This window comes from Haplochromis burtoni, unplaced genomic scaffold, assembly GCF_018398535.1.
Source record: "Haplochromis burtoni strain Fernald_Lab_line unplaced genomic scaffold, NCSU_Asbu1 Contig_70, whole genome shotgun sequence".
Taxonomy (NCBI): domain Eukaryota; kingdom Metazoa; phylum Chordata; class Actinopteri; order Cichliformes; family Cichlidae; genus Haplochromis; species Haplochromis burtoni.
Genome location: NW_024582431.1, coordinates 1,712,068 through 1,770,709, shown reverse-complemented (window position 1 = coordinate 1,770,709; position 58,642 = coordinate 1,712,068). Strand labels below are relative to the sequence as shown.

Sequence of the window (58,642 nt, the reverse complement as noted above, 5' to 3'; positions counted from 1 at the left end):
AAAAATCCCATATCTCAGCATATACATCCTTGATTCCTCTACTCACATCCTGACCTCATGTTTTAGTCCCTCATAACACAGATTCAAGATCAGAGAAACAAGAAAGAGACATCGGGGGGAGAAGTGGTGGCAACAGGCATATCATAAAATTCCGAGCTGTAAATTTAAAGCGATGTAAGCTAAAAAAAAAAAAAAAGAGACTTGGTTTAAAGTGCCTTCATTTGTCAGTTCATTCGTAATGAGCATAACGGTGTTCATGTAAACGTTGAGATTTCAGACCACTTTGAATTCAATTCTGAAAATAGGACCTATTTAATGCATCACGGGTAAAAAAAAAAACCAAACCTATGCATCCTCAGCTATAGATGCTCCAGCAAGTCTCCTGATTCCTCGCTCCGCTCTCCTCTTGGTGCATTTTAAGAAGCGAGAAATTCTTCAACAGGGCATACTATCCCAATTTGCATGGGACAAGAGGCAGGGTACACCCTGGGCAGGGCTAACACAGAGACAGACAACTATTCACATTCATATTCACGCCTATGAGCAATTTAGAATCACGAATTAACCTAAGCCCCACTTACTTCATGTCGTTGAAGCTGGAGCGATGAGAGAAAACCCATGCAGGCGTGGGGAGAACATGCAGACTCCACACAGTGAGCATCATGTGACAGTTTGGTTTAAAAGTACCCTAAAGTTACTAAAGTAATTATGTTAGGGAATAATTTCTGTAACATGTGGATCTAAATAAACAGTGACACACCTGCAATTCACATTGTGGGCTTCACCCTTATTCCATGACTGGTCTGCAGTTATTAAACTGAACAGTTAAGACACAGATTATTGAAATCAGCAGGTACGGAGTAACCTGCCAGTATTTTATTTCTCTACTGTCCAGGCATTAAGAGAAAAAAAATCACTTTCTGTTTATAAAACAACAGATTTTCTTTTAATGCCTGCACAGTAGAGAATTACTTAAAATATGTGTGTGTGTGCTTGCTTTCACAATAAATACATTTATGTCTTTAAACTTATGTGGTAATGATTTTTTGATGGTAAAAGCTGTGCACAGCGCATTTAGATTCTGACAGCGTTCCATCCATGTGTCTTCCGTCTTGCACCAAAGACCGCCCACACTAGCTTACCCATTCCTCCTCAGGCTAACCAACAGTAGAGGTCAGTGAGGATTTCACACCGTCTCACACACATACCTTACATGCCTCTTTTTTCTTTTGTTTTGCATTCGCACGGCTCTGCTAATCATATGCACCAAACACCAGTCAAATAAAATTTGCATAGAAAACCCTCTCGTGCTGCCCCTCGCCTGACTGTTCATGTACCTAATTAATCTAATTCATCAGAAAAGGTATGTCTGTGTAATCAAAACACATGTTTTGTATCTGCCAGCACCATCATTATCCTGACACCAGAGCTCAGCAACGTGTGAAGGGTGAGACAAGACGATGAAACTTTAATTCTGGTTTTCCTCCTTGTTTCATTATCCTCAGTTATTGTGAAACATGACATTTTCCAAGGGCTGACACTAGAGCCACAGATTCCTCAGTATGTTTGGACCAGACATTTTTGACAGACCGAGTCCAGAAATGTTAGTTTGATTGTTTCGCCGTAGCTGTAAACATAATTAATAAACACCTTATTAAGTCGTGCATTCGTATTCGCTGGATGTGTAAAATACAGATACATTTCTCCTGACATTTTAGCAAATCCATACAACTTACAAGTAACACAGCTGAATATCATGAATAATTTTGCATATATATTGAGCAAATCTTTGATTTAAAAATAAATAAATTTGCTCATCACTATGCTGCCCTGTCCTGGAAGGGCAACTTTAATGACTAGTTGGGTGCTAATCAATACTAGTAGCACTGCGAGCCAATGTTTTAGATTTAACATTCAAAGCTCATTCCGCTGATGTACAAAAGAAAGGTCTTAGTATACGGAAGCTTTTTGGTCAAGGCTTCCTCAAGGGGTGTCGGCAGCCATGCCTGCTGCTTTTGTCCTTCTCTATAATGTGACTTTGCTCAAAGACTTCTACAACTCCAGACTGATCAACTTCTCCACTGCATACACCAGACATCCCTCCGTCTCTCCACACCCTTTGTGTCAGTCGTCCTCCCCTTTCGTCAAGCTCCAAAGCCCATACACATGACAGTATAGACTACAGCACCAGTCTGTTGGAACCAAAGGCTGAGCAGAGCGATGAGGGGAAGGGGAGGAGACATGTGACAAAACGAGATGGATAGAGAGGAGGAGAGAAAAAGAGTCAGTCCTTCCCAGAACCTGTCAGCCTTTTTATTACCATGATGTCTGTGCTTTTATCACCGTACCCGCCAACAAAAATCTCTTAAAGCCAATGGGCCGGCAGCTATGCTGAGACCTTGTTGAATGCGAGCGGGCCTGAACAGTCCATTGATCCGTTAGGCATTTGAGCTTCACTTGTGTGGGATGTAGGGAAGGGCACTGGAAAATGTGTAGAGGACAGGCAGCGGCAGTGGTCAGTGAGACTCATTTGTTCAAGGAGAGATTTGTGGACAGGCAGACGATTAGAAGACACCGCTGGTACATGGCTCACCTTACACTGTGAAGAGCTGTGCAGCAGACACAGACTAATGCTGTGTCGTAGTAAAACAATTGTCCCCTTGGACTAAAAAGAAAGGAAGGCAGAAAGAGATAAGAAGCAAACAAAGATCAGATATACATTGAAATGCGAGCTTTAATTCATTTTAATCTACATAACTTAACATAACGGAATAAAACCAAATTATTGGAATTCTAATGTATTTGCATAGATATAATTACATATCTTTGGTTGGCCTTTCAATGTAATGAGCGATTCATAAGCTTCTCTATTTCAAGTCAGGAGACTTTCTTGCATGGACCTGGCCTCCATTATCCTCCCATATTTAAGATACACAGCTAAGAGCATCACAACTCACTGAAGAATTGCTAAATACTTCCAGACAAGCCAGTGTAAGGCATATTGAATTATTGATACTAATACTGATTAAGAGAAGCTAACTCAATTAAAAAATGCCTGAGCACAACAGGAAGTGGTAGTCATTCATGCATCCTTTATATATCTATCTATCTATATGGAGTTGTGTTAAGATATGGAACAATTTCTTAAGCATGTGAACCACATGCATGATGACACACCTGCAGTTCACATTCTGGGTTTCACAGTTATTCTACTGTTGGTCTGCATTTATTAAACCGAACAGTTAGTTCATTTACAATCATGTGATAAATGTAAGTCTCCAACATCTTCTGGGGGAACTGTTTGGTTCTTGTGTTTCACTGTCTTTACAGCTCATTTCTCACTTTGTTATTTTGAGCTGGGCAGAAAGTATAAGAGTACAGCTGGTTTTCGATGGGTTTTGCTAAATAAAAGCTTTCTGCTATGGCTCCAAACAACAATGATGATAGTGCTCAAAGTGACTCAAAACATTAAAGTTGCGGTCCAGAAAACTTAATAAAAAGAGCATGCTATAAAGGCTGCAGATTTAACTTGCACTTAAACACAACTGTAGCGAGAGGCAGCCTTGGGGATAAAAATCCTGTTTTCGATCATAATATGTATGAATGACGGGAGATTTTTAAGGCTTTCTGTGCACTCTTGCTCTCTCTGATTACATTAGTGGGGACACAGCCACCTCAGCTGTCATTGCATCTGGCATGCAGTAAGTAGGCATTAGGTTTCATAAAAGGGTGACATGACACACCTCTTTGTACAGATAGAGACTGGCACTTAGAGTCGGCCTGGTTTGCATCTAGGCTCACACACACACACACATACAGGCTTCAGCTCCCACAAAAAGCAGCCAGTAGATACTATTACACATCATCCCCACCGCTGCCCGTCTTGTCATCATTCCTAATGAATATTTAATTTCCCCCCACCCCCGTGCCCCCTCTCTCTGGCCTTCTCATCAAACGTCTGGTATTAATGTGCCACAGACGGTGTGCTGCGCCGCTCTCCCTCCGCTGCTCTACGATGACTTGTGTCCTGGCCAATGCACTATGACTGGTATAGGTGACTCAGGCTGGGCAGTGAGCCACTGGAGTGTGGGACGACATGAATGGAGAGAGTTATGTTAAGTGACAGCGTGATGCAAATATGCAGGCGAAGGCCCAGGAAATTTGTATAAATTCACTTGCTGTAAGAACGAAAACCTCATTGGAAAAAAGGTTTTCTATAATAAGAATGGAGCTGTTTAACTGTGGGAATTTACAGATCATCTGGTTTATAAAGTTCACACTACTCCACAGTCTGCTGTTGTCATTAGTATAAGACCTCATGGGTCACTGAAATACAACCGGGAGCTGCAATAACACTGTTTAAGATGCACAGGCAGTGTTTTCTAAGCATAAGCAATGACAGCGTGTGATATATGCAATGGAACGACCCATAAAATCACACTAGAATGTCAGTAGACTGTAAGATAAGGATCCCTGCTTGCAGAGGTACCTGAGGGAAAAACAATTTTCTCAAGAAATATATAGAAGTAATAGTAACTCATGTCTATAGAAGACTGCCATGTGTATTGAAGTTGAGTGACAATGTTATGTGATTAAACTGATGACACCGGTGTGTGTTGTTGTTGCAGCTTTTATTCCCCAGGTTGTTCCAGACAGACGCTGAGCTGAGTGGCTCACACTAATTGGCTGCATCTCAATCTCATCAATTCAAAATGCCAGCAGAGGAGCCCCAGTATGGCGTCTCAGCCGCTGTCAGAACGTTGTGCATTGAGTGACAAGACACCGGCACTCCTTTTCAATGAAGTGGATGGAGCAAAAGGAGGTAGTCCATCCAGGATTCACATAAGCGTTGTTGTCACATGTACAGTGTGTAGGTGGGAGAGGAGACAGCCTAACAACTGTCACAGATATAAAAAAAATAAAATAATAATAATGATGGTCAAAAAGCTCTCTATTTAAAGCACAAACTGATGAAGAGGAAAAGGGCAGAAAAGTAATTTTGCTGTGGTGCATACATCACTTGCCATCAACTATGCATTCTACCTGTATAAAGGTTCTTTTAGGCTAACTTTTGAATAAATGCCTTCCAGCTTACCCATATACACTATGTTATATACTGCATGCTGTAGCCATTGTTACTGCCATTTATGTGATTAATTAAGCTTCATAAAACCTCATTAATTTGACTCTGTTAGCATCCTCCAGGGCTAAACAGCAAAGCCAATCAGAAGTGTTCAGTAGCCACTAGAGGCTGGCCCAAAGGCGAGTACATCCCTACAGACTCCTGTGTTAAAATGCCCAAAATTGTGTTATTAAAAAGCATGTTAATAGCCTGGGACAAAAACAGGTTTTGGTCTCTGGATAGTGAACTGCATAATGAACTTTATTTGTTTTTATAGTTCATCTATATAGCATGTTTGCTTTGATTGACAGGCATCTCAGCAGTGGCAGCTGTAGCTGAATACTGTCCATCAGGTTTTACCTTTGCTAATTGGAGTCAATGAACTGGTCTTGACAATGTTTGTACTATTAGGAGCTTTTTTTAAATGAAGACATACAGTATTGTGCAAAAGTCTTCCATTACCTCTCATTTCCTTATATTTTGCTTCCAAGGAGCTAGACTTGTGGTCGTTTGAAGGTTTTCTTTGGAAATTGACTGTTTTCTCAATCTTTCAGTCCAGTCCTTGTATACATGACCATTTTCAGTGGTGTGTTTGTTTGGCAAGCCATTTAACACTTAAAAGGCACCTAACTCAAGGGATGAACCAGCATGTTGCCTACACATAACAGATGACTTAGTAAAGAACTCATTTTTAATCATATCTTAAGGCATTTTGAGATTTTAAGCAAAAACAAACAACATAATTTGGTTCCACGTCTTTAGTCATAGCCAGAGACAACAGTTCGACAGGTCTAAAATAGTATTTTTGACTCAAAGAGCTATTAGCAAAAACGTGGCATATTTTGTGTGCAATGTGTTCTTAAAAAATCTGAGGAAACTCTACAAAAGGGGAAGGACAAGAGAAAAAGTCACAACCCTAAAAAAAAAAACCTTTCAGTTGATGTATGTGTTTGCTGAAGCCTCATCAGAAATGGTCTCAGTGGAAGGGTGTCTGTCAAGCAGCTATTCTTCAGGACGGAAACCAGGGACATGAGGCTGAGGAATGCCAATTACACAAAAAAACCCATGGTTTGGGGCCGGTGTTTTCAGCCAGTGGTGGTGATCTCAAAACTGATGTAACATCACTGTCAATATAGTAAAAGCATACCTGGACAGACAAACACACTGAGAACACTATCAGTCATGGATTGGCCTTCCCAAAGTGCAGAACTCAGCATAACTGAGGCAGTGCAGGGTCTTTACTGAGAACGTTTTCATACCAAATACTGATTTTCAAGGTTTTGGGAGTTTTTTGGCTTTGTGTTAGCTGAAGAATTTTGCGCAGCACCGTAATATATCTCGCTGTGCAGTCCAAGGCGTTTATGCTCCATTTTTGTATTTTAGTCATCTGCTAATTGCACTAATTTTCATGGTTAGCAGCTTGCTAAGCAATCTTGTTGGTGTTAGCTGATAACTTAGTCCAGAGTTTTCTGCAAATATGGTAAATTGTGTCTGAGAATTTTCTGAGAAAAACCAAACACATGCCAGAATACTAAACAAATGGGTGATGTAGAAAGCTACATGAATAACTCATAAAAATAGTGCATTCAGTTAATTTTAGTGTTCCTGTAAGCCATGGCAGCACACCAACAGGCAATTAACCCAACCCTTGCAAGTGCTGCACCTTAGAGGTTGAAGAGGCATGGTTAATGTAATCTGTTCCCCCTGATGTTTCCTCTACTGCAGGTCAAAATGCCAGATGTGAGGTCATAAACCTGATCAATAATGTGGTTTGTTTATTATTAGTTGGCAAAGGCTAGTCAAAAAATACGAACTGTGATCAATTTAGCTTGTTTTTCCATCAGTTAATGCTTAAAAGCTGTCCAGTGCTCCGGCTTTGTCTGATGCTGTGTACAAAGACAGGGTGGGGCGAAGTTCTCAAGACAGCGCAGAGCACATTTGTTATTCATGTGTAAGCTTCCTTTTCACACTAAAACAATAGGATTTCAGTTGAAACATATTCCTATTAGGCAGCTCTGCTGTGATTTAAGCCGTTTAACCTCGCTTCCCAAAACATCAACTTGTGCAGGCTGTTCTCTAATGTGCCCTAAGGCACTTTATAACACGTACTGCTCGGGTGAAGGGGAGTAATGAGAGAAGTCAGACTCAGACTTATTGATTTTCTGAGTCGACTTCTCGTGATCCAGAACTGATATAATAGGAGTTTTGTACTGTAACACTTAAAGGACGAGGAGTTACAGTTCTTGCCTGTTATATTATCCTATAGCATTACACTGCCCCCTACAGGTAAAGCCATAAAAAAGGTAATCTTATTCCAGTCAAACTTTATTGATTATCTGAAAAATTAATAGATTCTGAACAAATGACAATTACACCCCACCTCCCTCATCTTCCGTCTCCCACCCCAACCAAAGTAATCAACTTCTGAATGTAGACTAATTGGAATATCTTTCAACTCAGTAAATAGTCAGTGGCCTTTTCATCTTTCTGTAAAAGGCAGCCACCGCTGAGTTCAGATGAATTCAATACAGAAAAAGAGCTGGGGTACATAGATTTCACAGTGCATTAAACTGCTCTGCAGTAAGACAATGAGCTTATGAAATCACAATCCTGCCTCATCAAGTTTATCTAAAGGTCATGAACGACCCTTTGTAGATATTCATTTTCGATTCAGTACATGGGTCTTCTGAAATTTAATTTAGCTTGTCACACATATTTAATCTTATGGAATATAAATGAGAAAAAAATGAAATCAACCACACTTCTGAAAAAACACGTCATAGCATTCAGACTAGGTTATCGTTCACATCTGATTAAACATATGTTAATAAATTAATCAACTCTTAGTTAGCCCTATCACTCCCTACCCCGCCACCGCAGCCCATCCTTCAAAGAAAACAAAAACACAGTATTCAAACCAAAATTTCCCGCATCCTGTACCTGAGCAAACGGAGGAGTCAAAAAGTCTAACATCACACTTAACGCCTAATAAAATGCCATCAGGAGTGAATGCATTACAGTATTTCATTGGTGATTGACATTGTGTGATGTCATTTGACTAACAACCATATTAGCTCGTTAACATCTTTGGTTGTCTTTCATTTGTAACTGGAAGTTACAGAGTCCCTTGTTTGTGATGGGATTATAAGGCTCAGTTCAGTCTTAGATCAAGTCCATGGGGACACATCAAGTTAAAAACATTTTAAGCTTGTGAAAAAACCAGCACATAGTTTGGAAACCTTAAATATCCTTAAGCCAGCGGTTCTCAAACTATGGGGCGGGGCCCCCTGGTGGAACATAAATCCACTGCAGGAGGGTTGCGGACGACCCAGGGAAAAATACAAAGTTAAATTAAGCTTTATGGCTATAATTTATGTATGTAAAATAATCAACTTTGCTGATGCTGAGAAAGTGTGTGTGTGTAGCATCTAAATGGCAGGAAAAAAAGTTTGAGAACTGCTGCTTTAAGCTAACACTTTATCAAATTAAAGCCACGTTTTAATGACTTGGCCCCAGTGCTGATAGGCATACAATGTCTCACGGACCCAAACATTGTTAGGACTATTAAAATAAGCATTGTACTCATAAAAAAAAAAAACCAAAAAAAAAAACCCCACAAAACGCTGTTGTTGACCTGGATAGATTACAAATATAAAAAATGGCTCATATTCTATTACAAATATCAACAATTTTCTTTGACTAAGATTAATTGTGGACAAAAAACAGTCTGTAAAATGTCAGCTATCGGTCCAGTGAATCAAAGTGGCAGATGAGGTGGAGGTGGTGGTGGTAAAGGGTGTTGAGTGGTTCATGTTGGGCTTCACCTGGGCCCTGTTTCAAACACACCTTAGCAAGCTAAAAAGTTCACTAGCACACACAGCACTTGGTTGGTAACAATGAAGAAGTGTAACCCTGGTAACCCATTGCTTTCCGATGCTGGGGTCACGGATGCTAGCGGGCAGTTTAGTGTACGAAGATGTGGCTTAATGTGCACCTCATGTTCGCCTGGCTTTCTGTCTCTTGGCCTGACGTTTGGCTTCATCCATAGCAGCACTTTCGCTGCTGGCTTGAGCCATGCTCCTCACTCCCTGGATGCGGCTCCCCAACTGTAACAAAAGGGGAATCACCTGCAAACAGGTCAGGAAAAGGCATTAAATGAAGCTTACTGGATCAAAAACTTTAACTATAAAAACCAACCATGCGACAACTATTAGAATTACAGGGTATTAATACATTATAGGCTTGGCCTGGACAAGGCTCACTTCTAGTGACATTTATTCCTCACATTTAGAAATTGACAAATCAAACAAAAGCTTGGTTGAATAGTCTGCCTTGATTAGATGCAACTTGTTCTGTACCTTCTCATAATTGTAGGCCGCTAAGAGGAGAAGTAGAGTGAGCGGCAAAGCTACGTAAGACCCCTGAGCAACATCCTGGTCGGGCACTTTACGCTGTGGGAAAGTGCACACACATTTATATAGAAACATACTGTTCTGTAACAAATAAGACAAAACAAATATTCTTTGTAGGAAAAATATATACTTAAAAACATCTGTATCTTACAGTAGGGTGGAAGGTAAGAGTGACATGTTTGTAGTAGCCAGTGGAAGTGAAGGAGACTTGAGGCAGTGTGAAATCATATTGGGAACGGGACAGTGTGGAGTACAGCATCAGTACGTAGCTCTAGAAAAGAGAAGAGAAAGGTGACTATGGATAAACAGCAGTGTATTCTGGGTCATGTTTTACTATGAATTACGTAAAATACGCAATTAAGGACTAAGTAAATGATATTTCAGTAGTGCTGTCAGCATTAACGTGAACTGACCCACGTTAACGCGTCAAAATTGGCAAATCCCTGTTAACGAGTTAACGCAGATTAGTGTGAGGGGTCACTCGGCGTTAATGCAGCTTAAGCACGTTAATGTTGCCTTAACACTGACAGCACTATATTTTAATAATACTGGCTTAAAAACCAAAAACCATCAAGTTGCTTTGCATGTTTCACAGTTGAAAAATAATCCTACTTTTATCTTATACTCGGCCTCACTGAACTGAGGGCCTGCACCACCTTCAGAAAGCTGTTTTACCTCCTCTCTCTTTAAAACCGCTCTCCCTTTAAGCCAGGTTTCTTCTGATTGGCTACTACTGCTAAACAGAAGGTTTGAACAGCATGTGGGTGGTAAATTTGCGCATATGAAAAGCGCTGTCCCTGACATAACCATGTTAGGGATGTCCTCTCACACTGACATTATACATGTCTAATAGTAGGAAAGAATTGTCTTAGTGGTCTGAAACACGAACCTTTTGGCTTACTGGGATTACTAAACGTACACTGACCTCATTACTCAAACCAGTAAAAGCATAACAGGAGCTCTTTAAGACTGAATTACCTCGCCATCTCTGTCCAAAGGAGGGAAGTGAAAGAAAAGGGACTGTCCCAGAGAGACGCTGTTGATTGGATTGTCCAGATTGTCACTCTTATACAATTTCACCTGGGGGGGGGGAAGTGTAAAGGTAAAGCAAAATGATTACAGGTCTAACTTATCTACAGCTAATGCAAAAGCCTTGTAGAGACTTAAAAGTTTCAAAAGAAAGACAAAAATGCCGGGTTTTAAACGTCCTACTGATAGTGTTGGAAGGTGTTCAGGAGACGTGATGATGTTTCCACTGAGGTCAAATTGATTGATCTGCCTGAAGGCGATAATGTTGACCCCTTCAATGTCACTACTGCCAACCTGAAAGGGAATATAGAGCTCATTATATAGATGTAACAATGAAACTTGTGAAGAAAATATCCAATGTGAACCACGGATCAAGTTTTTTGTTCAAGTCACACGGTGTGATAATAACAGAGAATTAAAGGGAATTAAGGCATTTCCAGCCTTGCGAGGGAGATTAGGAGCGCTGCACTTTTCAGACAAGCTAAAATTATGAAGTGAGAGGTTTAAACTTTGGCAATGGGATTATCGCTGCTTTTGTTCTGAATATTGAAAGGACCCATGTGATGAGGGTGCCGATAAGTCATAATCACAGGGTTCCCACAGTTATTTTAACAATTCAATTACTAAAGTTTGCCATAGCCCACTTAATAGTTTTCAGAAGTGTTAAAGCAGTGCGAGTACGACTTGAAAATGTGTGCAAAATTCCTGAACTTAAAGCACTCAGTAAGCTTCATTTAGTAGCAGCTTTGCCTTCAAGAGTAATCCAAGTCAACTCTGACCCACAGCTTTTAAGTCAAAACAACATACTTCCTAAACATAGATAACTGCACCATGAGCTACTGACAAAAAGTCTAAATATGTAGCCAAACATGTAAAACTAACCAGTTATGCTTAAGCATGTGTGCCTTCATGACACTCAAGTGACGCCTCTCATATTTAAAGCTCTAAGAAACTTGGTATAATTGTAATTCCTCAACCCCATTAAAAGCCAAAGATGCTGAACATCTGCACCGGACAAACCTGAAGCAAGCTGCTGCCTACCTCTATAGCTCTGTGTTGTGGCAAGGCCCTCTCTATGTGGTCGTTGCCTTCAGCTCGCAGTTGAATGAGATATTTGCAACCCGGCTGCAAGAAAAACATTAAATGAGTTAGAGGTATAATCACATACACTCCATTACAACTGAGCAAATCATATAACGCTTACAAATCACACTTTGCAAAATCACCAGTTTCCCCAGTAATCCAAGACAACACCTAGAGGCCATGATCTGTTTCAATTCTCAAGTCTGGTCTTATTTTAACAGCTCATCCCGTCCTCACCAGCAGACCCCTGAGTCTGAATCGGCCCTCCTCATCAGTGACCGTGTCCTCGCTGTAGAGGCTACAGTCTCCCTGACCCACGGCCTCCACAGCCACGTCCCACTCTGCATCCCCGTTGAGAGACTGCACCATTCCGTAGCAGCTGAGGACAAGTGTACAAGACTGCAATGAGCACATGTGCAAGCTGCAGTACCCACCAGCAGATGAGTATAGGCTCAGTAATTTGCACACTGAAAGATATTCCTATGCTTGCAAGCTAACAGTGGACAATGTACACTCATTTACCTGTACGCAGTTTTGATTCCAGTTATATCAATACTGAGGTTTTCACCCTCCTCCACTGTAATCATTTGAGATGCCGGCTCAAAGCGGAATTCCTTCATCATGGGCTTGAAGTAGTACTGACCAGGACTCTGAGGAAAAAAAGGTGGGAAGCAGAAAATACAGGATGGACAAGTGAACCAAGACACAGGGCAAAGCATCCCTAGAATTACCGTCAACCACCAACAATGTTTGGCAGTCTGACATACTACTAAAAGAGGTTTCTTACCAAGTTATTGAAAGTGAGGATGCCAGTGTCTTGAGTCAAAAGGTTGGAGCGAAACTGACCCCCACTCAGAGAAAGAAGCACGCCGGCGAGAGGCTGACCGTCCTCCGATTTGATCTACAGCACAGACAGAATACTGGTTGATTTTACTGCTAGACAGGGACCAAATCAATTACACCCCTTTAATCTTTTCACAATAAAAGATCACACGGAGAAAATAATGAAAGCCCGTGGCTCGAGTGAGCGCCAAATTGTGGGTGTAATCAGGCTGACAGGTGAGCTTAATTTCAGAGAAGATGTACAAGTGAAAAATAAACATGGGCACAAAGCTCTGTCAATGCTGAGCAGAAGATTTCAAAGCAATTTATCACACAGTGTAAAAAGGAAACTAATACTGATCATTTGTGTCAGGATCTCACGGTCGCAGTAGGTAATTGCAGATCCTTTTAACAAAGGGCAGCACGAAGGCAGTGTACTGACAGCACGCGGCAAAACACAAAAAAAACATTTTTCCAAAACATACAGTAACAAGTACTTTTCATTATGTCACTTCTTTATCTCATGTCCAACCACCATAATCACTGAGGGTTAGTAGTTGTGAACAAACAGCTGGACAAATATAAAAAGTACCTAAACGTCTGATGATTACTGGGAGGTAAAACATGCACGTGAGGATGGCTGCATATACCTTGAAGGTGACGCCAGCCAAAGCAAATGCCTTAAAATCTCCCTGGGTGCCCTCCACGGGACTCAGCACGAAACCTTCTTTACTTGCACTGATGTCGTATTGCCGGTCACTGTGGAGCGGACCCACACTGAAGAAAAGCGGGGGAAAAGTGAAGTGAAGGTCGGAATTTCTTCAAGATACTTGTTTATTACTAAATGCAACGTGATTTGAACACAAGCCAATCTATAAAGCCTATTATAACGTCAATACTAAAACAATGGAACAATGTCAGCATTAATCTCATTAAAATGACGCCATAACCGCCAGCTGCACGGCGTCAACGCGCCTCGTTAACGCCGTGCAGCCTAACGCACGGGGCGATCCGCGTTAACTCGCTAATGGAGATTTGCCGCGTTAATGCGGTTATGGCGTTAACGTCATTTTAACAAGATTAACGCTGACAGCACTACATACAACACAAGCTTTACTCATGTGAAAGAAAAGAGGCATGTTTCTTTGCTCTAAGGACACAAAGTCTACTTGCAGCCCTGTGAGGCTGTCCCCGTGACCCTAATTTTACAGACTAAGATGCTTACAACAGCATCAAGATCGCAGATCACAGGCTTGATAATGTATTGCAAGCCCTGCTTTTCTGCATACTGATTCAGCGCCAATGTCTCTAATGCCACCTGTGCTTTCGCTCTTATGACAAGCCAAAAATATCTGCTGTAAAAATGCTAGCCTGGCTGATGCTTCGTAAGTTTCCAGGGTTGTTTTTTTTTTCCAAATAAAGAAAAGAGGAATAAACAGGTGAACACAGAAGTCATTGAAATTCATCCTCTGGGCACCATGAACATCTAGGGCTCCGTGGTAATGAATCCAACAGTTGTTGGGTTATTTCAGTCAGTAACAAAATGATGATGGCTGCGCCCACAGCCATGAATCTCAACTTTTTTTCTTTTTTAACTTTAACTTTTTGGTCCTAAATAGAAAAGACTTCACACCTCACTCCAGGCCAAAAACCTTATTCTTTAAAAAAAAATGCATTTATGAACTACCCTGTTAGTATAATGACTTGCTAAGGCAATAACATTTATAGCAGAACCCGAAGGCAGCATTACCCGAATGAAAAATGCTTGAATATCCTCTCTCTCTCATTTTCACACACCCTATTTTTATCACCGTGTTCTCATACCTGTATGCTCCCATCTCATTAGTGGCCACAGTAATGAGTGGTGTAGCAGCGCCTCTCTCAGTGATAGATATTTCCACACCTTGTAGCTCTGGTGACACCTTGCCTTCTAAGAAAAGACCTGCACGACCGGTGATGTCCACCAGCCGACCTGGACACGACTCTGTCAACAGCAAAGATGCGGTTTATTTAGAATAACCTGCGTGGGTTGTATCAGAGTCCGTTTTAAGGTTTCCAATAGACTTTCTTCTTGTGTGACTTTACCTCCGGTGATAGTTGCCTCTACTTCAGGAGGGTAGAACAACAGCTCCTTCGAGGAGGGAGTCACTGTGATCTTCTCACCAGCCCTGCATATTTACACAGAAAGAAAAAAATCACTAACAGCGATGAACAACAGTTCTAGACTCAAGTGAGCCTCTGATGGTTATTATTAGCAGATGTCAGAATTCCACTCTTAATTTCTCTCAAGTCCTGTTAATTTTCTACAGAGATATAAAGCTGGAATTTCCAAGTTAACACTAAAGTGAACAGAAGTTTTGCCGTCAGCCCTACATGGTATTTTAAAGAGCAAAAACTGACCTGGCCCAGTAGGAGAACTCATAGTGGAAGGGGCCTGTCAGTTCATCAGCCTTTTCTTGGATAGGAGGACTATCGTCTCTGGCACCTCCTTCCTCTTCAGCTGCACGGCGTTCTCGCTCCTGACGTCGCAGCTCGATCTCCTGCAGTTGCTGCTCCTGCCTCTGCTCCTCCAGGCTCCGCAGCGGACCCAGCACGAGCGCCGGCTCGCTCTCGATGGACGACCTGACCAGGGGGATGAGGTTTTAAAAATAAATAAAAACGCTAAAGCTGGTCATTACCAAACACGCAAATGCACGGCAGCATTTGAGCATACGAGACTACTCATGCAGAGTCATAATTACTTGATCGTGACTGTGACGTCTAGAGTCTTGTCGGTGGTGATGAGTCCTGTCATGTGATGCCGCACTGCAGTCAGGGTCAGGATGCTGGGGGCTGAACTGTTACACACAGGTCAACAGCAGTCATTAGAATGCTTTGGCTGCATGGTTGCATTGCATTAACCCAGAAATAAAAACACACGACGTTACATTACTTACGTATCGTAGGTGTAGAAGTCCTGCTCAAATTGGTGGCAGGAGCGAGGGGTGACTTTGTAAACACCTGGACAAGCCATTTTTGGCTGATTAATTATTAGGTTCCAGTGGTATATTTAGATAAGTCGGACATGGTACAGTTGGTACAGTCTGATATTTTTTGATTATGCTAATTTCTCCTATGTTGAGCTAATGAGAGGTCAGAATAAAGAAACTCACCAGGCTTGGAGAGGCAGAAGCGGTTGACTCCCTTAGAGAGGTTGTACACGCCAACGTTTTCAGGTTTGCTGCCATCTTGGAAGAACTCCTGTGCAGCACCACACATTCAATAATACATATGGAAGTGTAAGCATCTGATCTAACAGGCAGCATGTAGTGCAAGTGGAGTGAGCTACTGATTACTAACCAAAGTGATGGCATGGGAAAGGGAGCAGCGCAGGATGTAGCCAATCTGTCTGAACTCCACCCCCAAGACGTCCGATTCCAGAACCTCCACCTCCACTGACTTATGTTTCCAGCACCACTCCTCGTGAGAAATACTTACTACAAGTGGTAAAGATTAGAGAGAATAAAATGAGAAATACATTTTAAATGACAGGGGAAAAAAGAAATATGTGAATTAAATATGTCACACTATTATAGGTGGAAAAATATCACAAGTTCCGTTCAGGATCTTTGAATAAAAAGAATTTTAAAAATGATTGCACACATATTATATATAAAAAACTGTCCCAGCAACACTATAAACTGAATAAACATGCAGTGTGTGCAGATCAGAGTTTGTGTGGAATGAACAGATGGATCCACATTACCAGAAGGTGGGGAAACACTAGTTGAGTAATGGCATGCCTGCTGAAAGCTGCTGCTATAAACCAGTGATTGAAAGGCTGATGATTACCCGCTCATTTCTCTATTTAAGAATAACTACTAGAACTTTCAAATAGAAGTGTGCATAGATTGAGGGGTTTATATTGTACAGAATGCTTGACTCAGTTGTTCCAGTGAAAACCTGACTGCATGCAGAGTTTACATTTAAATAAAAAAAACCCAACTAGAAGTATACTTAAAACCTTTGTATTTCCCGGGCAAAACGTTGTCAAAAGAGAAGCTGAGGATGTCGCTGCTTCCAGACAGAGCCACTGCCCTCCTCTCCCCCTGCCTACTCGCTGGCTGCAGGGTTACAGAGAGGTCATCACAGGAAGCTAAAGGACAACCAGAGAACATAAGGTTGGCTCGTTTGAAAACATATTTCTTTATGGATTAAAGCTGCATCTTTGGTAAACTTTGTCTTCTCAAAAAGACTGTAAAGTGTAAATTACTAAGACTTTTACCTAGACAGTACACCTTTCCAGAAACAGAAGCCATGAACTGGGTGAAAACTAGGTCTGTGAGTGGTTGATCCACAAGGGAGATGTCCAGGGCCTGAGGCTGCAGAGCCAGGCCTGCTTTCACCTCTGCTTCAGGCAGAGATACCTGAACACACAAACAAATTTCCTTTTGCTTAAAACCATATTTTTTTAATCAAACAGCTACATGAACACTAAGCTTAACTGCTTTGGTTTGATGACACAGATGAATCTGTATTTCTGAATTAAAAAAAGTTAAAGATTTGGGTTTTTTGCTTTCCAATGACAAATGAGTTTTTCAGATGATGATCTGTTGCAACTGTTAAGCCGTAAATGTGCAAATATCATAGAATATGGGTAAAAAGCACCATCTGCGCTTTAGGCAACATGACATCTGTTCATCTTTTAGGAGGCTCACCAATTAAAATTTAGTATGCGTGACATATGTCGGTTTCTTGTATATATTTAATACCATTTGAATTAGCTTTCAAACTGATTAAATAAGAGGTTATAAAAATTAAGATATGGATATGTCATATAAAATAAAATGCTGCTCGAGTCTTACATGGACACTGTAGTCTCCGGGTTTGGCCTGAAAGCAGAAGGCCCCCTGATGGTCAGATTCAACAGTCCGAATGAAAGCCTTGTCTGTGCTCTTGTGCGTCAGAGTGACCTTGTAGCGACCTTGCTGCTTCATGCCTTCAGGCAGGCGGCTGATGGAGATCTGGCCACAAACACTGAACCTGTGTTGGACCAAAATAAGGAAGTCATGACAATATGAAGAACCACACTGCAGCTAAATTTATGTAATAAGCTACTAATTCTTATAACGTACCCTGCTGTGACGATATCAGGAAGTTGAGGCGTATTAGGAGCGATCTTCACTGTGACTGGCTCGAAGAACATGAGCTCTTTGTTGACACGGATGGTGTAGGTACCAGCTGTCATGTTCTCCAACCGGAAAGAGCCATCTTCTTTGCTGACAACTGTGAGGACAGAGTGGTAAAGCAAGCTACAGTTTAAAGTGTGACAGAGAACCACTTCAAAAACTATAGTTAGATATTCTACTGAAAACATGAGTCTTCTTTTGCGATTACCCTTGATCTGGTTGTTTAGGTAGACTGTAGCATCGGCCACACCTTCCCCATCAGGACTGTTGAGAACCCGGCCAGTCACAGAGAAGCCCATCACACGGAAGATGGGCTACACATAAAGAGACAGAATGTCAAACTTGAATATTTTGCACAAAACTTGTTTCCTTTTGAAACCTGCTGATACACATTAATAATAACTATTTAAAAAAATTAAGATATAACAGTTCTCTTTACCTCTAGTTTCAAGCTGTTGTGTTCCACCTTGAAATTCATCTTAGAAGGAGCAACATCAAAAGTGATCCTTTCTCCTCTGTAGAAAGGTATCTGAAGTGAAGGATTTCACAGAAGCACATTTAGATGGAAAAACGATTACATCTCTAAGATAGAGGAGATAGAATTTCATTGTTCGCAAATAAAAATGATGCTTTCATAAAACCCATCATTCATACCACCTTGTCTCTTGTAGTTATATCGGTAAAAAAAAAAAAAAAAGTTCATACACATGTAATTCCTGCACTGGATTCGGATTACCTAGCTAAATGTGGGGTGGATTAGAAAACAGGAAACATAAAACATGTTGTAGTTGTCATTACAATATATTGTAATACAATCCTATGAAAGTCTTTGTTTGGTTAATTTAAGTAAATCACCCAAACCTCTTTAAATGGCGTTAGAGCTGTTTAAATAGTTCAAATAGTACTGTTGAAGTAAAATTTGTGTGTGTGTGTGTGTGTGTGTCATCAAGTTTAAAAAAGCAAGATTTAAATTTGCGCTGTTTTTGAAATACTGAGAGGAGTAATGGAATAACGAGTACCTGCTGTGAGTGGTTGGATAAGGAGCTGTGAGTTTCATCACCTCTAACTCCTCAGCAAGATAACAACTGATTTTACCGTGTCTCGCTCCAACTCTCCTGTTTACTTTCTATTCAGGCTCCAATGTATTCAATTAGGAGTGAAGCAGCTTTGACTGATAGGTGGACACCTATGCAGGTGGCTATTCTGGCAGCTGTCTGCTAAGCTTGACCTCAGCCAAGCCAAGTCACTGAACATGAACTCAATCATTTTTGTGCTCTTGGTGCTTTTCAGAGATTAATAAGGCTGTATTTGTGGTCCGGTTTTCGGATCAAATTGTAGTACTCTATTTGTATGTTATGCAGCGCTAATTAGAGTGTATCTATGACTGTCTAATGCCCTGTTAGAGTTAATGGATGTAACTTGCTGGCGCTATCTGATAATTAAACACTCCACCCTCTCATCCAGAAATAGGAAACATGGAAGCAGCCAAATAGAGGCTTCAACATAGGAATTCACAAAGCAGAAGATGATGTAGCTAATCTTATGGCACAAAGGAAAAGACTTCCTTATTAAATCAAAGTAGCTGCACTGTGTACTTATACATCATTTGGTCTTCTGTTGTATTTCTGACACAATAGCTCAAATTGACAGCAGTCTTCTGTTGGCTTTTGCGACAATAACTCACCACAGTGTACTCGCCGCTGGCTAACGAAGGAAAGACAAAGACACCATCATCTCTGGACAGAGCGCTGCACAGGTAGACCAGCGTGCTGTCCCCAGAATCTGCACCCTCCACTGGGGAAGTATTACAGCCACTTATGTCCTGGAAATGACAAACATTGAAATTGAACCAATGGAGCAATGCGAAATTCAGCATATTCCAGAAATTACAAGACGTGGAAAATGTGTTAAGTTAAAGTAAAGTGTTAAAGTGTGATCATTTACATATAATGTAGGACGGATATGAAAAGTCGACATATTTCTGTGCAAAAATGGAAATTATGGAGGTTTACCTCTCTCTTGACTGTGGCTGAGTAAAGCAGGAAGGTGACCTCTTTCATGGGCTCTCCATCACTGCGGACCTCCCCCGAGACATCGTAGCCTCCAACCACCAGATGGTCAGCGGCCGGGGCATTTGCATTGGAGACGTGCACTGAGGTAGTACTCTATATGAAGATGGCAGAGGTCACCCATAAGTTGCATTAAGAGATGGAATAATGGCCCTGTCAGGTTCACTGTGATTACTGCTGGAGCTCATTAGTTATAACCTTGCTCACCTGACAAGGAACTGTATCAGCTAAGCAAGTAGGTGAATAATGAAGTTTTCTACCCTCAAGCGATACAGAATCAAACAGACCTCTGAGATCATGCATTCTCTACAGTATTAATGACAGTACTTTAATTGGAAACTGGGATGCTGTGGTACTGAGTATGATGGTAGGTGGGTATGGGGGGGGGGAAATAATGTGGGAGAGCTTATTCGCATCATCAATTACAAACCTGACAGTGTATTTTTGTACACAGAGATTTTAAATCTTTCACTAAAAGTTTACCACACTCTTTTTTCATCTAATTTTAACATCAGATATGAACCAAGTTACACTTTGTGTCATTTATTTTACATCTTGCAAAGTCCAGCTTCCTTCAACAGTCCAAAGACATGCATGATAAGTTGATCATCAATTCTAAATGGGGTTTGGTGGATGTAAGATGTAAAAAACTGACACGAGGCACTCATAATAGAACATGGGCAACACGTTTTTAACGCAACGTGCAGTTTAATATCGATTGCCAACGTGAACAAACCTGTTCGAGAGTCCAGGAAGGATGAGAAGCTGTGATGTCATACTTTCCTGGTAGTACTTTAAAGAAGGTATACCTGTGTAAGCAAAAAAAACACAAAAAGAAAGAAAGGGGCAAGTTCATTTCAAACATCTGTATAATGCAGAAACAAACATAAACACAGATGAACACAAAGGTGTGAGTAACTTACTTTCCTCCAGGCTGTGTGGTGACACTCTGGAGCTTCTCCCCTGTTCCGGCTCGGCTGAGTTTGACTTCCACGCCAGCCGGGCCCATGAGATGGCCCTTACTCAGAACCTGAGCAAAACACAATATATTTGAGGAAACTAGACACTAATCACCACTTGATACTACTATTTATTTTATCAATAACCTGTGTTGCATTGGTTAAAGAAGCTTTAAAGCGCTCCAAAGTTTTCTTGCATTTAGATAAACCCCATCAAATGTGTCAAAGCACTTTTTTTTAAAATCACACATTTTGCAAAGTAGACAGTCTTAACTCTTAAACTTTCTGTCTACATACTATAACAATCTAAATTTATTTTCAAGAAGACCATTCTCACCGTTCCTGACACTGAGAATCCCGTAAAAACAAAATTGATGTCTTCTTCTTTCGTACAAATGTCACTGACTCCATCCACATGCAGGTCGACACTGGTAGGCTCTGATGACAGTTAAAAGTCCAAAAGGAAAAGAGACCAGAGAATATGGGACAATGCACAATGGCTTTTATATGATAATTTGTGAATTATGGGGATGTTTCTGTGAGAGTCTTACCAAAGCTCCACCCAAGCGGAGGCTCGATCTTCAAAACGAAATCTCCCTGCGTTAAAGTGACAGCTTGATTAAATTCACCATCAGTGAAAGAATTAGTTAGAGCTAATCAAATCAGTTGCTGGCATACCTTGTCATAGAGAGGGATCATGAAGTAACCATTGATTGGAGCACAATCCGTTTGATATTTCAGTGATCCTTGTTTGGTATATAGTTTAATCTGAGAATGAAGAACACACAGTGATCATTAATCATAATGAAAGTTATTATAGTGTTCATACTATAATAACTAAACTGAGCGATTTATGTCAACTAGCAACAAAGAAACAATCTAGTCTGTCGGATTTAGTTCATTTCAATATCTTAATTAACCAAATTGCTAATCCCATGTAGTCCATGAAAAAGAAGGGATTAGGACGGGAGCACTTACTCATCAACGCCTGCAGGTTTTAGGATTAGCAGTGAATGCCTTGTGTGATATATGGATATTAATGCTGAGTTACCATCAGCTATCTAGTAAGTAGCTAAACCAATGTCAAACAAGACCAAACTCACAAATGTTTGCGAGCAATCAGAAACAGATTAAACACAAATACACTGCTTTTGTATTCATTTCATTCAAACTGTCATTGAAACGAAAAACTCCGCCCAACCTTTAGCTTTCTACCACAAACCAGCTAGCTGCTGGTTAGCTGCTAGCACGCTAGCCGGGACATTTGCGCTCTCACCTCGATCAGAGAGTAATTGATTTCAACGTCGGATTTCACGAATCCACCGCATGCCACAACTATGTCATCAGAGGATACGGCCAAGAACTGGGAGTAGATGACACCGAACAAAATCCAAAGGGATCCCATTTCTGCCCGGATCGTAATTCTGAGCATTTTGAGTGGTTGAGCCAAGCAACCGCACGCTGCCTCCGGTTCCGTACCAGCTGAGGGGCTGTCAATGAACTGTCACAGGCGGCGTCTGCAGCGACCTCTGGCGGGTAGGAGGTGCCATTTTCTCCTTCGCTCACGGCCGCTTGTAAAGTTTTAAGTTGTATCACTGCCCTCTTCTGGTTAAAGTTACAAACGTCTAGGTTTTTACCGAACCCTAACATCCCTGATCCATTTTCTAACATCTCGGTTGTTGGAGAAGACATTGCTTTTTCATATTCTGAAGTATCATACCCTGCAAAATACTATACTTAAAGTAGGAGGAGAAAAATACCAATTAACTCATCTATAGTGTTAGCGTATTGTGTTGGCCTTGTAATTATTCCATTTACTTTTTCAATGGCCAATTCGTAATCTTATTATTACCCTCTCCTTGATTACCCTTTATCACTTTTTATATATCATCAAACTGCCTTTTGTCATAGCACCATGACAGAGATTTTACCACCATTTGACTTTTCAAAACAGTATTTCACATTCACTTATATCAGTTTGTTCCATAAAATATCTGCATGATGAGACTGACAGAGTGAGATTTAAAACAATTAAATGAGAAAATATACTTAGGAAAACATTTATTTCATATGTACAGTACCCACAATCAAATTAAGGCATCATGAAAATACAAGAGTATTTTCACCCAAATCTGACAAAAAAAAAAAACAAAAACCCCAGAACAGAGATAATTGTTAATAATATGCCCACAGTCCAGAAGATATTTTAAAAAGGTACTAAAACTAAGTAAAAAGTAGTGTTAAAAGTAATTTCATTCAAAATGTATTAGGCACAGTCATAAATATTCATTTGCATATGCAACAACACCCACAAATAAACAAGTCAACAAGGAAGCTGTAGTAAAAAAACAAAACAAACCCCCAAAACCCTGCGTTAATACATTTAAAGTGCATGAGATTGAGAAAAGTTTTAAAAACAAGTCCAGTAGTTTAAAAGAATCGAAATCCTTCTCAGAAGGAAAAGATTACATGCAAGTAAATACTCTGCAGCTCAACAAAAATAAAGTTTTGATTAAAGGAAAAAAATATTTTTGAGATTGTCAATTCATATATTCACAAATATTCAGACTGTTTTTTTGGACAAACAAACAAACAGCAAAAAAAAAAAAAAACACTGAAAAGGTCAGAAGCACTGTGAACAGGATATTTGTTTACAATGCAGTGTTTTCACAGTTAATTAAACACATTTAAGATATTAGTCTGAAAAGTTCAATTGTCTGCTTAGACAATTGAAGAATTGTCTAAGCATGCACCTCTGCTTTATTCAGTAAAATAAGGCCTTTGCCTTAAACTTGAGTGGAGGAGCTTGGAGCTGCATGGGCCAGGAACACCGCATCACTGAAATTGGTGGCGAAGCTAGTGTGGTAGCTAGGACTGCTTCTGCTGCTGCTGCGGCGGGGTTGGAATTTGGATTGTGGGGATCTCACACCTGAGCGCTTCTGGGCCTGGCACAGCTTCTGGATCAGGAAACGCCGGTCGCGGCCCTCCTGATTGACAAATTAACACAAACAGATTTCAGTTCACACTGCATTTGGCAATAACTGAATTGATAACAAGAACACTCAGAGTACGCAACTCCCCCTGAAGGACAAGAGCTATAATAAAACTTTGACTTTTTATGATGTTTTTATTACTGATATCGTACAGAACATATTGAAAAAATAAGGTGTGTTATACAGCTATCTCCATGCTATTTCATATGATATTACTTAACACGGTTTCTTAGAATTTTAAATTAGGTCAACTTTGATCTTGAGCACTAAAAATGAAGCTCACATGCTTAGCCAGCTTAGGTACTAATGTTCCCCAAGGCCTAGTTGTGAAGTTTAAATATAATCCATAAAAAACTGTTGATAATATAGGTTTTACTGATTTTCACATTTTGTGTAACTTCGACTAGATTTTCACCAACAATAAATTAAGCCGTTATCTGCATCTACAATCACACAAAATTTGAAAACGATATCTTTAAAAGTGTGGGCACTAGTACCTTCTAACAAACAGAACCAATTACATACTCCCTCCCTTTTGGGGGGGGGGGAGAATAAGACCTACCATTTCTAGTTGGTGTCTTAGTTCATTAATGACCCTCTTGTGTGCTCCAGCAAGTGCAATCACATAAAACATGGCCAAACTGGAAAAAACATGGAAACAAAGTATAAAATTACAGCAGAGGAAAAACAATGTTAAAAAGGTGAAAATATATAATAAGAGGACCAACCATGTGATAACAAAGAAAGAGACAGCAAAGGCCTCTGAAGAGAGAGCACGGAGAAGCTTTTCGACTCCTTTGGGTAGCTGAGAAACTGTAGCTGGCACCACGTACCAGGAGGTTTCGTAATTAACAAAAGGTCCACAGGCCCGAGAACAGTTTATCCTGAACAAAAAGGAAGTATAAGTGAGTGCATACAAGTAAGAGTTCCTATATTTATCCATATTAAGAAAAAAATAATTATATGGCAGTGGCCAGATTTTGACCTTTGGCATGAATATTTCTGCTAGAGGTTCTTTTAAAGCTCCATACAAACTATACAAATATAATTAGAACACAGTATGAACATTACTCACTGTGCTATACTAGCTATGACAGGCACACAGGCAAGAGTCAGGCCGATCAACAGCACGCCGAGGAAAAAGAAGTTGGAGCTGGATGCTCGGAAAGGACGTGTGGCTGGACGACAGTTTTTGATTAATGATACCTAGCAAACAAAAATTTGCAAATGAGGCTTACTAGAATATTTCATGCTTTTTTCCTTCACTCTTGCAAGGAAAAAACTACATGCATTCAAACCAAAATGTCACCTTCTTGATGTAAAAGATAAAGAAATATTTGAGGGTGCAGATAGCAGGCAGCAGTGGGCAGTAGAAAGTGCCGATCCAGCAGATGGTCTGACCATAGACGATCTCCAGTACATTCTGAGGAATAGAAAACTCCTGTTGGCTCATCCATTTAGCCAGGGCAGAATTACTGTACCTCAGAAGCAGTCTGGGTAGGATAGAACAAGAAGGACAAAAATGACTAAAGCAGAAATAATCAGAGAAAACAAAGCCTTCAGCGACAGAATAATTTTAGCTACATTTATTTAGACTAACTAAGCTAACACTAAAACTACCATATTTTTCAGACCATAAAGTGCACCGGATTATAAGGCGCACTGTTGATGAATGGATCTGTTTTCATACATAAGGCGCACCGGATTATAGGGCGCATTAAGCGAAACAAAACAAGTCAAACTTGACTCAACTCATTCCTCTTTCTTCCTCCACTTCCGTACCATTGATTCATTAATGCTGAATTCTCTCACAGCTGCTCTATTCCCATGTTGTTGCAGTATATTAATGACTAACCTTGTATTGTGGATGGATTGTCTCAGTTGTTCTCCTGACTGAAGTTTGGTGCATTTACAGCATCCTGCCATGCGATTGCATTTCTCCCTAACCATCAGGTACCCTCACGTTAACTTTTATCGAGTGGAAAAAAGTTAGCGTTCATCCTCCAGTTTCACTGTGTTTATGTTATGCTAACATAGCTGTGTCATTAGCGATCACGTAGCACATCATTATATACCAGCTAGTCCAACTTCAGTAACTCTACAAACATCACTGCTGTTTAGTTTTCTGTCCTTATTTATGCTGGAAGTGATAGCAGAGCTGTACATTTTAATTTTTTCAGAAATCTCAGTCAGAACATGCTATATCATGTTTCGGTGTAAACTAGCGAGCTAACTTCATGCTAACTTCTAACTCTGTTAAATTTAATAAATTCTGTTTTGATGGATGCCTGGATGTTAAACTTAATTGTTCCACCTGGTAAAGCAGCAATGCTGATCATTTTATTAAAGATGAAGGAATTTAGACAGTTTTTAATTCTCAGTGATGTCGCAGTATTCATCTGACTTTGGGACGGAGCGAAGTTTTAGACCCAGATTACTCCGCGAGGCTCCTGACTACGGTAGCCGTAATTCTCTGACAATCCATCCAAGCGGTGCGGCTCCGTAGCTTACCGAAGTCGTACTAAAACATTTTTGACAGATTTTTTAGCGCCGTGTACCACATAAAATCGGTTCGAGGTCAGCAAGCACAACCAGAATTCACACATAAGGCGCACCGGATTATAAGGCGCACTATCGAAAAATACGATAGTCCAAGTCAGCTCCTGTAACTGTTACATTAGAGATTCTTAATCTTTTATGAAGGTGACATCTTTACACCTCTTCAAATGTCATGAGATGATCACAAAACTAGATGAACTGTACTTTTTTTCTACTGTGGATAAATGAGGTCTTACTTTCGAGGAAACTCCACAAAGATGGTGACGGAAACGATGACAATGAAGTCAAAGATGGTGAGTTTGTACATCTCTTGGCCCACATGCGTTTCCCAGCACTGTCGACAGCAACAAGGATATAGAGACTGGATTTTACCATACATACATGTCACGATTTAAGAAATGTATTTTATAGGGTGATTAGGAATATACTGTTTTTTTTAAATACTTTTTTAAATTAAAAGTCTAAGAGACCAAAATATGGGCACATATTCGTGCAGTTACACTTAACATATGTAATATTCACATTCTAACACATATGTATAACAGCTAATGCAAAGATACAAATGAGTTTGACACTGCCCCTGCAAACCACTGTATATTACATTATGGCAAAAGAGGATTACTTACAGGGTAAAGATCGTGGTTGTAGCCACAAATACAGGGATCATCTTTACATTTAGTGATCCGAGACCAGACAGAAAAGAGCAAAACCACAATACTGGTTAACCGCATGAAGACACACCTGTGAGCATAGGAAGAAAGAAGGCAAATCAGAAATACTTTCAAGTTCAAATCTGCATCTATGAGTAAGCAGGTCAAAACACAAGACTCCATTTTACCTCATAAGAGTGAAGCGGATCTCAAAAGCAGGAGAATAGTCCTCAAAGTTGATGATAAAAGAGAAAAGTACTGGGGTAATGAAGTTGGCAAAGGTGATAACAATTGAAGGTAGATACTCAAAAATGAGATCTACTATGAAATTCACCTGCAAAAGAGGAGAAACAACAAATACCTTTTATCCTGTGTTGCCAACATTTACCAGAAATTTCTACATAAAGGTTGAATCAAAGCGGGTGGAGAGAAAGAATATTAAAAAAACCTTACCTTTTGGTCATTCATTTGGGCTTTCTGGGAGAAGATAGTGGCTAAATAAATGCAGTAGAAGCAAGCAGCCAGTACACCAATGACGAAAAGATTCAGGATGAGACGGATGAAGTAAAGCCGACATTTTTCTTTGTGGGTGCGCTCTGCTATTTTCTGCTTGATCTTCTCATCCTCCAAATCAGTCTAAAGATATAAAAATATGAATTTTAAAATAAGGCAAGACAACAAAATGATGGTGTTTGATTATTAATTTTCTTTACTTTAGACTCATCAGTAAGACTAATGAAGTTTTTTTTGTTGTTGTTGTTGTTTTAAACTCGCTTTTGGTTGATTTTTATTTTTATGTTTTAGCTTCTGTGAAGCACTTTGTGATTTTTATTTTGAAAGGTGCAATATAAATAAAATTTTGCTTTTACTTTACTTTAAGGAACATCAAGGGACAAGTGTAAGCAATTCTCAGTGATGTATTGCACCCTCTCTAACGTGCATATGAACTACTACCTCCAGGACACAGGTACAGGGTAGAGCTGCATCAACACTGAAAACAATTGGCAGCTATGTGGCAACCAGGGACAATAGAGAGTGAATGACATTCAGTGACTTCATGTGGTTAGAGGCTAAATAACTGCTGGCACTGTGAAGCAGGCGGGACCTGTGATAAATTTATTTTAACTTCCTGGTGAGGATTTGAAGCGACTACCAATGATAGCACAGAATACCGCTGATTAGCATGTGACCCCGGTAGTAATGCACATGGGAACTGGGGCCTTGAATGTCACTAAAGCCATAAAAGTAGATTATATTAAAATGCACATCTTATTTTTACTTTAGAGTAACTGTATGTAGCTGCTGGGGTGCCATGTAAGCACCCATTTTTTCAAATTAGTTTAAAACATATTTGTAAACTGGCCATTGCTTTGACTAGCCAGTTTTACAATCATGCTTCTGATGTATAAACTAACCTTCAGCTCATAGAGCAAAGTCTTTTTCTTCAGCTTTGCAGCATTCTCACTGGTGATGCAGAAATCCCAGCCAGCAAAGATCTTGTTGCAAAAACTCTGAAAGCAATCCTCATCCTGAATCAGATTATGTTTGAACCCGGTGGCAGACCTTCGAAAGAAGAAAACACTCAAGACCACATCTCATCACATAAATGTTATTTCTTATGAGTTTGCCTTTTTCATACCTTTTAACAATCCAGATAAGACTGAGGAAGAGGTACCCTATAGTGACCAGCAGGTATGCCAGTGCCAAATTATAAGTTATGTGGGAGAAATGGATTTTTTCCACATTGTAGAAGCCGTAGAAAAGATAGGTCTGTTCCAGAAAGCCCTGCAGATGAAGCACAGCAGGTGAGTACAGAAACTACAGAGTGGACTCTTTCTCAGGAGACTAATAATGTGACAACACTTACTTCGCCAGAAAGCAGATCAGTAATATACTTATGATAGTTAACAAGACCTCGACGACTGCCACTTTCATACACGCTGCAGTAACCTGTAATATAACAGATAAGCTAAGCTTTTTCATCTTTCTTGCTTAGTATATGCTTCTAATTGAAACAAACAAACAAATAATCCTCTCACTATCATTCTGGCTGAAGGTGATATTTCCTGAAACATGGGGTGCAATGATGATGGGCAACATGACAAAACCAAACATGAGCAGAAAGATGATAAAGTTGAGCGTGACCAGGAAGCGCAGAAAGGAGAAGTAAGACAGGATCCCTGTTCCAAACATCCCTAGTGACAAGTGAAAGAGGCAAAAAGGGAGAACTTAAGTCTGACATAACACAAAGGTACACTTTGTCTTAGCAAAATTATAATTACCGATTAGCACCATTTGAACAGAAATCCAAACAAGTCTTTGAGACCAAAGAAACAATTTCTGTCAGACAATCTGTTTGTCTTTCTTTTACCTTCTATTAGGTGGATGTCTCCCCTCCAGAGCTTCAAAGAGCTCAGCCATTCTTCGCTTTCATCTCTCATCCTCCTCAAATACTTGCGGGTGCTTTGTCGCCACTGTTGCCAGTTGCTCAACTTTTGAGCATCTTCTGCACACCGTTTCCTAAAACATCAAACAGTCAAATAAACTCCTGACACACAAAAACGTTATTTAGCTATTAGTGAAAGAAGTCATAACAGACTACAATTTCCTACTGTTTGCGTTTCTCAGCCATGGGCTTGGCTAGTTCTCTGATGTGTCGCTTCTCAGTCTGACTCTTCTGTTTCACGGTTTGTCTTACAAAGGTGTTTATACCCCATTTCCCACTGCCAGATGAGCCAACCCTTGCTCTAGAGCTGCCTCTTTGTTTGGAGCCAACAGTTGACGACTTCCTGCGGTACAGCAGGGACTGGTAACTGGGGAGCTGGTCCAGCAGAGGGTTACTGCTGATTCGCCCACTGTGATCAGTGACGAACACTTGAAAAGACAAACAAAGTAATGTTTCTTACATGACATTTATTTTTGCTCTTCTGGAACAGATGCTAATATTGCATCTGTACAGAAAACAAAACTCGATGAAATATACATAATACAAAGTAATATGACTGTGTTTAACACTCTGAGCTAATTACCCCTGCATTTTCACAACAGTCACTTCAAATCAGGATCAACCCATCCATCCATCCATCTATCCAATCCATTCACATCCACATAAAAAGATGGACAGCTACACGATTCACTTGATATTGGGCTAGCACAGATTTATTTCTAAGGATGTATATGTTGTCTGAGATTTGCATAAATTAAACTTTTTTTTATTTGCAGACTCAGGTTGGATTCAAGTTGAGATAATAACTACATCACCATGCAAAAGACACAAACCATACCTCATTTCTTCATGTTTTGCTATGAAATTGAGAAATAAGTGCAGAGATCTACTGACAAGTGCAATCATGCATAGAAATAGCGTAAAAATGCTACATTTGTACAGCTGTACTGTACAAATACAATGCAGCTTGAAAGTCAACATTTCATTTGACCACCTTTATTCTTCAGCACAGTCTGAATTCTCTTAGACAAGTTTGCTTTTTATTTTTTTCCCTCCATATATTCAGTTTTATCAAAGGACCACCACACACCATGACAAAAGAAATGAGAACAAACTGATATTAACATAGTGACTAAAGATAAAATTTAAACCATGAAAAAAAAAAAAAACTCCAGAAAGGCTAAAAAATGCTCAACACCATTTAAAAAATAGGTTGTAGCAGTGGAGAGAAAAGTACTACCTAGAGCTCCAGCAGGAGGGGCCCTTCCAAGCCAGGAATGAAAAAAATGCTTTTGTTTACATTTTATAATCCCTATGTAAATTATGTCATAATTAAACTGCCTGAATAAATCTGTTGGATGATTACAAAAATAATAGAAGCTCTCTGCCAGACTTACAAATTTAGAAATGGTTTAGTCCAACACTCATTGAGACTCAACCTTATAGCACAGTTACTTTATTCTCTCCAGGTGACTGCTAATGAGTCTCATTACTCATGTCTTTCTCCAAGAAAGCAAAATTGAGAAATGGCATTAAAACAAAAGAATTGAGAGGCAAAGGAGGTAAACTGAGTTCACTTGTCAGCCATTAACACATTTCTTTCAAAAGGAAGGTCAGCAAAGATAACAGCTAACAGGTTAAGAATGGTTAAGAGGCTGTTGAAAATGTTAAATCAATATAGGATGTCTCTCAAATTTACCAAGCTAAACTTAACACCATTATAACATGTGGCCATGAATTTCAGAAACAGCCAGATAACCAGACGCAGGTCTCCTCCAAATTATTTGACACATGATGAGCTCGTATCTTGAGAACAAAAAGTTATTTCAAGTAATCATTTGTTTCGATAGCAACTTGAACTGAAACTTTACTAAGACTAACATCAAGTAGAATTCTGCTTCTGTATGTGGAGCCAGCTGTTAGGCAAGCAAGGCATTTTGAGGAAGCTGGTATATCTTAAGGCTTAAAATACCGAACTGACACTTCTTCTTAATCTAAATAAAAAAAAGAATGAAAAGGAAAAAACATTCACATGCCAATAGTTTCGTTAGATGTAGCTTTTTCTACATCTAGAAAACCCTCTGGTAGCATGTCTGTGGAAACCATTTTTACGTATTACTGAATCACCCGGTTTATATCTGCAAGACCTTTAAACTGCCATATGACTTCTGTTTGATAACATCAAAGTAAAACAAACAGAAAATGCCTGTCACAAGTTCAAAACATTAAACATATCATAAATCTAATTTAATCTAATGTATTTTTAACATACTGATATCAGGTCTTCTCAAGGTACTGTTGTTATAGTGTTGGGACTCATTTAAAATTTCACAAATATAAAGATAGCTACATTATTCGCAAGAGTTAAACTGTGCCTCAATGATCAGAGTTGACCTCTGACATGAGCCCCAAAAGGATGAAAACTGAAAAATTATACTTCAAGTAAGAGTTTGTGTAGCAGGGTGAGCAAGAACATGTGATAGAGGATGGTGGAAAGGAAGAGAAAGGGGGGAATTGAGGTTGCACTGACTGAGAGTGGTGAGAAGGACGAGAGGAGGACAGAGTTTTCTAACACTTTTCTAAGTGACAGAAAACTGAGAAGAAGCTGTTTTATATTATGGGAATAATAATAAAAATCAATACAAATGAAGGAAATGATGCACCCTTAAACTCAACATTCCACAAAAGTAATTAATGATAAATTGTAGATCACAGGATACTGATATTTCAAACTGTGCACACTTATGAGCTTTTAATAGATTTTTAATAAATACTGTATACGAACAGGTCACTACTGGCTACCCTAATGTCCCTAACACCCTGCGCCTTATAATAAGTTTACACATACAAACAATAACATCACGTCACAACTCAAGTATATGTATCTACAGCTAACAAAAACATGGTTAAAATTCGACACTCCTTTTTACGTTTGCCTCCCAGGAGAAAAGACAATGGCTAACCAAGGGAGCAGACTGTTTTATGAGCCGACAATTGAGTTTCGACACCGTAAACACACTCGAGCCAAACCAGACAAACAAAATCTCTTCCTGCTCTCATTTGAAGGTCTTCCTGTAATCGTTATATGACCCTCTGTCAAATCATTCACCAGCACAACAAACTTTTAGCTACTTTTTAGCGGCTAGCATCATTAGCTAGTTAGCTAATGTAGAAATAAATTGGGTTAATTAATGTAACGCACGAACTTCAAAAATACCTGAGTCGACTTCCATCGCTTCCCTTCCGACAGAATAAATACAGCTATTTATTTATTAGCTAACAATTAACCATCAGACTTCGTCAAAAACAAGGAGTTAACTCTCCCAGCTGTCAGGAAGATAATAGCAGTCTTTCCCAACATCTACTTCCTGGATGTGGATACAGCTCCGGGAGCGACACTAGCTATTATTTATTTATGTTATATCTGGGTGTCGTGTTTGGTTTCATTTTATAATAGTCTGTGTTGCTAGTTACATGTTTAATATTATATTCTATGCTATGTAGTCATTTTTGTAGGATTTTTTAAGCGAATGTGCTAATTATACTAATATGACAGGTTTAAGTTTAAAATAGGTTTTAGTTAACTCACAGTCTCAAAAGAAAAAAACAAAATTATGAACATACAGATTACATATTATATTAGTTAGTTTCACAGTCACACAATATATTCCCAGTTTGTCTATGTTTGTCCTTTCACTTCATTAAAATGCTTGCTCACAACTCTTCCTTCCCTGTGTGGAGCATAGTAAACCCAATTCGCACGCTCATTTTTTCCGGTTTCCGACTATTTGTTTATTGGTTAGGTTTCATTTATCTGTCTGCAACAGGATTCAACCCTATAGGTCAGCCTTTTGAGCCTTATCACCTTAAGTTTTAATAAGGATGCTAAATAATTATTAGCACTGGCGGTTTAATTATTCATGTCACAATCTAGCGTAACCTTTCAATATCCAAGTGCCAGTCCAAAAGCAGCGGACTTTTACCTTTGTGAGCTCAGGCTAAACTTCCTGGTAGGAGGACAGTCCTTCTTTTTATGTCACTGACGGTAATTCAGAGATACTCCTCAGACTTTTAAGCTGCAACTCTGTATTGTCAGGGCGCCCTTTTAGATATATTCTCTCCATTACAGGACAGTAACCAGGTAAGCAGAGGCTAATAACAGAGAAGAATGTCATTTGACAAGTTCTTTTAATCTTTACAGGTTTGTTATTATATGAGAACCTAACTCTAACTACACATTTCTTATAGGTTTCCTGTTTCCATAGTTCAGCCATCAGTCTGTTGTTTTCTGTTCATTGTTATATAAGACCGAGGTGTTCTCTTGCCATAATATAATGGTTTTTGTGAGAACCACAGAGCTATACCACTGCAACCAAACCTCTTTCCACAGGCTGAAACCAAACCTCCTACATGAATTTATAATGATCGGACCGAGCGCTCTAGAGATCAAATTGCACATGCTTTCTATGAAGCTGCCTCTATACAGAAAACTATGTGGTATTAACATGTTATACTACTTGTTTAGGTTTAGTCTTTAGCTTGATAACTTGACTTCAAGCACAATTTTATTGCTTTATTTTAATATTTGTCTTTTATATGGAATAAGTCGTTTACATTTTGCCACTTGACACCGAAATCCTCATATTGGGAGCGACTGGGGCATACTGAGCTGAGGAATCACTGCTGTCTCCAAAGAAAAGCAAACGGATCAATTTGAAGGATCTCATGACAAGTTACAGGAACGGGGGATTTTTCAACCATGCATACCATGACACAGAGACTCTGGAAATTGATAGAAGGTTTGTGTTTATATTATAACATAAAATTTGTTTTTGTCCTCAAATGTGCATCAGAGAAATCTTTTTTCCTGAAAAGTATAGAATTACAATTTGTCAAAGAATGTGTTTGTGAAGGAGTTTGAGTGGTGTGTTGTGTGTGCTTGTAGTAAGAGGAAGTACTGTGAAGAAAAGGTCAGAATGTCAAGCAAGCAAATGAAAAACTAGTTTTAACAGGATCGCCTCAAGAAAAAGGCAACAGCGCGAATTTGTTATATATCTTTGCTTTATCCTCGGCTGGTTCATTTTAGTGTTAATCTTTTTGGTACAAGATTTAAGGTCTGAGGATTGTGGGTGATTATATGAGAGCCCTAGAGTAAACTTTAGCATACTAGTCTCTGCAGTTTACTGTTAAAATGAGTCCAATACTCTATAAGACTGAATGTACTTTAAATTAAATAAAACCTCCACAGTTTAAATTCAAATAACTATATCGGTGACTTGAAATTTCTGTTCTCTTCCTGATGTGATAACGTCAGTGCTCTTAGGTGTCATACATTTATATAATTTATTAATAATTTAATTTATTCTGTTTGGGCTCTAGGGCTTCCAGCAAAACCCATCATACTAACCCCTATGACAACAAAGACCCAACCTGGTGGGGTGACAGGGCTAGCAATGATGCTGCTATAGGGAGAGTGCCTCAAGGTGGCTGGCAGGAACAAAGCTGGAGGGGTAGAGAAAACATCCCAATGGATGCCATCTCCATACGCCCAAGGAGTCCTCCAAGGCACCATGGACCCAGTATGTGTATCACCTCTTTGTGGCCATGTTAAATTATTTAACTATAAAGCAACATAAAGTTTTTGTACACATTTGTGTTTGTTTGATTGAAAAAGTTGTGTTACTTGTTCAGCAGCTTCGTTTTTTGTATATGCCAGTGGATGTTGCTAAGTAACCCTTTGTTGATACTTCCTCTCTATCTCCTCTACATTTTAGATCACAGTATATTTGGGATGGACCCTGAATATAATCAGTCAAGATCTATTCCACTTCCATCGTCTTCAGGTAATACGCTTCATGACACTTAAGATTACACAGTTCCTTTATGGTATAACTAAACACACATTAATCTGTAAAGTTTCCATCACAGGATAATCATTTCACTCAAAAAAATCTGTTGTTGGATGAACACAATTTAATCATGGCGCCTTTTTCCACGTGATTTAACCAAGTACAATAACCGATTTTTGACTATGTCAAACCAACACATTTGGCATTTGGTGGCTTAATGTAATCAGATTATGTTGGATCAGCGTAGTATTCTTACATTGACTTGAAGTGATTTATTTAAGTATGTAGAGTGAAATTCGTTTTAATTGATTCTACACAAGTTAAAAACTTTAGGAAAACACAATGAAATCTTGTTGTTTGAACAACTACTTTGTTAATCAAGGCAATTACTGCTAGTCGTGCTCAATGAACCAATATGGGGGTTGATGATTTCATGGAGACAAACAACCATTTGCACTTATATTCATGGGTAATTTAGAATTCTTGCTGTGAGGCAACAGCACTAACCATCACGCCACCAAGCTGTCAATCCAGGCTTACCAAAGCTATGATTACAAGGCTTGATGCAGAATTTTCTGTATGTTTTTGTCCTTTACAGGTTAAACCACAATAAATAGCGATAGCATACATGTGGTGTAGTTGTCTGCCTCTTAAAACTCCAGCGATTTTCCTGCAGTTTGACATCTAATGTGATCTTGTGAATTTCGTGAGTCCAGGCAACTAACCACTCTTACTAGATTGTATCATGTCATCTCAACAAGAACAAATTAAGTTGCTGAATTTCATGCATGATTTAATTACATTCACCATTGAAACATGAAATTATTTATTCAAATTACAAGTTTGAATCTTGTACATGTAACAACCACCCAATTTCATTTTTTTTTTTGAGTGTTCAAATAACATTGCCATTCATCCTCATACTCATGTCTTCACTAGACTGCATCCTTAATTGTGGATATAATGGATGTCAACAATAAAAGCTACAAGGAAATTGGCAAAGAAAATAAAACAGAGCAAAGGGGATTATTTAGTAAATGTTTTTTGCATGAAGTTCAAATAAAAAGTTACAGCATACAGTAGAAGTGTTTGTTGGTCGGTTTTTCAACTACACTGAAAAAAAGGGATTGGCCAGCTCTTGGATTTATGTAAGTATCTTGTGTGTATTCAACACAAGTGCCTCATGCTTTAAAGTTAAGTGTAACTCTATAGTAACTCTATAGTGTAGAAACTACATAATATGCAGAGAGGGTAGATTAAATTGTTCATGTTTGAGTGAAGTAAGTCAATAATATAGCAATGTTTACATCGCACAGGATTTCAGTCTCGCACGCTTTGGATCGTGGTTTGACGAAGGCATCCATCTCAGTCAAGTCGAGCAGCCGCCTCTACTTTTTTGGTAAACCGAAAGAAGTAAATTGGGTGGTTGTTACATTAAAAAAGCCTACCTTTTAATTTGAACACAAAAATTTCATGTTTCTATCTTGAACGTAATTAAATCATGTAGGATCTGTATGAAATTCAACAACTTAATTTGTTCTTGTTGAGATGATCTGATACAATCTAGTAAGAGTGGCTAGTTGCTGGACTCATGAAATTACACAGACAACTACACACACACCACATGTATGCTATCGCTTTTTATTATGGTTTAACCACATGTAATGGTGGCATTAGTGCTGTTGCCTCACGAAGGTCCTGGGTTCAAATCCACAATTTAATGTGAATGGTTGTTTGTCTCTGTGGTAGACTGGTGAGCTGTCCAGGGTGTTCGCTGCCGAGTGACCTATCACTTCAGGCTTATGCCCCAGATAGGAGGATTGTAGTTGTTGTAGACCCGTTCACTTTTTATAGTAACCAGACTCTAGACTTTGTTGAACATTATGTAATATGAAGACAACATGTAGTATTTAAGTGACCAAGTAGTATTGGGGTAAAAGTTATTGAATAGTGTTGAAATAAAATGACAAAATTGTGAAGGATTAAAATATTCCAAGAGCTCAACTTACTTCATCTAAACATGTTTCAGTTGTGTTTTCTGAACACAAAATGCACAGGTTTATTGAATAGGAATAAGTTGTGTTGATTTAACTCATTTGTCTAAGTTTCTGCCAAAGCAAAACATTTGTGTGCAACCAATGTCCACTATTGAATCAAGTAAATCCAACATGGCCTTTTTTTCAGTGTATAGTTTGATTACCATAGAACATGACACAGATATACAACTTTGATTTACATCTGATTTACACAAGTAAACTGTATTAGCAACTGTTGGATGGACTGTCATGGAATCCATATAGATAGAAATTCAGGATGAATTATAACTATGTCTTCCATTTCCTCCCATTTTATTTAATCTTTATGCTTCTGAAAGACTAAAAAGAAATTCCAGAGTCATACCAAGAGTTGTTAAAAGGCATAACTAACGCATGCAAGTAATACACTGATACTCTGACAATAACTGCAAAGTAATACAGTTTGGTGGGCAATGGCACCAACACCTTCAGTATCATAGCATTATATGAACTGAAAATAAATATGAAATAATAAATTCATCAGAAATAAAGATTTTGAACAAACAGTTGTATATTAGGACCCACATTAGTTTGTATATGGTGCTGTGTCCTGTACTATCAGCAGTGCTTTCTGTCAGTGTTTTTGCAGTCGATATTTATCTTTAGATTTATAAATAAGTAGCAGCTTATTGTTATTATAGAAAAGAGTAAGTGATAAAGGCTGCATAAACGGCTGCAGGTGTTACATTTAAAAATGCTACCCAGTTCATTTGCTGACTGTCACTCTGTTCTTGTATCAATCTCATGCTTTTGAGTTTGAAAATCCACAATAATCACAACAGAAGGCTGGCTGTCTTTTGCTTGTGTGCAAATCCAGGAAAAATGACAATGCGGTGGAGAGGAATAGCGATGAGAAGGATGAGCATGTTTCCTAATGCAGATCATACCCAAACAGCTTTCACAGAGGATGCCATCTGGAATGAGATGCAAAATGGTAAGCACACCTGAGGGGTGTCAGATTATCCTGTGGATTTTTGGATAGTGAATTATGACACCTGATATGTATTATGAAAGGCAGTACTCGCAAAGATTTAACAGCCAGCACTTGTCTTGTCATCTTGTGTCTGACAGAGCAACAAAACCTGCTCGAGGAACTTGCTGCTCTGTCAACACGAGACAGAATCCAGGCCATTCGGGATCTTCCAATGAGCTTTAAAGACAAGAAACATATCAGGTGGGTGAGCCACAAACAAATAAAGATGATAACAAAATCCTTCTCAGTGTCATTCGAAACATTTAGTTAAACATTGCATCCTGCTGGGAACCATAAACTAGGCTGTATGCAAATGCTTGGAGGCCACAGGTGTTGCAATAAAGATCTCTGAAGGAAGTATTTGTCCAACACAAATTACACAAGAAAGTACTAATTGAAGTCCAAAGGGGCTTCTACAGCCTGCAGAAACTTGTGATGCAGGTAATTTGCTTGACAAGGATCCCAATGGTTTTACTCTTACAGGAAAGAATTGGAATTACAGTCTTCCAAGAAGTCTCGCCAATTCACATGTTTGGCAGATTGCTCTGAAAAGCTGTCTCTGGTGAGTGTTTTATCTGTCATAAAAGCAACAGCTGCATCTCTTTATGAGCCTGGCTCATTCATAATTTGTGCTCATATGCTACATACAGAATGTTATGATCTTTTTTCAGTTTTCACGAAAATGCGGGTACCATGTAAAGTCAGCCAAGCAGACCCTGAAACTGTGGCAAGGCGCTATGAAAAGTATTGGTGGGAAGTTTGGGACCAGTGTTCTCACCTATTTTGTGTTCCTGAAGTGGCTTCTCATGTTTAACATTTTCTCATTCCTGGTCAACTTTGGCTTTGTCACCATCCCTCTGCTTGTTTACAAGCAAACCCCAAACATTTCTCAAATCGTGAACAACATACCCCAAAATGTGACCTTCAGAGGACTGGAGATACTAACTGGAGCTGTAAGTAGTACATGCATTTATCTTCTGTTGAAGTCACAACCATCATTATTTTAAAATTTAAAGCTAATGTAATAATTACCATTTAATTAAATGACTATGTAATATTTAAAGAGCTAATTATTTGGTTTATGCTCATGGCTCAAATCTGCATTATTTTGGATGCAGTTGTTTGTTTTCCAATGATGGATACAGTCTGGACAGATCACCAGTCTCACATCCACACCTATAGCCAATTTAGTCACCAGTTAACTTAACATTCATGCACAAAGAGCACATGCAAACCCCAACCACAAGTGGGGTTTCTTCAAGTGGAGTGACAGTGCAACAGCATTTGTTTTCACAAAAGAAAATCTAAAACATGAATCTGCTCTAGATGGCAGATCATAATCAATTAGAACTAGCAAACACTGTTGATATGTATTATGTAATATCATGTTAGATGTTTTCTAATTCTCTCTGTACTGAGTGAACAAGAGTTGCATATATTTTGGATTTCCTAGGGTTACTTCAAGTATACGGTCATGTACTACGGTAGCTACAGCAATGAATCTCTGGTGGGTTACAACATGCAGCTGGCCTATTTCTTCACCATTGCAGTCTATATGGTGCTATGTGGAATTTCACTTATTTTCAGGTTAGTTAAGTCCTCATCATGCTAAAGATTTTACTCAAGTCCACAGGGAATTTGCTTTGTTATGACTCCTCAACATGCATGTGGGAGAAGAGGAGATAAGTTAAAAGAAAAAATTGATAAATATAATAATAAATTATTAGAAAATGTGAAAATTCTAATATAAGTATGCCAAAACAAGCAATCATAACATTGATTAATAGTTGTAGATATAAAAACTCTCATAGCTGCTCCAATAGCTCTGATTCTAACAATGATTCTGAATCTTGATTTGTCCACGTGCAGCATGGCAGTCAATTTCAAGAACAACTATGTACTAGCAGACTCGGCATCAAACAGTGCATGGCAACTTCTTTGCACCTGGGATTTTAGTGTAACCAATGAGAAAGCAGTGAAACAGCGCAGGAACAACCTTTGTGTCCAGCTCAAGGTGACTTATAGCGTTTTTCTTTTTCTAAAAAATATCAAATGCTGAATTAACTGTGACAGATTGAAATTCTGTATTTTACACCTACATACACATCAGTATTTCATTGTTTGTCCTCTTGCTGCTCACTCAGGAGTCTTTATCAGAAACGGCCCAGCAGGAGCGCCTTACAATCTCTGAAAAACTGAAGCACTATGGGATTAATTTTAGTTGCTGGCTTCTCTCCACAAGCTTGGCTTTTGGTTGTGCAGCCAGTATTTACTATCTCTGCGAGTATGAGATTGAGGTACATAAGTTAAAATGGAATAATTAGACTTTGGAATTACTTGTGTCTGTTAAATGTAGACTACAGGCAATGTGAATTCATATTTTTTCTCTAGAGAAATCACTTTTCTTGTTAGTAAAACTAGTATAAACTAAAAAACATGTAAAAATATATACCTCACCTGTACTCTCAGAGCGTGAAAATCTAAACCAGGTGTCATAAATTTACTGAAAGTCTTGTCATTTATTGTTTCATTGCACACAGTATTCGTCATTATGCACTATCTTTACCTGTTTTGTGTTTTACAGCAGGCAACAGAAAATGGCAATTGGTCTCTGCTTGAGGAGGGAAAGACACTCCTGGTTCCCTTTGTGGTGTCTTTAATAAACCTGGTTATTCCACTCTTCTACTCCCTCTTCAACAAATTTGAGCATTACTCCACCCACCGCAAACAGATATATGCTCTGTTGATCAGGTGAAATAAAACAATATATGTATATAAATATGTCTATAAATATGTCTATGTCTATGTCTAGATAGATAACAAAATACAGATATCTTAGTTTACCATTAGACCGGAAATAAGGAGGCAACTAACCTTGTTTTGGTGTGCCTATGACATCATCACAGAGTCACCAGCATGGTAGCAGGCTCCCAATCTTGTTAGAGTTAATTGCAGTGTAATTTGTGGGCTGTGTTATAAAACAATGTAGGACTTCCTGAAGTATAGTGAGAAGACTGGGAGTGCTAGGATCTAGGAACAGTTCTAGGATCAGGCTTAAACAAAAGTAAATATAAAGTATAGTGGTATCTATGTAAAGCCATGACTGTATATATGTAAAGTGGTGCAGCTATCGACACATCTATAAATTTATAGACCATAAATGCCTTAATGGTCTTGCTCCCCCATACCTTTCCGACTTACTTCAGCCTTATATTCCTTCGCGGACCCTTAGATCAGCTGCTTTTGGTTGTCCCAAAATCTAGGCTAAAACGAAGAGGAGAACAAGCCTTTTCAATTATGGCTCCAAAACTTTGGACTACGCTGCCTTTAAATATTAAACAGGCATCTTTGTTTCCTGTTTTTAAGTTGCTTTTGAAAACACACCTTTTTTCGATTGCGTTCAGACTGGTGTGAGTTGATATGTTTATTATGTGTAGTATTGTGTTTTTATGTGAGTGTCAGTGGCTTCATCTTGTGTTTTACTCCTTTGTTTCTGTACAGCACTTTGGGAAAACTTTCTGTTTTTAAATGTGCTATATAAATAAATTGGATTTGGATTTGGATTTGGACATCTAGCACAAAGCAAATATAATTATTTATTTAACCAATAATAAAAATTGAAATACTTTCTTTTTTCACATACAGAAATGTCTTTCTCAAGATGTCCATTCTGTCTGTTTTGTGTTATTATTGGATGAATAAGGTGCCTGCTAAAGGTTCAGTAAGTAATAAATATCCATTTATCTATTTATTTGTGTTTTTTAAACACAACATACGTTTATTTTATCTGTCCCTACTTTATTCATTAGGCATAGACATTCATTCGTGAATTTGTTTCATTCATCAGGGTTGGGAGTCCATGGTAGGGCAGTCTTTGTACCGTCTGGTCCTTTTTGACTTCCTTTTCCTGATGTTGGGATCTTTCTTTGGAGAGTTTCTTAGCAAGTGAGTTATAGAATTTCAATTCATATTTTATATTGTTAGATGGACCTATGTTTAAAATCACATACTCAATTTCTTCCTAATAGTGTGATCGGGACAAAATTAATACCACGCATGGGGGTTCCTGAGTTTGACGTAGCCAGAAATGTGCTTGAACTCATCTATTCACAGACGCTGGCCTGGTATGAACCATATGAACAATACATTCGACATTTCATAAGTTCTAGCAGTGTGTCAGTGGATTTTAGTCAAATCTTATGTTATCTATCCTGATCTTGGACCTTTTTAAATTATTTAAATGCAATCGTCTATTTTCTCTCCACAGGATTGGAATCTACTTCTCTCCTCTGCTACCTGCCATGCAGATTTTAAAATTCTTCATCCTGTTTTATCTAAAGAAGGTAAATGCTGCTACCAGGAGTGCTCCATGCTCCATAAGGGTCGTGTTACTCTATTTGCACACCTCAGTCAATAATTAATTAAAATCCTTTCATCACATTGAATGGATGCTTTATTTTGGGTAATGGAAAAGACAGCCTGGGTTTCGGATTTAAGGAGTAACCATTATGGTTTAATGGTACCAGACAAGATCAATCAATCACTGAAATTTAATGAACTTTGTAGGATTTGTAATTTGATCTAGGCCGGATCTGCTGATGCTGTGTGTTTCATGAACCTGCTGAATGATCTTTTAAAAAGTGAATTCCAAGCTCTGTTTTCTGTTATGGCTCACAAGTTTATTAGCAAAGTTACTACAAAAATAAATCAATAATATATTTGTTTATGGATGTGTATTTATGGGGTAGTACAAGTTTGGTTTTTGCACTTCTCAGGTCAGTCTCACACATAACTGTCAGCCCCCACGGCGATCTGGCAGAGCAGCTCAGATGCAAACCATCTTCATCTTCCTTCTCTTCTTCCCATTCTTCGTGGGAGCCCTGTCAATTGTTGCATACACTGCCTGGAGGTAAGAGGACATGACTTCAACTGCTAAAAAAGAGAAAAATATATCCATCAATTCTATTTTATTCTTTTCTAAGCTAAAATAAAATAATATATATATATATATATTTGTCTTTGATTAATAATGCATTTTGTACTGAAAATACAGAAAGGTTCCAGTCTCAGTCTTGTTTTGTTCACTCTGTCTTGCTCCATAGCCTGACTCCCTCAAAGTCCTGTGGCCCTTTTCGTGGACTCAACAATTCCTTCAGTGCGGTTGATGTCTGGATAGATGATCTAAAAAACATCACTGGCTCTCAGTGGGTCGTCGAGATTTACAATAATGTCATCCGGAGTGAAATCTTCTATTTTCTAATCACACTCATCATCCTGTAAGTGCATAGTGCAAGTGCTGTCTTATGTACACAGCATGTACTTTGTAACGTTGACTGAAAAAGTCCAAGCCATGTTTTGCATATAACTGAGCTTTGCATATAAATGCACATATGTACTGATGCAAAATTTGTGTCATTAAGCAAATGGTTTTCCTGTGTGCAATTTTACTGCTCAGTGTCATCATATACATATTGTGGCAAGTCACTAATGGCCGAAAGGAGCTTATTCGTCGTCTGAGACAACAGATTGTCAATGTGAGTTTGTTCTAGAAACTGTTTCCCTTAATATATGTTTCACCAGACCTCAGGAACAAGTGGAACTTGTCTAGTCTTGAATACATTTACATTTTGTTTATGTTTTTGTTTTTGTTTGCCTGACTGCTTCTGTTTCCCTCCCACCAGGAAGGGAAAGACAAGTCCTTCTTGTTAGAAAGGTTACAGGACCTTCAAAAATCTATCCCAAACAAAAACACCAAACAGAAGAAACAAAAAGGGGTTTGTTGTTAAAATTATTTCATGCTGACATCACTTTGCATGTAGAAGCTTGTTATCAGCCTTACTGAATATTTTATTTACTGTTTAGAGCATGAAACAGCATTCATATGATCACTCATCTGGTGATCAGTCCAACTCAAATGCCATGGTTCAAGCTTTACTTGCACGTCAGCAACTTGAAGAGGAGGAGAAAAGATACAGCATTGGTGGAGTACCTGTTCCTTCTGAAATGTCTAACTCTAGTTCTCTGATGCAAGCCATGTTGGCCCGTCAACTAGCTGACCAGGAGAATGAAGATCAGTATCCGATGCATGATGAAAACCCATCATCTTCCAGTGCACTTGCTCAGGCCATGGCAGCCAGAAACAGGGTGGAGGATGAAGACAATAATCAATATGACATTTTCAACAGATCCAGTGCCGTCACACAGGCCATGCAAGCCAGAAGAAGAGCAGAGGACACAGAAGATGACATGGGTGACCTGCCGCATCCAGTGTCAAGTGTCATGATGCAGGTCATGCAGGCCAGGCAGCAAGCACAGGAAGATGACAGAATTCAATGGATGACTGCTCCACCACAAAACCCTGGGCCTTCAGGCTCCAGTGCTCTTATCCAGGCCATGCTAGCCCGGCAGGCGGCCCAGAATGAATACGATGATGGTTACTGAACAAAATGCTGAGTTTTATCTTACAGTGATGAAAAAACAGATGTATGAAAAACATCCACGTGGCTTTTTAAGACTGAATTTGCACTTTGCGAAGAATATATGAAAGAGATGAGTGTGCAGGTCCACCTCTTAATTCAACTTTTATACAAGTAAATTTTGAAATCTTTCTACGATAGTATGTCAGCCTTGTGTGATGAGTAATCCTAAACATAAATTTGTGCCATTTGTAATGTAAATGTTGTATAAGTTGTTAATTGTTGCACATAATGAAATGTGAGCTAGAAAAGGCAAAATAAAGGCAAATGTTAAAAAAAAAAATGCCCCTGCAAAATTTGTTACAGTTGTTACTGGAGTGAAATGTAATTTTCCCAAGTGGCTGATAAAGACAACACTGCCCTCTTCAGGAACTATGCATACATTGCTACATTTGATTTTTTTTTTTTTTTTTTCCAAACGACAGCTCTTGTTCTGGGCATTTTTAGAACACTCTTCAGACACAGGAAAAAAAAATACTAGGTTGAATATCATTTCTTTTATTTGTGCAAAAAAAAAAAAGCTTCACTAAAAACTACTGAAATCAACTTTGTACTATTTTTACAGTTCAAAAATGTAACTGAAAAGGTTTAATAAACTGTGTGTTCTATATTTGTATCATACTAAAAACACCAGATGTGTTTTGTGGTGGGAAAGTAACAGTCAATCAAAACACAGTTTTGAAATGGGGAACTTTAATAGTCATCATACTTGCTTGAAACACTCCGCAGAGCCTTTTTACCGTCATGAAGTTTCTACTTTTCTCCAGTTAAAGCAGAATCATCAAATGAAAATGACTTACACTGTTAGAAATGTGGTGTACTGACTGTGATCTCTCCAATAGTGCTAGTGTTTAGCACTATTGGAGTGTTGGAGAGTTGGGAGTTCGCCTTGTAGTCCAAAGGTTGCCGGTTCGAGCCCCCGGCTTGGACAGTCTCGGTCGTTGTGTCCTTGGGCAAGACACTTCACCCGTTGCCTACTGGTGGTGGTCAGAGGGCCCGGTGGCGCCAGTGTCCGGCAGCCTCGCCTCTGTCAGTGCGCCCCAGGGTGGCTGTGGCTACAATGTAACTTGCCATCACCAGTGTGTGAATGGGTGGATGACTGGTTGTGTAAAGCGCTTTGGGGTCCTTAGGGACTAGAAAAGCGCTATACAAATACAGGCTATTTACCATAGTGTTTATGGGAATTTTGTTCTCTGCGGTAAATTTCTTTCCAGTTTAAAAAAAATAAAAAATTCTAGTCCATCAAAAGTGTTTTGCAAATGATCGTTTGACCTTTATGACACCATCAAACTTAGCCAAGGTGAACATTCAAAAGAAAAATGATACATTATTACCAACAATCATTCTGTGTACAAACTTTACATCTATTTTACAATAAATAGTACCATAAATACTGTAAACAGGCACATCATTTGCAGTATACATTTATGGCTTTGATTCACAAGAATGAAAACCCAGTTAGATTTTCTGACTGAACATGTCTAATAAGGCTAGAAGCATTAAAGAGACACTCATTCTTTTGAAACAGTATAGATACACTTAACATTACATTTTAAATCTACATCGTGGTAAGCTGCACAAAAGAAAAAACACCTTCATGTCCACTTTTAGCTGCAATTTTCCAACTTTAAACTTATATGACTTAAACTTTCATGATGGGTTTTCATTAAGGCAGTACTAAATGTGTCAGACAGGGCTAACACCGCAGCCTGTTATCTTGTAGGTGTTTGTCCCACAGTGAAAACTTACCAAAGACAGCTATGCGTCAGTCCAATGGGATGCCACATTAAGAGAAATGCCGCCACCTACTGTCCTTTCTCACTCAGCACTGCTCTTCCCCCAAAGAATTTGCAATGTCACTGAAGTCCAGCGAGTCACCTGGTATAGGAGTTTTCCTGCCACTTTTTATGGTCTGACTAGAGTAATAATCCACAGATTTGGAGATGGAGTGCACAGAGTGCTCCCGGAAATATCCGAATGCCTCCCGTGCGTCCTCCTCCCTGATGCTTTGCTCGAAGGTCTTGCGTTTGTGTCTGAACTCAATGACGGTCTTTGTATAGGAGTTGAGGGTGGTGACAGATGCACCCATACAGCAGGTGAAGGAAGCCCAGGCCATGCTGATATAAAACAGCAAGATAATTCATATTTTAATAAACAGATGTGGTAGCTGAAAAAAAAAACTAACAAAAAAAGTGAAAACCTAATGGTGCGCTTCAGTGTGGTGAGGCATTCTGACGTTTTACCCTCAATACCGTGACACTGTATTTGGTAAGATTAGTGCCAATCACTTTAAGTCCCCCTGGTCTCCTCAAACAGGCTGGTTCGCATGTGAGGTCAGACAATCAAATCATCATCCCATGTTGTTTTCATGCAGACTGGATAATTCCCACAGAAGGTCAAGAATTGTTTAGCCTCCAAAATGAATTTTCAGCATACTGTGCACATTGTAAAGGAGTAAAATATTATTCCCTTATGCAATTCTAATCACACCCGCACTGGGGCTTTGGACACCAAAGCCTAATCCTACCATAACACGAGAGCTTTGGGCTTTTTTCATTACAGACAGTGATGCTGAAGAGAGGTGAGATCAGCGCTTCTGCTGACAGTGTGAGGCAGCACAGACATGCAGAGTGGACTTCTTCATCCTGTTTCTTAAAGAACGATTTGACTTAACTCTATCTATGTAACACTATAGATAACACAGCGTATAAAATTATCTGTATTGAGGTGGATGTTTGCAGAGTCTTACCAGAAAGACCAGCCATAGTCCCAGTTGTAGGGCCTCCAATCTGGTGGGCCAAGGCTGACGGTGACCTGGAAAACCTGTGTGTACATGACATGAGCCACCATGCCAAGAAGACCTGAAATCATATGCACAGTATATTGTTAGTAAGCTTTTCTGATTGATTCAGTGTACAAACAGAAAAGAAGAACAGTATTAAAAAAATACTTCGATGATTTCTTTCGAGTGCAGAATCAACCCTTTCCATGGGTATGGAAATATGAATATCCTAAGTAAAAACAGTGATGTTATCCAGGTGAGGATAACCTTAAATCCCCATCCAAGTAATTTACTAAGGTTCATTTACAAACTGTTATTTTGGGAAAAGAAGTGAAAAACATATTCAGCTGACCCTCTGCTTTCTTCTCGAGGCTTCTGTTTCTTTTTTAGATTTTGAATTGAGTTCAGATTTACTTCTGATCATTACAAGGAAACCAGACGGATGTTTCTCTGGTTCAAGAACAACAGCTCCCTCCTTATCAACAGATTAACCAGGATATGTTTGTTATGTTGTATTTCAAAAGCTGGCTTACAAAGATAAATGACAATCTTAGAAACCAGAAGCAAATACTTGAATACAGTACACTGCAGGAAATGTCACAAAAGCATTAAAGTTAGTGAAAAATAGAATCAAGCACATACCTGAAAGCACTGTAAAGATGGCAGCAAAGGCATTGAGTTTGAGTCCATCAATGACATTGCTGGAGTGCACTAGCTCCAAACACATGAGACTGAAGCCAACCAGCAGCAGAATAATGTACAACATCTCAGAAACAAGTGACAACCACAGCATCCCTGAAAAATGCCCAAAAAGCAAACAAGAAATGCACAATAACATAAATTAAGATGGAGATTCTTTATTAAAGGGAAGATTTTGATTTATTGTCACCTAACATCTCAATCTCACTGGTTAGTCAGACTTAATGTGGGGTGAAAGTAACATGACGATCTCATATGAAGTGCTACTTGAACTGATGTCAAAGCTTTCCGGTTTACAGAAAGCTTTATTCAGCCTTCCAATTAATCTAGTGGAATATAATCTGGCTGCACATGATGATCAGACATTTCAACTCCTCTTCACTCCATTTCTCGATTTTTTGCTTTTCTTGACAGATTGACAGGAACTAAGCATTTCTCAAGTGAAAGTGTCATCGCAGCTAAACATCTGTGAAACTTTAAACTGAATGTGTGAGCCCTCCTTCATGATTTCACATTAAAACATTCTTGAACTGACAGTTGCTGATTAGATCAGAACGGACCAAGATGTTACAGTGATGCAGAAATATTCACAAACATGGGGAAGTACAGCTCAGTGAATGAAAAGAGGGTAAGAATTAGAGGGCTTAAAGAGTTGTGATAACCAAGGTAACGCAGATAGCACTCACCTTTTTCTGATGCAGGGGCTAAATCAATAAAACTTCGACATCTCTCACCTAGAAACACAGCAGAAGATGACATGCTGTCATGATTTATTATTTATTACTGATCATATATATATATGGACTTTAAAAACACAGGTGGACTCAAAAACTGTGGCATAATGACAGTCTGTGACAAACAGGATACAAAATAACCAGTGACACTAAGGATTCCTGCAGACATGATGTTTTCCATCTGTTGACCAGAGCATGCCACTGGATTTGTTGCAAGTGGAACGCTTTAATCAGGTAGAAGGAGGGTGGCAACAGCTGTTTTGAGGAAAAACTCATCAAGGCCTCTGTTACGTAATCCTTATTAACTCAAGCTGTCTCAGCACTCCCTTCCTCCTCACCATCCCACAGTCACTTGATGAGATAAAAATGTGTTATTGCAATTGCTTCTTGGATATTTTGAATTTGTGGTTTGTTTCTAGTACATCACAAAAACACAGATTATCAGCACAGGTTGTCATGGCGTATTACAGAGCTGACAGACAGATGCTTCAGTAATTCCTTATCCAGCTGTAATAAACTAAACAGAGAGAGGACTAATCTGGGCTGATCACACCTTTTGTCCCTGAACTTTTCATGGTCATGATCACTCCTCTGACACACGTATAATCCATCCTCTTGAGCCCTCTGTTATTAATTTACAATACTCCATAATGGTCAGACTTAGTGAGTAACTCAAGCAACACACCATTCAAGTCCCAGGCAGCCGGCCAGCTGGGGATCTAAATGCTATTTTGTCTCCCTTAAAAAATAAATAATGATGAAAAAGTGAATTAAATGATTTCAGACTCAAGCTTTCAAGTGCTGCTGCTTACTTTTCTAAGGCATAATGACACAAATGGAAAGCCATTAAAAAAATAAGGAAAGAAAATCTCTGAAGGAGCAGCCAATCTCCATTTTAACTAAGTGTTGTATTTTGACAAAGGAGGAGATTAAAATGACAAGTTTATAAAAATTACTATTTGCTGGTTTTTTTTGTTTTTTTTATTTCTTTGGCTATTTTAAATGTTGAATGGTTGTTCGTTAATGCTTACATCAGCTCAGGTGTTGTCAAGTTTGATGACAATTATAAACAATTAAAACTAAAGATTAAAAAAAGATTATAAATAATAAGAAAAAAAAATAGCTCCAAATGGTTAAAGTCTTTACACTGATTTCAAAGCCATTCCTTCGTAATCATGAATTGGCGCATGTGTCATTTTTCTTCACTTACAGAAGCTTTTATTGCCGAGATTATCGTTGTGTTACATGAATAGTTATGTGTTTCTCTTAAGTTAGGAAAAAGAACCAAAGTAGTATGTAATCATTCCAGCTGCTGTGTTAACTAATAAAAAACATTCACGCACTACACACACACACACACACACACACACACACCTTACTTTCATCGTGAATATTTTCCTCGCATGAGATCCAGATTCCGGTGTGGAACTGACGGAACAGGAACCTGTCGTCGCCTGTCTCCCAGCTGTACACCACTTTGTTGGGGTCCGTTTCGTTCACCCCGTAGTCTATACACTGGTGCGTCCGCAGCTTGCTGCATTTTGGCTTGGGCACTCTCTGCGTCCCGACGCACCAGTAAGTAGTTATAAACGCGGTTATGGAGAAAAACAGCGCGAAGAAGTTCAAGCTAAGCGACAGAAGGGTCCTGGATCGGCGGCTCATCCTCATTGTCTGCGTAAAGGATGAGGCAGCGCGCGGCGTTCCGAAAAGTTCATGGGTGCGAAGTAGGAGGGACGCGCGAGCCGCAGCTAATTTCCAAGCACAACAGGTGAGGCGATGATCACATTCGGCACTCGGCAGTTTTCAACAACTTCCACTGGTGCACAAAGTGCAAACATCATCTCCGAGAGAGCTGAGCTGTGCGCCAAAATGTCACATTTCCGTCATTTTCACACGCGCTGCCCCACGAGTGTCCACCCTATAGGATGTCACGTTGCGTGAGGATTTGTCCAAGTTTGACCAAGGATTTTCTTATGACGCTCTCTCTCCCGGACTCCCTCTCGCGGTCATTTACGCCTCCCCTCCCTCCATGCCTAAGAATTTATCAGCTGCAAGACGATTATCAGACTGATGCGTAGGAAGTTACCACGGAAACGTTGAAATAAGATGCAGCAAGAGTTTAAAAGTGAAAGCTGTAAGAGGCTATTCTGGGATATGTGAGTGTATTTTCACGAAGCGGAAAATTAAAATAAAAAAAATCTCAGACCTATAAAACAGTTCACATGGAGAGTTCAGCTTCAACAAGCTATTTTAAAGCAATACGTCAAAAAGAGACTTTCTTCTGACATCTCAATAGTCCTCTATTTGGAAACCACTTTGTAACTGTATTCTTTAATATAATAATAGTGGCTATTTTGCCTTAAGATGAATGATAATAATGCTACACCTAGAGGACAATAGCCTATTTAGCACAATGAAAATTACTGAAGTGAGGACGTGAAAAAAATAAAACTAAACAATAAATGAACCTCATGAAGTTTCGGTTAATTTTATGTTGTGACCAGTGACAATAACTGTAAATAATCAGTCAATTAACTTAGCAAAACCTGTTAAAACTGTAAAAAAATGTAATACAGGAAATGTTTTCAGATGTGTATCTGTCGATCTTAATTGAGGAAGACTCAGTGAAAGAATTATTTTTAATTTATTTTTGTTTGAAAATAGAGTATCAGACTTAAAACATTACAGATGAATAAAGAATATCTATGATGTCCTCACCAGTTCATTCAGTTCTTAAAATGAATGAAATCTAATAGAATTCAGTTGCATAAGAGTTCATTTGAAGATCATTGCAACACTTTCTACTTCTCGCCTTCATTTCTGAGAGTTGGTTTTGTTTTCAGAGAAGCTGACCTGCGCGCTTGCATTTAGAGGGAGGTCATGTGGGGAGGATGATGAGCCTGCAGCTGCTCCGGACAAAATCAAAAGTGAGCAGAGCTCAACAGACTTGAGCTCTGCTCACTGATATAAGCAGAGAAAACTGCAGACTCTAGAGGCGAGGTGCCGAGTCCTCAGAGAATGACTTCTAATCTGAATTTTGCCGGAAACGTGCTTATCAAACAAACAAACAAAAAAAAAAAAACTGGGCTCCTGTACAGTAAATATTTACAACCCCAGGGGAAAAAGAGGGCAAATAGGCCTGCCATCTCTGTTAGCTCAGCAACATGCTGTCATTTTCAGCCTGGGAAGCTAATCCGCACTTCAACATGACTATGAAAACTGATAAAATAGGCCAGAGCATGTTTACCAGAGTGTCCCAAATACTCATGAACAAACTGCTAGTCATACTAGAGTAGCAGGGCAAGGTAGTAAACACCTTATAAGATCAAAGATGATTAAGACATGAGGAAAACATTTGTTGTTGTTGGTTTAATCTTTAACTGACATCTACCAGTCCTCAAAGGGTTACAGGCTCTGGGACTCCAGTGAACCACAGTGGGAGCCATTATCCACAAATGGAGAAAACTTGGAACAGTACTGAGCCTTCCCAGGAGAGGCTGGACTACCAAAGATTCAGAATGTGTTGATAATTAATCCAGGAAGCCACACACACACACACAAACACACACACACACAAAGCCAGATAAACACCTAAAAAAACTGAAGGCCTGACTTTCCACAGTTAATGTCAGTGTTCATGATTCAAAAATAAGGAAGAGACTGGGCAAAAATGGCAAATTGGGAGAATTCCAAAGAGAAAAGTGCTGCTGACCAAGAAGAACACAAAGGTTCGTCTCACATTTGCCCAAAACAATCCCCAGGACTTTGGGGAAAATATTCTGTGGACTGATGAAACAAAAGTTTAATGTTTATTGGAAAGTCGGAGTCCCGTTAAATCAGCATAACCATGAACCATGAATGTGCTACCATAAAATCCTGAAGAAGAATGTCCAGCCATTAGTTTGTGCCCTAAAGCTCTAGCACACTTGGGTTTTATAGCAGGACTAGAATGGCGAGTCCATAGCAAGTCCACCTAAATGAATGCTTTGGAGCAGCCTAGTCAAACTCTACACTTAAATTCTATTGAGATGCTTTGGCATAATCTGAACTTGGAAAGGCAGCGACTGTCTTCTTGTAGTATCTCGAAGACGTTTCACCCAAGAAGCTCCCTCAGTTCTTCTCGGATGAGAAGTAAAAGTCTTCAAGAAAACTTAAGAAGTCTAGTTATTTTCTTTCAAAGCTACTTAGGCTAGAATGACCTGGATAACTAAGAACCTACACGGACGCTTTGGCATAATCTTAAACAGACAGTTAATGCTTAAAAAAACCTTCCAAAGTGGCTGAATTAAAATAATTCTGCAAAGAACAGAATACCAAATCCCCCCTGCCATGATGTGAAAGACTCACAAATACTTGATTGCAGTTCTTGTTGCCAAGGGTAACACAACCAATTATTAGGTTTTTGGGGCAATTATTTTTTCCACATAGGTTTGGATAACTTTTCTCTCTTAATAGATGAAATCATCATTTAAAAATGGCATTTTGTATTCATTTGGGTTGGGTTTTTTTTCTGCACTACAGTTCTTTAATCTGAAACATATTGTTGCATATGTGAAAAATATACAACAAACTAAGAGCTCAGGAGTCAAATAATTTTTAAGGCCCTGCACTTGTCTACAGTCTGGTAAACTGCTTATGATGTCTCTGTGATGGTCATAGGCCGTCTCTTAAGCTCGTGACAAGAAGTTAATCCACGCTTTTAAGTTAACCAGTCTTTTCCTGTAATGTGGGAAATCCAATCACACATCCAACCAAGACTTTGAGCACAATAATTCAGTTCGCAAATGTGTCAGAGAGTTTTGCTATGCACACGGCATCCCCCAATGGAAATTAAGACTGATTCAGTATTCATATCAACGTATAAAGCTAAACAAAACAGATGTTCTCTAGTTCCCTTGTACTTAAAGTCCAGCTTTTTTTTTTAAGTATACTCTTGGTTAGGAACTATAACTTTGGAACAGCCAGCAGGGCTTTCAGTTTTTGGATGGTAGCTGAAGTTGTCAAAGCATGTAAAACAAAGCAGTGTTTTTTTTTACTTGTGCACGTTGGGAATGGCATTTCTCATTCTTTGTTAGCACTGGCAAATGTTTAGGGCATTAAGGCAAATGGCTAAGCACAATTGTTCAAGTACTTCAACTAATTACAAGTTGTGATCAAAGTAGATACTATTTCAGATAGTTTTACTCTCCAAAATATATATTTTTTATTTGATTTGATTTTTTTTTTTTTATCTTGGGAGGCACTGCATGGACAGTAATCCATCTACAAGTCAAAATCTGCTTATGCCACAAGTGTAAATATGACTATTGTAAAACAAACCCCCTCACAGAAGAGAAAGAAAAGTAGCAAGGCAGTGTAGCAAGGAGGAGACCACAGAGTAGATCCAGAGTAGATCCAGAGAATGGATGTAGTGTACTCTCACTTTAGCCAAATTATCTGTGGCCAAACAGGAGTGACAGGATGTACAGTGGTTCATAGCAGTACTTCTGTGGTATAATACTGCACTCAGCAGACCTATGTAAGTATCTCATTGGTATGCAAAAACTGAAGACTTTCATCTTTAATCCAAGGGATTTAACAAAAGTATTGCACTGACTGTTTAGGAATAATGAACATTTTTATACTCATTTTTAGAGGCTCAAAGGAAATTAGACAGATGACTGATAAAAATACTAGTTCCCCCATTACTTTATGACAGATTAGACATATAAAAGATCTGGAGTTAATTCCAAGTGTTGTACTTGTAGTTGCGTTGTTTAATCCAGCTATTCCCTGGAACTCTCAAGATGAAATCCAAAAGAATGTCAGTGAGAATGAAGGAGGACATCATTACCCTGAAAAGTCAAAATCAGATAGATAGCAAAATATTTAGGGGTGCCCAAATCAATTATCTGGTACATTCTTAAAAAGAATGAATGCAGTGGTCAGCTCAGCAACACTAAAAAGCCTGGAAAAGCAGGAATGGGAGCCAAAAAGGATGATCACAATACTCTTTTCTTTGGTTACCGCTTCAAAATATCCTGCAAATTAAACGTCTGTGACCAAACAGGAGTGAGAGGATGTCACAAGGAGGTAGGTATATTATTTTCAGAGTCTACAATCAAGAGACATACATGAATGGAAATGCAGAGATTTCATAATAAGTTGCAGACCAGTGATTACACTGAAGATCAGGAAGATTATATTTAGCCAGAAAACATCTAAAAGAGCATGTGCAGTACTGCAAAGAAAAAAATCTCTGGACAGATGAAACCAAGATTAACTTGAACTAGAATGATGAGAAGAGGAAAGTGTATAAAAGGAGAGAAACAGCTTATAATCCAAAGAATACCAAATTATCTATCAAACATGGCGGCAATGTTATGGAAGGGCCAATGGAACTGGGTCATTAGTGTTTACTGATAATGTGATTGCTGATAGAAGTAGCAGGATTAATTCTGCAGTGTCCATACTATCTGCTCAGAAGGGATTACAGTCCTAATGACTTAAAGAATACTGTTAAAGCAAACCAGGAGTTTCTCGAGGCATGGCCATACAGCAGCGGTCCCCAACCCCCGAGCCACGGTCGTGAGTCGTTTGGTACCAGTCGTTTGGTACCAGGCCGGGTGTGAAATTTATGCTATTCAGGAGTTTTATCATTTTTTTAAGCGTTTTTATCGTTAACTCGGTTTCCCTGGGTCTTTTCCTGTGTGTTATGAATAATTCTTCTTACTTAGGTAACGGTACTGGTTTTATTTTGTTGTATTTAAAGGCCGGTCCGTGAAAATATTGTCGGACATAAACCGTTCCGTGGCGCAAAAAAGGTTGGAGACCGCTGCCATACGGCATACTTTCAATCACTGAAGACAAAACTGAGTTGAGGAAGAGTCACAAACAATCAACACCTGAAGGCAGTAAAGGCCTGGCAGAGTATCTTAAGGGAAGGAAATACAGCATTTGCTCATGTCCATGGGTTCTTGGCTTTGACCTTGTGTCCACAGTTGTCGCCATACTCTTCACAGTCATAGTCAGGATGCTGTAAGAGATACTAAATGCAAAAAATCATCTTGCAGCTGAGGTAGTTCACACATTGTCACTGCTGTTCACTGGATGGCGTGGCATGTTGCTGCAGGATGCTGTGGTAGCCATGTTGGTTCATGATTTTCAATAAATCCCCAACAGTGTCAGAAGCAAAGCTCCCCCACTCCATCACACCTCCTCCATGCTTCACAGTGGGAAACAGGAAAGTAGAGACCATGCGTTCAACTTGTCAGAGTTGCACAAAGACATGGCGGGTGGAACCAAAGATCTCAAATTTGGACTCATCAGACCAAAGTACAAATTTCCACTGGTATCATGTCCACTCCGTGTGTTTCTTGGCCCAAACAAATCTTTTCTGCTTGTTGCTTTTCCTTAGTAGTGGTTTCTTTGCAGCTATTTGACCATAAAGGCTTGATTCGTGAAGTCTCCTCTGAACAGTTGATGTAGAAATGTGTCTGCTGCTGGAACTCTGTGTGGCAGACAACTCTGTGTGGGGCTCTAATCTGTTAACTTGCGATTTCTGAGGCTGGTGACTCGGATGAATTATTATTATTTTTTTACCCTTTTAGACCTTCAGTTCATTTCCTTTTAGACTGTCATTTCTCTTTACTTAGCTGATTGGTTCTTTCCATAATAGGAATTCTAATAGTTGTCAAATAGGACTGTCTACTGTGCACCAACCTGACTTCTGCACAACACACCTGCTGGTCCCAACCCCATTAAGAAGGCAAAAAATTCCACAAATGAACCCTGAAAAGGCACACCGTGAAGTGAAAACCATTTCAGATGACTACATCATAAATCTCATCGAGAGAAGGCCAAGGGTTTGCAGGGCCGTCAACAAAGTGTAGGGTGGCTATTTCAAAAATATAATCTAAAATATAATTACTTGCTACGTAAATCCATATATCTTGCTTCATATATTTGATCTCTTCAGTTTGTATATACAATGTAGAAAGCAGTAAAAATAAAGAAAAGCCACGAGAGAAACCATGAGAAGGTGTGTCCAAACTTTCGACTGGTAGTGCATAGACATCTTAGCTTTCAGGCACAGAAGCCAGAATGGATTTTTCTAGTTGCTGGAATAGAAAAATACAACTGAAATGTTATGATTCGATAGGAGAAAAGAAGTTGGCACATTTCCTTACAGCTTTTCCTAAGCCTAGGGCACAAGCGTCATGAATTATCATTGATGGAAGAAGAGAAAAAAAAGGAAAAAAACTAAAGCATTAAAAGCAATTGTAATGTTCTTTTGTCCCTTGGAACATCTTTGGGTGACAGCTTTTGCACGAATCAAGATGACCAAGTATATAGACACACAGATTAACAGACACAAATTTTCCTTCAGGAGATTATTTCATATCCGTGTTCTATATGACCACAAAATACATGCAGCATAGCAATTTTTAACTGCAAAATGCATAGATTTACAAGGATATTTTGATAGTATGCACAGCTACCCATGTCAAAAGAGATTAAAAGTCATTGCACTTATGTTTTGATTTGGTCATGAATACCTTTAAAGCATATGCAGTCTCATAGCGCACATAGTAAGGGCTAAGCTCTTGACAGACACAGCATTCATTTGTATTTCCACAGCAACTTCCACTTAAAGCTGCTAAGAGTAGAATGTGCCTCTAAACAGATAGCCCCTAAGGATTAGTCTTCATAATCTGCCGTTCACTGATCCTCGAAATCATACGGTCTGGGTGCTCTGAAATCAGCTTACAGTGATAGTAGATGGTGTGTGAGTGGTTTTATGATTGGGATTGTGTTCTATGTGGGCTTTTCATACAGTAGCAGTGAATGAAAAAAAAAAAAAAAGACAATTGTTTGGGGATTGGGTGTTGCGTCCAATCTGCACAGAGGATGTAGACTGTAGCAGCAGCACGGTTCATGCCATTCCAGTGCTCACACTTGCACGCAACCTTTCATATTTGCAGTGCTAGACAGTAAAGAGTATTCTTTATTCTGTTCAAGAACCTTGGTGTCTGCACTGAGCATGTTTGCCAAGAGAAAATCCAGAGCTGATGACAAAACATGATTTTACACCTAATATACAAGTGCAAGGAAAGACTATGCGGTTTCCCTGTTCTACAAAAAACAGCAACAGTCTTTTACACAGCTGTACAATATAATAAAGTTTGAGTTCAGGAGACACCTGACAGTGCACCTGGGTTGTGGAGAATGAGATAGTGAATAGGACAGGATTATAGTACACTCTAAAAAAGAATATCTAAATGTTTGTCATAGAGAACATACTCAGTCACAGCTGAGCTGAACTGATTAACTTCCTGTGGTGGGGCGTGGACTGCGGTGCCGTGTGGACGCACCTGCACGGAGGTAACTGGAGCTGCAAGTTGCATTGTGGTGTGATGCATGTGCGGCTGGCAGCCGCAGTCAATAAAGATGGCTCAAAACTATGATCTCTGGACCCGCCGTGTCTCATTCACACCCCACTTCCATTACTCAGAATTATTCAGGGAGAGAAAATCCACAGAAAACATTTAAGATCTTCTTGATGCATGCTCAATCATCCAGGTAAGTAAATCTCCAAAAGTTGATTCTGTTCATCTGGACGTAGCGTTTTGAGGGAGAAACGTTTCGTCACTCATCCAAGTGACTTCTTCAGTCTCAGCTGACTGCAGATTTCCCCAAATCGTATAAACAGCACATTTGCATAATGAGTGAAACCAGCCCACTGAAGGAACAATGGACTGGT

General features: G+C 39.2%; 4 protein-coding genes across 5 annotated transcripts; 1 reads left to right on the top strand and 3 right to left on the bottom strand.

Moving 5' to 3' along the window:
* Positions 1-7,429: 7,429 nt before the first annotated feature.
* Positions 7,430-22,168, bottom strand: nomo (nodal modulator). The gene is made up of 31 exons (XM_005924975.2): positions 21,941-22,168; positions 21,343-21,432; positions 21,216-21,261; positions 21,002-21,102; positions 20,629-20,735; positions 20,442-20,514; positions 19,649-19,801; positions 19,321-19,458; positions 18,076-18,165; positions 17,845-17,950; positions 17,583-17,733; positions 17,313-17,490; positions 16,733-16,874; positions 16,472-16,603; positions 15,808-15,944; positions 15,621-15,708; positions 15,405-15,468; positions 15,210-15,305; positions 14,869-15,090; positions 14,554-14,636; positions 14,293-14,452; positions 13,119-13,245; positions 12,434-12,547; positions 12,169-12,296; positions 11,884-12,025; positions 11,605-11,688; positions 10,747-10,857; positions 10,513-10,614; positions 9,686-9,805; positions 9,481-9,573; positions 7,430-9,249 (listed from the first exon to the last, which is right to left on the bottom strand). The coding sequence occupies exons 1-31, from the start codon at positions 22,094-22,096 to the stop codon at positions 9,118-9,120; spliced, it is 3,666 nt and encodes a 1,221-aa protein (XP_005925037.2). The 5' UTR covers positions 22,097-22,168; the 3' UTR covers positions 7,430-9,117.
* Positions 22,169-22,803: 635 nt separating this feature from the next.
* LOC121814660 (transmembrane channel-like protein 7) lies at positions 22,804-32,710 on the bottom strand. Its single transcript, XM_042221617.1, has 16 exons — positions 32,530-32,710; positions 29,479-29,740; positions 29,238-29,386; positions 28,906-29,061; positions 28,734-28,816; positions 28,506-28,651; positions 28,282-28,429; positions 27,320-27,502; positions 27,055-27,200; positions 26,843-26,957; positions 26,453-26,550; positions 24,967-25,150; positions 24,733-24,863; positions 24,386-24,541; positions 24,220-24,298; positions 22,804-23,651 (listed from the first exon to the last, which is right to left on the bottom strand). The coding sequence occupies exons 1-16, from the start codon at positions 32,543-32,545 to the stop codon at positions 23,451-23,453; spliced, it is 2,253 nt and encodes a 750-aa protein (XP_042077551.1). The 5' UTR covers positions 32,546-32,710; the 3' UTR covers positions 22,804-23,450.
* Positions 32,711-32,885: 175 nt separating this feature from the next.
* On the top strand, positions 32,886-45,172 carry tmc5 (transmembrane channel like 5). 2 transcript variants are annotated; one of them, XM_005924977.3, is made up of 21 exons: positions 32,886-33,453; positions 33,919-34,111; positions 34,692-34,891; positions 35,087-35,155; positions 38,054-38,170; positions 38,308-38,410; positions 38,693-38,771; positions 38,881-39,162; positions 39,663-39,796; positions 40,079-40,223; positions 40,354-40,506; positions 40,794-40,960; positions 41,855-41,930; positions 42,057-42,154; positions 42,238-42,333; positions 42,477-42,552; positions 42,985-43,118; positions 43,312-43,485; positions 43,665-43,743; positions 43,891-43,983; positions 44,072-45,172. In XM_005924977.3, exons 2-21 carry the CDS (start codon positions 34,038-34,040, stop codon positions 44,648-44,650), a joined length of 2,928 nt encoding a protein of 975 aa, XP_005925039.1. In that variant the 5' UTR covers positions 32,886-33,453; positions 33,919-34,037; the 3' UTR covers positions 44,651-45,172. The 2 variants fall into 2 exon arrangements, with proteins under 2 accessions (XP_005925039.1, XP_042077550.1); XM_042221616.1 differs by having other exon boundaries at positions 32,886-34,111.
* Positions 45,173-45,784: 612 nt separating this feature from the next.
* LOC102293167 (germ cell-specific gene 1-like protein) lies at positions 45,785-51,216 on the bottom strand. The gene is made up of 5 exons (XM_042221615.1): positions 50,280-51,216; positions 48,853-48,900; positions 48,110-48,262; positions 47,435-47,546; positions 45,785-46,802 (listed from the first exon to the last, which is right to left on the bottom strand). Exons 1-5 carry the CDS (start codon positions 50,566-50,568, stop codon positions 46,508-46,510), a joined length of 897 nt encoding a protein of 298 aa, XP_042077549.1. The 5' UTR covers positions 50,569-51,216; the 3' UTR covers positions 45,785-46,507.
* Positions 51,217-58,642: the final 7,426 nt, after the last annotated feature.

What these genes read in the sequence shown, in the direction of transcription:
- tmc5 (XM_005924977.3), top strand. Translation starts at nt 34,038, where the DNA reads ATGACAAGTTACAGGAACGGGGGATTTTTCAACCATGCATACCATGAC. An exon ending in TCCACTTCCATCGTCTTCAG is followed by an intron (nt 35,156 to 38,053) that starts GTAATACGCTTC and finishes GTGCAAATCCAG; the next exon opens with GAAAAATGACAATGCGGTGG. An exon ending in AGGTGCCTGCTAAAGGTTCA is followed by an intron (nt 41,931 to 42,056) that starts GTAAGTAATAAA and finishes TTCATTCATCAG; the next exon opens with GGTTGGGAGTCCATGGTAGG.
- LOC121814660 (XM_042221617.1), bottom strand. An exon ending in ATGGCTGAGAAACGCAAACA is followed by an intron (nt 29,387 to 29,478) that starts GTAGGAAATTGT and finishes TTGATGTTTTAG; the next exon opens with GAAACGGTGTGCAGAAGATG. An exon ending in ACAACCACGATCTTTACCCT is followed by an intron (nt 26,551 to 26,842) that starts GTAAGTAATCCT and finishes TGCTGTCGACAG; the next exon opens with TGCTGGGAAACGCATGTGGG.
- LOC102293167 (XM_042221615.1), bottom strand. Translation starts at nt 50,568, where the DNA reads ATGAGGATGAGCCGCCGATCCAGGACCCTTCTGTCGCTTAGCTTGAAC. An exon ending in GGAAAATATTCACGATGAAA is followed by an intron (nt 48,901 to 50,279) that starts GTAAGGTGTGTG and finishes CTGTGTTTCTAG; the next exon opens with GTGAGAGATGTCGAAGTTTT. An exon ending in CATCTTTACAGTGCTTTCAG is followed by an intron (nt 47,547 to 48,109) that starts GTATGTGCTTGA and finishes ATATGATTTCAG; the next exon opens with GTCTTCTTGGCATGGTGGCT.
- nomo (XM_005924975.2), bottom strand. Translation starts at nt 22,096, where the DNA reads ATGCTCAGAATTACGATCCGGGCAGAAATGGGATCCCTTTGGATTTTG. An exon ending in TTTCCCATGCCATCACTTTG is followed by an intron (nt 15,709 to 15,807) that starts GTTAGTAATCAG and finishes GGTGCTGCACAG; the next exon opens with GAGTTCTTCCAAGATGGCAG. An exon ending in CACAACACAGAGCTATAGAG is followed by an intron (nt 10,858 to 11,604) that starts GTAGGCAGCAGC and finishes ATTCCCTTTCAG; the next exon opens with GTTGGCAGTAGTGACATTGA.